This window comes from Alosa sapidissima, chromosome 2, assembly GCF_018492685.1.
Source record: "Alosa sapidissima isolate fAloSap1 chromosome 2, fAloSap1.pri, whole genome shotgun sequence".
NCBI classification, from domain to species: Eukaryota; Metazoa; Chordata; class Actinopteri; order Clupeiformes; family Clupeidae; genus Alosa; species Alosa sapidissima.
The window spans coordinates 25,781,608-25,852,766 of record NC_055958.1 but is presented as its reverse complement, the minus strand read 5'-3'; the positions used below and the strand labels follow the sequence as shown (position 1 = coordinate 25,852,766).

General features: G+C 42.5%; 3 protein-coding genes and 1 long non-coding RNA gene across 9 annotated transcripts in view; 3 read left to right on the top strand and 1 right to left on the bottom strand.

Annotated features, from left to right (window-relative positions):
- The window catches only part of tank (TRAF family member-associated NFKB activator), an 11,213-nt gene extending 6,847 nt beyond the window's left edge, over positions 1-4,366 (bottom strand). Inside the window, exons 1-6 of the mRNA XM_042071519.1 lie at positions 4,209-4,366; positions 3,061-3,202; positions 2,851-2,962; positions 2,459-2,565; positions 1,152-1,219; positions 955-1,073 (exon numbers count right to left, since the gene is read on the bottom strand). Coding sequence (XP_041927453.1) covers positions 955-1,073; positions 1,152-1,219; positions 2,459-2,565; positions 2,851-2,962; positions 3,061-3,159 — 505 coding nt within the window. The 5' untranslated portion in view covers positions 3,160-3,202; positions 4,209-4,366. The remainder of the gene's footprint in view (positions 1-954; positions 1,074-1,151; positions 1,220-2,458; positions 2,566-2,850; positions 2,963-3,060; positions 3,203-4,208) is intronic.
- A 13,660-nt stretch (positions 4,367-18,026) lies between these two features.
- LOC121692683 (RNA-binding motif, single-stranded-interacting protein 1) lies at positions 18,027-47,888 on the top strand. 5 transcript variants are annotated; one of them, XM_042071499.1, is made up of 15 exons: positions 20,589-20,927; positions 23,306-23,535; positions 27,588-27,769; positions 32,261-32,319; positions 34,161-34,252; positions 38,577-38,734; positions 39,581-39,660; positions 40,894-41,009; positions 41,516-41,565; positions 41,746-41,833; positions 42,105-42,155; positions 43,827-43,937; positions 44,568-44,648; positions 44,801-44,879; positions 45,013-47,888. In XM_042071499.1, the coding sequence occupies exons 2-14, from the start codon at positions 23,524-23,526 to the stop codon at positions 44,870-44,872; spliced, it is 1,152 nt and encodes a 383-aa protein (XP_041927433.1). In that variant the 5' UTR covers positions 20,589-20,927; positions 23,306-23,523; the 3' UTR covers positions 44,873-44,879; positions 45,013-47,888. The 5 variants fall into 5 exon arrangements, with proteins under 5 accessions (XP_041927425.1, XP_041927404.1, XP_041927433.1 ...); XM_042071491.1 differs by lacking the exons at positions 20,589-20,927; positions 23,306-23,535 and adding an exon at positions 18,027-18,243 and having other exon boundaries at positions 43,872-43,937; XM_042071470.1 differs by lacking the exons at positions 20,589-20,927; positions 23,306-23,535 and adding an exon at positions 18,080-18,243.
- A 4,188-nt stretch (positions 47,889-52,076) lies between these two features.
- cd302 (CD302 molecule) lies at positions 52,077-58,254 on the top strand. 2 transcript variants are annotated; one of them, XM_042071448.1, is made up of 9 exons: positions 52,077-52,399; positions 53,195-53,317; positions 53,407-53,523; positions 54,886-55,059; positions 55,376-55,510; positions 55,604-55,714; positions 56,206-56,415; positions 56,509-56,529; positions 56,717-58,254. In XM_042071448.1, the coding sequence occupies exons 1-9, from the start codon at positions 52,195-52,197 to the stop codon at positions 56,920-56,922; spliced, it is 1,302 nt and encodes a 433-aa protein (XP_041927382.1). In that variant the 5' UTR covers positions 52,077-52,194; the 3' UTR covers positions 56,923-58,254. The 2 variants fall into 2 exon arrangements, with proteins under 2 accessions (XP_041927382.1, XP_041927390.1); XM_042071456.1 differs by having other exon boundaries at positions 52,084-52,399; positions 56,206-56,379.
- A 7,112-nt stretch (positions 58,255-65,366) lies between these two features.
- The window catches only part of LOC121692747, a 23,254-nt gene continuing 17,461 nt past the window's right edge, over positions 65,367-71,159 (top strand). The window contains exon 1 of the long non-coding RNA XR_006025337.1: positions 65,367-65,722. This is a non-coding gene — a long non-coding RNA (uncharacterized LOC121692747). The remainder of the gene's footprint in view (positions 65,723-71,159) is intronic.

The following is a 71,159-nucleotide window of genomic DNA, read 5'->3' as shown; positions in this document are numbered from 1 at the left end:
AGTCTGGTAATTGTTTACAGAATTCAATTGAAACTGTTTATGTAAGATAAATTGCAACATATTAGGAATTAAAAGTGCATCAACCTATATTTACACACACATACAAAGCTATGGAAAACCTTACTTGCTGAGAAAAGCAAGCACCCAGTACAATGACCCATTGTTCCACAACATTGTCTATGACCTTGCAACCACGGCCAATCACAGTCAGTTTCAGATCGACTAAACATATACCATAATACAGTTTAAATTCCAAAACTAATCCTGCACTGTCCTTGAACGGCACTAGTATCATTGCCACTACCTACTAAAGCTGCTGGTATCACTAAGCCTGCTGCCATGATCAACGACAAATCACTCTTATTTACAACTAGCAATATACATATAAATAATATCTGAGTGATGACTGCTTTTATTGCCCATGTTCTAGATAATAGTACTTGATGTACCCACAAATACTAAATTTCTTCTAGTCTTTATCAACATTAATATCGCCATTACTACTGTTATAGTATTTAACACTGTCATTACTGGCATAATTATCCACTTTACAGTCTAGTAACAGATAACAAAGTCAACAACAGCATGTCATGGACTTCTGCAGTTCCCAAAATAATTTTACATGTAATTAAGTACAGGTATCCACTGAGCTATATATCCTTACAAAAACAACCATTAACATAAGTGATAATTGAACACCATAGAGTAGACAATAATGTCTGTTTCTGCTACGGTCAGAGGTCACCTCAGTCGACCAAAAGAGCTGAGGCCACAATAATTAACTACAGGATCAAGCCTAACTAAAATGCATAATTACTCAAACTGTGTTGTGACAACACCATCTTTAATCTAATAAAATTAGAGCGAACCAGCTCTTCCTCTCAGTAAAAATGAGTATCTTTGAATAAGGGAACATAAAAAAAAATCCCCTTGCACACCGTCCTAAAATTTTACCATTTGCAGAATCATTCCCTCTGTGTATTCTTTTCAGGTGATCTTTCTGTTTTTTGGTGAGCGTCCTTATCAGCTGGAATTTCCCCTGAATTTCCTGAAAGGCTTCAAGGATGTTTTCACTGCAAAAAAGAAGGGCTTGAGTTTAAACAGTGTCATATTTGATGTTCGTGAGGCAGATGTTTGTGTTTCTGACTTACGTTTCACTACCACTCACTCCAGCAACAGCGTGAAGATGCATCCCCGAACAGTCCCTGATATCATCCCCCTATACAATGACAAAACAATACCAAACTTACAATGTATTTATTATACACACAACTCATGATCACTGCAATATACATCTCTTACCAATTGTATAATATTATCTTGAAACCTACAATACAAATAAATTTTGAAATTATCATGGTAACAACTGATATTATTTTAGATGCTAACTAATTGAAGGTAGGGGCTAACTAACTAAATGTAAAAACTAAACTAAAAGCCAACAATATATCGAACAGCACATCTCCAGTCCTCTCAGCTCCACATGATGGCTGAGCATTTGTGGAAATACAACTCTAGTGCCATCTGTTGGTGAGCAGATGTTTTCTTTCTACAGACTAAAAATAAGTTAAATGCTGTTAAACTGAGCCAGTTTCTGGAGAATAATTTATCTGAAGAATGGTCAGAGACCATTACTGAGACCTTATGCTGATGCTTTGAAGCCAAAGGCTAAAAAAAAAAAGTGCAAATTCAATCCACCAGTGGCATTTTCACACATCGGTCAGCAAAGCAGTGTGGCTGAGCAGGGCCGCCCAAGAGGTGTGCCATTATGAGAGCCCGGCACAAAAACTGACACAGTTGAAACAATTATCAACACAAAGCTGTATTCAACCTGACGGAGGTCGACAGTCACATGCCAGGTCCAGGGCGACACAAAATGTGGAAAACAATTATACAGTCCATTCTGCGGCCCACAACAACTAATATACAGAGTACTTTACACCTCACTTTATAACACTTCTGGATGAGGACTACTTATACATGGCCTTTAGTTATTTAGGGTCTGGGAAATGTAGTCCACATGCATGTTATTCTAAATACAACATGCAAGTTCGGTTGTCAAAAATAAAATATGCCTGAACCCACCATAGCGATGAAACAAAGACGCCAAGATACTATGCCTTTCCACCTAATGTTTTAAACGTATGTACAATATGCTTGTTTGCCTTTTAAAGTTTAAGAGACATACAAGCACATGGAACATGGCATGTGCAGCTTGATTGGCAAATAAAGGTGCAGAGTATTGGAAATTCTGCATTCTGTAACATTTTTTTGACAAAAAAAACAAAAAAAAAACACACACTGCATTTTTACACTACAATACACCAGGCAGCACACTACAGTGTCCAGGTTCCCCACTGTGCCATCACATGTGGTCTGCACCAACACTGATGCTGATGTGATGCAAATAGAAAAGCTGGGATCATTTTCCCACCCAAACCAGCACCAGTCACCATACCAGGAAGTGGTTTGTCCTATAGGACCGCGAGGATGACTTGTTGGGGCGAGGTGACAAAGGCTCAGCTTCCTGTTTTCGGTGGCCAGTCTCGTAACACTTTATCTCACCTAAAGGACAAGAGGACATAGCCATTACATAACACATTTATAAATGTGCCAAAATGCATGTATAAATGTCTGAATACATCATGACAATTACATTTATTCATTTACATTTACTTTAGAAGAAAACTACCGCTGGTGCACAGGTGTTGCACCTTTTTGGCCTGTTTTTCACATTTTAATTATTGTTCATAAAGCAACTGTGACATCATTGCTTGCGTGCTTTGCACAACACAAAATATTTTTTTTGTGGATAGTCAAGGTTCCCATTTGTTTGGATGCTTCACCAACCTGAGGCATGATTTGTTGCTGAAATTAATTGAGCTTGAAGTCTAGAAATCTGTTGATTTTGGTCCTCTATCTGCTGTTGAAGCTTCAGTGTGTATCTTTCATAATAGTCAGTCTGCAAAAGTGAGAGTTCTGTTATATTTCCTGGTATTAGTACAGCTCTGCAAAAATGTTCTACATGTCATGGCGATATTAGGATGTTCTTTGCACTACCTTTTGCTTCAGTTCCCTCTTGGCATTGTCTCGCTCAATGGAGGCTGTGCGGTAGGCTTCAAAGGCTTTGTTGAGCTGGTCAGCAATATTTTTCTCCATACCTCGGACCTCAGAACCATCACTGACAGATCGCTCATGAGCCCTGCACAGACACACAAATGCAAGAAATATTTAGTCGTAATAAATTCTTTTGACAGGCTACACTTCATCTCAGTCTGTTAACACATGAGATTGAGAACAACTATGAGAACAACTATAGCCTATGTAAGTGAAAGTGAACTTTATTTGACCATGGCTGTACATTTTAGAAATATCTTTTCCATGCTGACAAGCGCAGTGTTTAGGACAAAACTGTATTCATAGCATATATGCCGTGTTTAAATGTGAATAAATTGGTGTGAGATCTCTCTCCTGCAAGCAATTTATTGACCAAATATTTAATATCTTATTCAGCTTGAAAAATATGATTATGCCTACAATTATGGATAGCCTTGGCTAAAAGAATTCGTTGTTTTATAAATTACTTTTCAACAGGCAAGCTTTACCAAATGATTATAAATAGGGCCTATTGCTGTTCACCGAAATCAGCTAACATATATACCACTTACATTTTCCCCTTTACTTAACAGGGTCATGAAGAAATACGTCTAGCTGGTCTATAGACCCTAATGTTGCATATTGCCAACAATTCTGCTTTTGAGCTGTGAGCCAGATAGCCTAACCTATTGACAATGAATGGCGTCTCATAAAAGCGAGGTTTGTCTGTTATGGCTCAGAAATTATTTTATATCCTAATTAGGCTACTTTACACCTATTTCAAAAGCGGATATTTCCCAACTCCTCTATCGTTATGCCTGATCATCGCAGAACAAATTGAGTTAAAGGCACAGGCAACCAACTCACGGTCGTGTTGCCGTAAGTAGGAGTCTGTGTTGAATGCATGGGGTTTGAAAGTTGTGCAGAAATAGGCTGTAGCCTATAAACGCGAGATTTAATTGTCAATAGTTAAACATCTAACATAGTTGATTCCATTTTCTATAGGAAGTGAGTTACGTGAGACGAACTACAGTCAATCTTGGAAGTTAAGACTCCAATTCACAAAATGGATCAAGAGCTGAATAGGCGACTAAAGCTAGTTGTAAACTTACCTTCAGCCGAAAAGTTCCGAGAGACCTACATTTGTGAGATATTTTGAGACGGCTCCAGCCTTAGCTGTTTTTCACGAGGTAAGAGAGGAAATGATATATTTCACTCAAATGAACATTCTACATGTTTTACAATGCGTTGGGAACTTCCCTCGGGGAATCCCCAGCGCCCTTGACTTCCGCGTTTGCTTGTGCCTGGCCAATCAACTCTTGAATAGCTAGATCATGTTGGATGTCTGCTAGCAAGCTGTGGGTCCTGCTTTCAGCCTACTTGTCTGGATTGTTGGTCTGGTTACAAATGTCAGGTTATGTGCACGGTAGGCTACAAATGTCTTCTCCTCAGTGCAATGCTATGTGTTCAGACTGATGGATTTGCAATGCATATAGTGCTTCACACATAGTGTAGCTTACTTTAGGATCTATAGTCATAGAAAAATGCTACAGTGAGTTGCCTCCATGCCCATTTTAGTAAATAAAGTGACACTCATACAAAATGCCATCGATCGATCATGACATGCAGGAAAGGACTAACAAATTAGGTAGCCTACTCGGCCTACTCATTTACCAGAATGGCCATATATAGGCCTACTACATGTATGTAAAAGGGAAAAACGTTGTATTTAATACAATGCCATTGGCTGTAGATGCAGGACATATTATGATGTTTCGTTGGTCTATCAGATAGTGATCTAAATAAAAACAAGCTAAACCTTTTAATGAGAGCAGTTCTCTATAGCTGCCAAATGTTTTCCAACCCATCTGTGTATCAAGGAACAGAATGTCTTATTCAGGTAACAGGTGCCTTCATGACATATTTTGTATAGCCTACTGGGCATCTCACTGTAACAGGTGCTAGATTATCCCAGACTTTTATTCAAAAATGGCAAAAAAATGTTTAATCAATTCATATTGGATTTGTGAACGAGGAAAATAAATGACTACATTTTTTAATAATGATAAAGCAGATGTGATGAAAGACCAAGATATGCAAGTCCATGAACTCACAACATTGATAGGCTATCTGCAGATCTTATGAAGTCCCAATGGTTGTTAAATATGCACAATGCAATGTTTACTTTGTCCTTGTAAAGTCCCATGATTGTTATCAAAATATATAAATTGTGAAATATGCAGAATGCAACGTTTGCTTTGAAGAGAAAAATGTCTGATACAGTAGGCTATGCTTGCATCATCCATGTGATTCAGCTTAATGTGTGGTGTGCTGTGTGTTTGCTTGCTTCATTTGCCACTTGTCAATTCAGTTACACACATGTCCAAATCCAAATGCACATTCACTACCAACAGAAACTATGCTTTGCCTGGACATTTCAGTATTACTGAATGTTATGTGTATATATATGTCAGCAGTCCTATGCTGCTGAAAAAAAGTGTCACACCAGTAAGGCTATTATTAGTTGTGACGTTACAGTGGTTTCATACTGAATATGACCACCAGGTGGCAGCTAAGAGTAAACAGGTTCACAAAAAGACATGGAGGCCATCAACTTTGGGTCACCTGAGGGCGTACAGATGAGAGCTGTAAGACATGTTTCCCTGTCTACACTACAAAAACTCCTTGCAGTCTGTTTTTTATCATGAAGAGTATATGTTTTCATTAAAAGCCAACTCTGAAACTCTGAAAACCAACACTGTTTGGCAGCTTATGTTTAAAAGCAGCCTCTCATAGATATTCTGCCCACCACACTGGAATGCCAGAAACCTCTGGAGCAATATAAAAATGGGTAGAAGTGAAATACATTCTTTGCATGTCTCACAGCAGGCGAACGGCATGGAACACATCTAATGAAGCCCGCACAAAGCAGAAGTCTCCTGAGAAAAACCACCAGCCTGAATCATGAGAAAGAAAAGCACAAAAATTGTTTTTTTTCATCTTGAGGTTCCCCTCACAGAAAAAATAGCTGATTTTCCCCTCATATAATAAAATGAAAAACACAAATGCTTGTACTTCTCAAAATATGATCAGTCCATAAGCAGTATTGTTAAAACGTTTTGCGTAAATCAAATGTGTTAAGTCGTACAAAAAATGCATTTGATAAACAAATCTTGATTTATAGTCTATATATTTTTTAACCATGGTGACACAGATTCAGTAATATTATAGGAAAGGTTCACATTTATTTTTTCGAGACCTTCATAGGTTTCTTGAATTATGCTTTACATTTTCAAAATGGATTACATGCAAAATCCTGTGATGGGCGCAAAATGCTAGTTTAGAAATAATTAGTCATTAATATCCAGTGTCTACCGAGATGCAAATATATTTGTCATGGTTTGTAATGTTTGCCATGTTATCAATATAAAATTATATATCTAAATTTGCTTTTTTACTGTATCTTTTCATTTGCAGTATATTCTCACCACATTATTGCATGTCTCTAACTACTAAATTGTATTTTCTAGCTAGTTCAAAAGCTATTAATGACACAACAATTTCAGTTTGACAACAAAGCTCCAATGATGCAGAAAATCACTGGAAAGATTGGACACTAGCAGCAAATAAAACCTCTTTAGAATAGGCCAATCTTGCATGCTACATAAATTCTTTGAGAACCAAGTAATGTTATCCAGTTTCATTGCTTTATTATCTATACTATAGAAATCTCTCCCTTTAAAATGAGATCTCTGTGGGTAATTTTATGTGCGGAAGGTAAGCTTGTGTGATGTTTAAAGTCCAATGGAGAAGATGTGACCCTGACAGGTTGTCTGATGTAGTGTCACACAGTTACTGGATTTTCCCTCATTCTGGCCTAGAACATCCACATCACATGTAAACAATCAAAGTTTGACTGAAGTAATTCAGCAAGCATTCCAAAAATACCAATGAATCTGATGGCTGACACATAATGGTAACTAGTTAAACAAACGTGCATGTCTTGCACAATGAGTAGACGTGTCCAGGAGAGGACTAAACACTAGATGATTGTACATACCCTTTTGCATGAACATGCAAAAGAATTGGCAAAATTATCCAAAGAATGAGGAGTTGCTGTTTTGATGTGCACAAGTGTTAAGATTATGTGGATTTGGAACATCATTCATTCTGATCTGAGAAATGTGCCAAATTAACTGAGACAAAAAATGTAATTTTGTATGCCGTGAATGTTTGAATCACATGTTGGTTTAGTTGCCTTTTTCAATACCTGACAGTTCATTCCTCACTTGCTCAATGGAGGTTCTTGCATTGTTGACAAGAGAGGCTCATGTGTCCTTCAGTCTAATTATAAAGAAGATCCACCCCTGACGTACGTACCGGTATACACACACACACACACACACAAATACACTCATCATGTCCTTTTTAACGTTTGATATTATGTTTTAACACAAAGTGGTTTAACATTTAGGGATAGCATTTCATATGTATTTCAGGACCTTTATTAGCAATATTATGTCTTTAAAGGCCATTATTCTGTGGCAGTTCCGGTGATTGTAACTGACGCAGTCTTTTTAAATCGACAGAAGTCTCTTTCCTGTCTCTAAATAATTGATCAGAAGGATTGACTGAACTGCCAGCTAAACTGTCAGCGATACTGCTCAGACTGCTCTGCACTCCAGCGTCTGTCTGGGCGTGTGTCCTGGGGTGGTTCATAGGACATCCCCAGCTGCCTCCTGACCCCTCCACCCCATCCCATCCCAGAGCACCTATTCATCCCCCACCCCCACGGCTCTGGAATCTCACTTTGAGGCTGTTGCTCATGACAAGCAAGCGACATTCCAGCCGTGACCTCTTCACCTGATGAGCGGCAGACTCATGTCGAGAGCAGACTGACCAAAAAATGATTTTTGGCAAGTTTCTGCAAAGTGCCTGCACACTGCTCTGTTCTAGCCCTGTAGTACAGTAACAATACCTCCCTCACCCTCTCCTCATACTGCACAAAATAGACCTTTATACAAATTGGGTTTTGTTTTCCAGCACAATCCCTAACGCTCTGCCTTAAAGGGACACCAGGCAAGCCTGATGCTTTTTCTCTACAAAACTCCCCCTCGCTCGGTCTGAAGCTCTTTTCCTTTTCTTTGCGTCTTCCATCAAGGGTTTTCGCTGCTTCTTTGCCGGCTCTGCCATTATACACACGTTTGCAACAATCTCTAGCGTTTCGTTAGCCTGCCTCTGTGCTGTAAACTGATCTTGCTTCGGTCGGCGGGTAGGATACACCGAACTTGCAAGTGGGATATTCTTCCTACAGGCAGTAGGGGCGGGCGAGAGAGCCTTCATTCGACCCGTAATGAGTCATTTAACCATATACCGACTTACGAAGATGATTAATTAACACGAAAACGTTGCCTGGTGTCCCTTTAACATTTAAGTCCTCAGCCAGATAAGGTGTTGCATTGTTGTTGTATTTATCCTAGCTATTTGATCCAGATACCAAGGTTTTAGCATCCTTCCTTACTGATGTGTCCTTCAGAGAGTACTAAGAGAGGACTGTGACTCACGTCACATCAAAGATCAATGAACCGGAACAGACATGTGTACTGTATCTGATGACAACGATGCCAAACTCACAATCCATGACACAATGAGTGAAGTTTGATGGGCAGTATGTCAAATTCAGGGAGCAAGCACTTGCTCTACCAATTAATAATCTAAAAGTAGCACTCCTCTAATAGGCCCAATATCAATTAATATTTTACATAATAATCTGTGTGAATTGCAATACAGTCTGTCCAGCCTCATTAAGTAATTGTCCAAAACATTTCTGAAGTGATTGAAATGCATTCAGATAGCATGCAGTACATGAGAATGATCTGCCTAAACTGTCAATGTTTTGATGGATGGAAGGATAGTCTGGTTAAAACCAGGCTCATCCACCATTGTGAAAGGCATAGACTTTGCGTTAACTTTGAAATCATCGGTCCAGCCTAACCCTTTATATTGATCAGGGATTCCTAAAGTTACTTCCTAATCTACTTCACCTCAAATTTACAAACAGACAATAAACAGCATCGGCAGTCAGAAAACAATGTAGGCCTTTGCTGTACATAAATGTACACATTCGTCCAACAGCAATTTTTTACGTTTGCATGCGTTGCTACTACCATTTACCACAGCCACTTTTAAATTATGCTGTTCCAGACTAGAATATCCGTGAAAGGAGATCTATGTGGGCGTGGCCAGGCTAGATGGATACAGGTCATGAAATCAGAAGTGAAAATAAACACCAAAGTCAGAATTCTCTCCAAGTTTCTTGGCAGCTAACTAAATGCATATTATACACAATGTTCATTCCTCTTTATTTTCGGGATACAAAACTCTTTCCCACAGGTGAAAAACAAATCCATGGCCATGGCACATTCAAGGTTGTATCAGTTGTTACAAAATTCTGGTATCCAGTTCCAATTCTGGTATCCAATTCAGGCATATAGATCAGTAGCAACAAGCAGTCAGCAGGGTGTCAACAGAAGATCCATCATCCATTTTCCACCTGCTGTCTATCTATCTATCTATCATGGCTAATAACTACTGTCACTGTGGGCTTAGGATGAGGGGAAAGTAAACTCACACATACACACCCACCGTCATGCACACACATACACACACACACACACACACACTATCAGACCATCAGTGGACTGTGGTCAGGGGGGGAAGATCCCAGCACTGATAAACAGATTGCCAAATATGTAGTGGTGCTCTGTGCTCTCCTTCAATCTCCTGTGTATGCGTTGGCTTGTGACTGATCTGCTTGTCCGGTGGATGTGTGGCTGACAGCCCAGCCTCTCAGGAGCACAATGATTTGTAACGATGCAGCACGTATATATTGCCATCTGCCTTCCTCCTCTGCCTGGGGACACGTCCTTCCCTTCTTCCCCTGCACTCCCCATCCCCCCATTATATACACACACACACACACACACACACACACACACACAAGCCTATGGACCACCAGTCTAGGCAGGTCAGCAGAGCACTTACTGGCTGATCCATAGGTTTGTCACTACCAATACATACTCATCAAAACAGCCCCCTTAAAGGTGTACCGTCAAATATGAACGTTCTAAAGAATATCTCGGTTCATTGAATTCAACATCTAAAGACATTCCTGTTCAACATGCACTTAGTTAAGCGCTTCTTATGCGTTACGGTTTGTACAATATTGTTTTATTTCCATTAGGCTGCTGATTAATTTGACATTATTGTTTATTATTGATATTCTCCTTAATGTAGTCTTACCATGTTATTGTTTTTATATTATTGATTAAATGGACATTATTGTTTATTATTGCTTTTTCCCCTCATTTTCATTGCTTATTTTATTTTATTGACTGAATTGACATTGTTGTTTATTATTGCTATTCTCCTTATTATAGTTTGACCAACATTCTAATCTGTTCCCTTATATTGTTTTTGTGTCTGTCGCTTTGGACAAAGGTGTCTGCCAAATCCCATAACCATAACATAGACTTTTAGAACCATGAATTGTTGCAGAACGGAATCTTATGTTAGAATGTTCAAAAACCCACACCTTTAAGTGTTAATTAAGTAAAGGAGCACACATTACAGGTTGATGAGCAGCATGTATTACTCTTTGTTGCAAATAAGTGAAAGTATAAAAGTCACAGCCCCACAGACTTGAATTAGTACATTTTCTTTTTGGCCAAGTATAGTGGTTTGTATTTTACTTTGATTTCTAAGATAATGTGTGTTCAGTTTTTACCAAGCATTGTTAGAAAATATTTCAATGATGCAAATCACTCTACTTTCAGATATAATGTCAGGACCACTATATCGTGTTTTTTGCAAAGAGGCTCCCAGAAACATGGCAATGCTGTTCTGTTGTTCCATCTGGTCCTGTCTTTACTTAGGGTTTATTAGAATTGTCAGTGGTAAAGCCCCTTTCCTGTGCAACATGTGAGCCCTTGAAAAACATGCATGTTTGCTAAGGGAACCTTCTCCTGGGCCTTTCAGCAGCCATTCACGTGGGAATACTCTGGTTGCAGGAACAACCTAGCTGGAGCAACACACAGGCACTCTGGTAAATCTTTGCACAATCAAACACCTCCCCTCCTCCTCCTCCTCCTCCACACCCAAACACCCTGTCCCCCCTCCTCCACCCAACACCCTGCCCCCCCTCACCTAACACCACCACCACCACATGTCCAGAGGCCAGCAGAGTAAACAAATCCGTGTAGGTCTGCCGAAAGGAGAGAGCAGGCCAAAGGCCAAAACAGAGAGGCTCGGCATCCCATGGCGGGAAAGGAGAATTGGGGGTGGGGAGGGGAGACTTCTCCAGGAATGCGGTGAGAACAGTCACGCAGATCACATTTCAAGAATCTGGAGAACATTTATCAATGAGTTAAAAATGACAGACAGGATGCAGGGAAACAGAGCAGCAAGGAACTGAGATATGTTTGTTTGATTGCCTGACCGTTCTGCAAGTTGGCATGATACCTCATTTAAACTTCTGCCTTTTTTCATATCATATCATATGTCACAAAACATGCTGGCACATATAAACAAGTAATTCAATCCCACAAACAGTGGCAATGCCAAGGAATATTCTCTCAGAGTCTTAATGCTAGTCCAAAACTTGCCATGAACATATTAGAAATATTTACAAATATCATCACTCAATCAATATCATCACTAGACATGTTAAAATAGCTGTTTTAGAAGACTAGTGACCCTTCTTTTCCAAATCCACCCAAACACACACTTACACATCCACTCACCCACAAAGGCCGTGAACCCGTGAGTGGTACCGATCAGTGGCCAGCAGAGGCAGAAAGAATGGTGTTTAATATTGTTGTTTCAGGGGAGGCACTGGCCCCAGGGGGTTCCTGTGATTAGGGAGAGGATTTGGGGGAGATATGGAAATAAGGAAGAGAACCATGGCTGCTTGTTGGAGATGCCAGAAAGACAGCCCTAGAAGGACAGGACAACACAAAACCAGATAAGACACAGGAAGTGCTTTGAAATGCTATATGGCAGTACAATCTTAAGAAAATTATATAGGATCATCTTTAAAATGGAACCATTTCTATTGAAAAAGAGCAAACATAAATCAGATAATTGGCATATAACATCTAGCTCAATAAGAGCTAATAGCTGATAACAGCTCATAAATTGCAGAACTAGATTAGAACTAGATAGAATTGCAGAGACTGCTTTATGTTCCCAATACAAACAATTCTATAATTGTTCAAATTCTTCTTAACGCCTACCTCTGCGAAGAGGAAGTGGGAGGGTAAAGAAGTCATTTTTTCCTTTGTGTTTGTTTTTGCCTTGGCCCTCTGTAATGGATTATTCCACTTGATATATGAGTGTGTCATCCCTGTACATCTGGAAGTGAATGTCGAGACTGAGACAGAGCATAATGAATTGACTCAAAGGGGAGCAAATAGCCCTGCGGTGACCTGTAACAGACCCTTCTTTTCAAAGCAGGAGTAGGACTGCTTTCACATATAGGGCCACAATAATCAGTATCTAGCAAATTTCTACAACTACTGGATAGATAGATACTTGTTTGTTTTCTCTGTCACAGAGTTCATTATCACTGAAACAATCATTGATGCATTTCTGTTGACAATGGAGTTTACCGGTAGTCTAATTAATTCTATTCACATCTGTTTGAGTAGGCTATCTCATTTGCTTCTTGGAAGCTGCCCTTGCTGGAAATCTGGGAGGAGACTGCTTATCTCATCACCATCAGATATAAACAGTGCAGAGATGTTTCACATCCCATAATGCACTTGAAATGTGAACATCTGCAGCACCCTGCATCTGAAACCCAAAACCACAATTGGTCTAAGTAGAAAGATGCAGTATAGGCTACAGGAAAGAGAAACAGATAGATAGATATAGATAGATAGATAGATAGATTTTGCAATGCATGTGATGTGTGTAGTCTTATTTGTTTATTTTCATAGGCTATTGGTCATTGATATTGCATTGACATCATTGTTTATATATTTTCCTTTAATGTAGTCTTACCAACATTTTAAAACTGTACACTGTTAATTTTAACTATTGTAGGCCTATTGTTTTTATGTGTAAGTCGCTTTGGACAAAAGCGCCTGCCAAATCCCATAACTAAACCATAACCATGTAGATATATAAATATATATATCTACATGGTATAAATAAATAAACCAAAATAGGACCAAATAAACCACTGCTGATGTCTCAAAAGGCACATATTGTTGCAGTTAGCCTACTAAAACGTATGTTTAACTGAATACGACGCAATTTCAACTAAAAGAACAAGTCAATAGGCTATGTTACAATTACATAGATATGACACTAAGCACAATCACAATTGCGACTCAGCGGGCAGAGAACTGGTCCACCGCCCATCTTTTGCATTAGTGGCGGTGATGCAGAATGATTCTTGACGCCGAGAACTTCTCTGATTTACAACCGCTATGTGTTCTGCAAATTTAGGCTATATCGCCATGGGAAAAGCGTGGAAACAGATGCACCCTCAGTGCTCTTTATACTACTATTCCTCTTACCTGCTTACAAAGGTAAGGGATACTGCTGTCCAAGCCTTCAAAAGAGCTTACGCATACTGCATATATGCATTGTCGACTTTTAAAACTGATGAAATCGTTATGGTTGCCTGCAGTACGATTTCTACTTTTCTGTCTTCACGTGTTGTGTTTATTCTTGACAGTAGCCTTAGTCAGCCTAGTCTGACTGTCACACCGTCAAAAATGATTCTGCTTTTGAAAATGATTTCAACCTTCCATGGATGTGCACCACTGCCTGTTTATCAAGTTTTTTTTAACTGAATCACCATGACACAATGGATGTTCGATGTGGCTAGAATATGAAATTGTTAGTTGATGTTTCATATAGCCTATTGGTTACAGCCAGAGCCGGACAGTAACGGAATAGCCTACATTTAGGCTACTTGAGTACAGTAATTGAGTACAATTTTCAGGGATCTGTACTTTACTCGAGTATCATTTTTGGGGAGTAGGGGAGACCGGGGCTGGTTGGAACACTTTTCACTCTCGGTTATATTTCTCCGTCTTACAATGCGTTGAAATGGTCAAATTGTGATTAACTGAAAGCTTGGGATCTCAGCTACAAAATGTATACATTCAATGTCAACAAATGATCCCTTGTTTTGAGTTATTTATGATTAAAGTGGTGTTGTGCATGTGTGCCAACCTGCCCCATGCACGGGGTTGGTTGGCACATGTAGTCGGGGTTGGTTGGAACACCTATGTTATAGTCCTTTGCAGTACTTCTTTTGGTTTTGTTTGAAGTGCTCATCTATATCACTGCCTGTAGGGCTTTGCTGATGTCTTTCCTGTGTGTTTTTCTTCAGTAGGGCCCACCGTCAAGACCAACTTGGTCCCTACCGATTTTTTTACTTCAAATGTTTAAAAATGTCTGAAATGCTTCCAAATGTAAAACTATGTTCAGTAATTACAATAACAATGTTAAAATAAAGATTGATGATGTTTTTATGCATAAAATACAAAGTTTATAGATTTGTCACAAAATAGCCATAGGGAATGTATGTGCCAACCAACCCCAAAATCAGTGTGCCTGCCTGCCCCGCCCACATTAGGTCCAACTTTTTTGCACAAATGCTGTTAGCCTGCTAATATCAGTCACCTCAGGTTTTCAAACTTCATTTTAAATTATAGATGAGTCCCCTAGCAATCAATTATAATCAATATTTTTTTATATCCCTAACTATTACCCTTCTAGGATGTATTTAGTGGGAGGTGCATATTCTAAGTTTTGACACTACAAAATTAAAAAGTTGTTCTCACCTAAAGGGTTAATGACCTGGAGACCAGTTACATACGTGAGTTTACACTATACTCAATAAGGCCGTCAGTTTAGTGTTGGAATTTTGTTGCAGCTCCCTCTAGTAGCCTGGATATTAACAGTGTTTCAACCTGCCCCTGTTCAAACCAGCCCCGGTCTCCCCTACTCATGACTTTACTCAAGTAGGCCACATTTGAGAGGCAAATATTGTACTCTTTACTCCACTACATTTCTATCCATAACCGTGATTACCCGTTACTTCTTCTAAAAAAGTAGTTAATGATAGTTTTCGCTTCAAGTGTTTCAAATACAAAATAGTAGCCTATTTTATATATATAAATACTGCCCATCCCTGGCGACATGGTAAAAAGATGAAAATGACTTGATTTTACTTTAAATTCCTTTTACATTCTCCAAGGTATTAACATTAACATTTTTCATAACTCCATGTAGGACGTTTCTGTACATAAATGTAAGCACTGTGGCAGTAGTAATGCAATATTTAGAAAATGTAGGCTACTCTTGTACTCTTGATCAAGTACTTTTAAAAACAAGTACTTCAGTACTTTTACTTAAGTAGACATCTGACTGTTGTACTTTTACTTGGACTTGAGTAAAATTTAGCAAAGGGTATCTGTACTTTTACTCAAGTAATGAAGCTGTGTACTCTGTCCGCCTCTGGTTACAGCCTGAGTCTAACAAGAGCTAAGTGTCTGGTTTGGTGGAGTTTAAATGACCCAGAGACCTCTCATTCTCCTTTAGCCTACAAACATGTTGACACTTAATCGCCTTTGCCTAGCATTTCACATCCATATTAAATTTGGTGCGACCAAGTGAAGCATGCCATCCATGCATGCATAGGCAAAAGAAAATGAAAGGTCAAATGTCTCCATTATTTAGAAGGCAAGGTTATGTGTTCATCTTCTGTTATGCAGATCTGAAAAAGTTAATGTTACTAGTTCATTCACTTTTTTAGACCTATAAAGCCTACCTACTTTTATGTAATAGCCCACTGGGGGTTAAAATTCCTGAGATAAATAAACCTTGTGTTGCTATCTCCCTAATGTTGACTCTCATGGCCATCACCAATGCACCGATATTGAAGTTCTGGGCCTATACCGATATTTAAAATTTCACTTTTTACCAAGTATTCAAAATACATTTTTAAAAAATTCAACAAGAAAATTAGAAGAGAGAGAAGAAAAAATGTTTAATCTTGCATATCCCTATGGAAAGTTTTCAGGTCTGCACTCTTAGAATAGGTTGGCTTATCAGCGATTTAGTCATGGCCAGACATTTTTAAAATATCAGCCACTAATATCAGCAGTTTCGCAGATGGCCGATGGCACCAAAAAAGGCTCATATCGGCCGATAGCGATAGCCTGCCGATATATCGATGCACCACTAGCCATCACAATTAGTTATTTGTGATAATTCCATTAATGTCATCAATGAATTATCACATAGACATTAATCTCACTCTCTCTCTCGCTCTCCCTCTCTTGCATTAATTTTACAGAACAGGGAAACAGTGTGAATTCAGATTGTATGGTTCATTTGTATGACTGTTTCTAATAGGATATGCCTGTCACAGGCACATTATAGCCTCAACATTTTTGTCAACTAGTTCCATCTCTGTTGTGGTAAAGGACCATTTTTGAAAGCCATACGCCATCACTGTCAACATAAGCCTCTAACTGGGCCTAAGGCAGGACCATTAGCTTCCATTGGAAGCTACATACAGAGACACTGAACAATAGCATTATGCTGAGGTGGAAAAAAGCCCTTCACAATGTTTACAATAAAGTTTGGAGAGTTGCCTGGCAGCGGAATGTACACAATTAAAGAGCACTGTGGTGCTGCTCTTTACGTGTGCAGAGGGCCTGAAACAGTGGCCTTTGTGCTGCTCATATGATTTTCAGTCGGGGACCGTTTTGAAATGAACAAAATGAGGGGCCAGAGCACAATAATGCCCACCGTGCTGCTGATGGTCTCTGCCGAGACTTTTTTTTCAATAAGGGAGAGGGAAAGAAAAAGAGAGATGGAGAGAGAAATAAAAGAAAGAAAGAAAGACAGGGGCGCTCAAAGCCTCATCTAAATTTTAAAAGTTACCAGTGAGGCACGTGTGGGTCATTTAGGTAATGATGGTCCTGATATTGTGCTTCTTGTGTAAACATGTAATTAAATAAGTATTCAGGCATGCAACTGAAACTGAATGCAGAACACTGTGTTTGCATCCTATACTGCATATTAAAAATCCTTGATTAAATCTTTCAAACAATCATGAGGTGGCACATGCACAGCTGAACTCCCTACACATAAAGGAATTCATTTTGTTTCCTCATAAGAGGAGTATGTATTATTTATGACAAAGCATATGCATTCATTATCATTTTTGCAGTTTGATTTCTATGGCAGGGAGGGCTTATTAAAATGTCACAGGAGACCATAAGAAAGGTAACAGAAAATTAACTTGTCAATCATATCTTGCCTATGTAAGAAAGTTACTGTTTTTAATAAATTCTTAGATTAGAATACGGCAGATTACTGAATATAATTCTCACATACAATTGGAATACGCCCACCATCACTGAAGCAATATTTTATTAAGTAGTCAAGACACCTTGAATCATCCAAAGTCACCTGTCAGTCTTACACTGACATGAATGCTCTGCATTAAATCCTGCCATTCAACAAGTTAAAAATAAGCAATTTGTATTCAAGACCTTGTATGTTCAGGCATATGCATTTTCCATTAAGTAGTCATAATACAAAAATAGGTTTGTTATTGTTGAAGTTGTGTTATCAGTACTGATACATTTATAGTTACAACATGTACATATATTTGATTTTAGCAAGACATTTTTCCAAACATCAAAGTCAGCCAAGCAGTTAAACCAATTGACCCACCAAAAGCTGATCAGTCTGTAGACAATCACAAAAGATCTTGAAACTACACAACTGCTCAGCTTCTCTGTTAGCCTCTGCTCTGGCTTTTGCCAAGCCACCACTCAAAGCTTAACTCTCTAACCCCCCAATCCTCACCCACACTCCTTATGCAATCAAGCACCCAGAGCTGCTGTAAGAATGTTCTCTCTTCCTGTCTAGCAGGCATACACATACACACTTGCCTGCACACTCACAGACGCGCGCACAGTCAGCCCTCCAAATTTCTCTGAGCCCGCCCGTACGACCACAGTGGCAAGACAGGAGCTGTCGAGGATGATTCTGTCAGCTTCCCACAGGGGTTTCGGCCTTCGACACCACCCCTCCCCGATAGACTGGAAGGTAAATAGTAAAGTGTTTGTGAAGCATCACGCTGCTAGTGGATTCATTGCATTGTCTCTGCACAAGACAGAAGCGCAGACTTGGTGACGCTAAGTCAGAGGAAGCTGACAGCTGAGGAAGTTGCTCTAGGAGAGTTTGTCAAAGGATGTTTATCAGTTCCGAAGTAAGAGAAAAGAGCAGAATGGGTTTTCCCGATTAGGACAGGCTTCCTGTCACCCAACAAGAGGAGACGATGATCACACTCATAAGTGTTTCATTTAAAAAAAAAAAAAAACACTGTTTGTTTCCTGCTGGTTTTATAGTAGCCTATGGTTTGTTTGTGAGTTCAACTGTTGCAACATCAGTGAGGTAGTCAGAAGCATTAAGTGAGGGAGGAGCTAAGTGATATTGTCAACAGAAGAGAAAATGAAAGAGACACATGATACGGATGGGGCGAGGCTTTCTCTTCGTTTGGATGTGCTGCACTGGCTGCAATTACTACAGCCATTCCAATGATTTTGCGTTTGAATTTCAAGTTTCCTTAATTGAGCACAGATATTTCTTATCAACTTGAAACTGGTGTCAGTGACCAGTGATCTAGTTGTGGTACACTTCAATCACAATTTCTTTGTGATTGAGATCAACTCTTTCTCTTTTGTAGCAAGTTTTCATATGTACAGTAACTGTAACCAAGAAAAAAATGAATGGGTTTTGCAGTGCTCAAGAGATTGTGTCATATCCCTCCTCTTCAATTTTACACAATTGCTGAATTAGCAAGCGATTCAGATACTCATTTTACCTATTGGCATCGCATATAGCTCTAAAGGTACCTGTAAGTCAGTTTTTCTGTGTCTTTCCAGCAAGGGTGTTGTTTAACACGTGTCATTGGATATAGTAATCTATATCAGTTTTAAAACAATGTAATTTATCCTAACTGATCATAGTTTAACTGTCATTGTTCATCTTTAGTACCCTGAAATAAATTAGTATATAGCCTAGCAGTAGTGATATTTAGGGTTTGTTATGATTGGCTTTTGATTTTTTTGCCAATGTTGACATGCTCTATTTGTCGTGACTGTAACATTAAATGTTGCATAATCATATTAGCAATGGGTTCAAATGGGTGACACAATGGGTGACACAAAAGGGCAAACAAAAGTGTGCTGTAGTGTGGTTCCCTCAATAGGTGTGGAGATGTAGCGTACACATGCAAAATGGTCGAGAGTGTTGCTGGTGTTATTGTTGGAATGTTTTGGCTAATTTTAGGATACCAGTATTAGATTTAAATGTTTCCAAAACTTTTCGAGATCTTTATCAGCGTTAGGTGCATGCATTTATTGTTAAAGGAAAATTCTGTAAAACCAATACACTCAAAAATACATTAATCAACATTAAAAAAAACAATAGTCAACATGCAACATATGGGTACTGCATGAAGAATAACAGAGTCAGTATCTTATTATAACATGTTTTTATTTTTTCCCAAAGTAGTTAGGCCTGTTGTTTAATATTTCATTCATAGCATAAGCCCTGTGGATTCCTACCTTATGAGTTTCCAATAGACCTAGCCTTGTGTTTGAAACATATCATTTTGTTCAGTTTATGTCAAATTACTAACCTATGTGTGAATTATAGTTGCCCCTGTTCTAAACATGCCATTTAGGCCATTGAGTAGCCTAGGCCAAGACAGGTGTCATTTGGATTTGTAAGATTAATAAACTCTCCAACAAAATTACGTCCAAAATACAGAGGATAGAGATATTTTCTTTCATTTATCAAGACTATTTTTCTTCAACAAAATCTTAACTGGGTTAGGCTAGCCTAGGTTGTTGTTGCCTAGGCCTACTACTGCCTTCATTGTGCTACTCGTTTTGCACAATGTTTATTGTGCCTCTTAGCCTATCAAATACCTAATAGAATCCTGTTTATTAATGCATTTTTAGAAATGACAATCAATTCGATTTTTATTAGCACACTGTGTTTTTAGGAAACCCCTTATGGTGATATTGTAGAAACTTTGAGGTTAAATATAAATTATTTAGTTAACACACTACAACTAGGTATCAACTCTTCAAACCGCAAAATACTTGATGGCCGCTCTGTGGAATGTTAGGTATGCACGCTGGAATAAACTATCGACTAGTATGGGGATGCTGTGTTTTACAAATGAAACCAGACTTTGGCGTTTTACATCGCACACGCATGTAGAGGATACGTTTCACTGTAATAGATACGGCGTAATCTCATTTTAACTAAATGCTTATAGTAGTGTGAATACTCTGTCAAACTATGAGCTTTTATTATGACAGTATACCCATGTGGATGGCGTTGTGGTGCCGTCCCCAGTAGGAAGGTCCGTTTCGAGGGGAACTCAATGCAGATCAATGAACTCGGCTAAACAAACGAGTTGGGCGGTCGAAGTTGGGACAAATTCTGGAATATATTGTCTTGGTTCGTCATTTACATAATTCAAACAGCGATTGTTGTCTACGGTCATTTAAAACAGGTTGATGAGAACGAACATATATCTCTATGTTGTATAGAGTTAAATTTACAACTTTACTCATCCAGCCTGTGGAGACGAGAAAATCAAGTCAGCTTGAAATTCTGAAAGGAGACACTCCATCTATTGGGAAATTCGGTAAAAGAAGATGATTTTTGCTAATACTGGCAACCCTTTGAGGAATACGCATCGTAATAAACAGGTAACAGCATCGATGGGTTTAATTATGCACAACCTGACTATTCACTTACTATTACGCGACGGTGAAATATAATGTATCCTTGGGTTACTTCACAGTAACATTAGCTTGCTATGAGTAGTAATGTTAGCCCAGTGTTAACGTTAGCTAAATATTAGATTTGTTTTGCTGCCCTGTGTTTAATGTTCGTGACAAATCCTGATGTTGACGGCGAAGTAGCCCAGCTAGCTAGCTTGCTAGCTCAGTTGTAATTAAAAGAAATGGTCGCTATTGCTGGTGCGTTAATCTGTGTTTACAAATAGAAGTTAACTGACCAAAAGGCTAATAAAACAGGGCATAAACATTAGTCCACGAGGAAGTTGTTGTTTGGGTGTTAACGTTTGTATGGCTCTGTAAGCCTATGGCCCTGACGGTCTAACTTACTGTAATTACAATTGCGCGAGTTGTTTAATATTTTTAGTAAGGGAATAGGGCTACAACAGGAAGTGTGTTTTAACTCGTAACTAGGTAAGTTAATGTTAAACAGCATTTAATGCCACATTTTACAGGCTAGAGATGGCAAACTGCACTGTAACCCCTGAGAAAATTTCTGTCTCCGTTGGTAGAATTGGTGTTTTCTTGTAAACACAGACTTGGCCTCTAGATCTGTAACAACATCAAAAAGGCTGGCAGCTGATTACGAATCTATTTGAAATACATCCCACAATGCCTTTACCAGGTCACTTAGGTCATGGTGGCTATGAGATTGACTGCCCGTCATATGTTGAAAGATGGCCCTGGAATCTGCAGTTCTGCTACTGTAAATCAACCTTCAATTTCCACCAGATTGGAATCAAAGAGAGTGTGCAGGCAATCTACTCAATCCCCTATACCGATTACCTCTGTATGGTGGATGATGACTTAATGTTATGTGAATTAAAAGGTTGATTAAGTCAAGTAAGTACCGGATCAGACTAACCACATTTTTTCCCCTGCTGTGACATTAGCACTTGGTGTTAGTGTTGGAGCTGGGCATGGATCAGTGTTTGAGGGCGAGGCCTCTCACTGGAAGCTCTGTGTATTTCCAGCTCGGATATGACGAGCCCTCTCGGTCTGGAGTAGGCTGATAAGATGCTGGTCTCTTTCCATCAGGGCCCTTCAAACTCCCTCTGCTCAGTTGCACAGGCAGAGGTTTGAAAGCCACTCTATTTGAGTATGCCTGAAGGGTGTAGATTTCACTCACACAGAGAATGAATTTCCTTTCTTTCTAGAAATGCTCTTTAACAACTTAAAGAGTGGGACTGGACTGGGCCCGTGGTTTTAGGCCTGTCCTAATGTGAGATGATTAAATGATTCACAATGGTTTTATAAGACTCTGTTAAGCCAGCTCGGAAATGAAACCAGCGTCCTTTTCCCCCAAGGAGATGTGTCAGCTGGGAAAAATACTTTGAATGCCTCTTTTGAGTGTTCCAGCATCCTGTTGTAAGCATACTGAAATGCTAATGTCAGTTTGTGTGCTGCCTACTCATAAGGATAGCTCCCCCCAATTCAGTTATTTTCAGCGCTGTTCTCTGGTTCTTATGGGCCAGTCCTTAACTTTCCCATCATGTAGATTTAGAATCTTATGTATGTATATACGCAAATTGAAGAATGTCTCTTGGAGATCAGCAATCTGCATGTTTTGTATGGGTCATCATATGGACTGTAGGTCTGGGCAATGTGCAAGAAAGTAATCTTTTAGCCAGGTGGAACTGTACCTTCAATGAAGCTGTTGTAGCCGGTGGCATGAATGCACATGCGGTTGATTGGTGGATTCAACTGGAGACTGGGGTACCTGTATAAATGGTGCCTTTGTCTGCAGGCCTCTATTGAAATGAATTTTTTCTTCATGTTTTCAACACCTTCCCATCAAAAATTAGCTCCATAGAACGTTTACCTTTGATGCCGATATTACCATTGCCTTTATGAAGCTGGAGCTCTTGGTGGATCTCTTAACATCATTCAATAATTCTATTACCTCAATGAATCCTATGTTTTTTCCAGCCTCACCAAGACTACATGTGTCTACTTTTCCTACACTGGAATTTTTTTGCAGTGCCTCATGACCCTCACAGTCTAATTGTCTATTACTTTGGTCTTTGAACCGGAAGTGAGCAATACTTTGATCCAGAGTAACATAGTAATTGTCTAATGAAAGAAATGCGAGTAGCCTGAATGATAAAGTAAATGGATATTTTGTTGTATGTATTGCCGTATGTATAATTTGTATTTAATCCAGATGAATTTGGAAGTCTGGAAACAGGTTTTACAAAAGTATTTCCGGGTCATTTGAACCATTTAGCGTGATAATTTCTAAGCACTGTCTGTACGACTGAACTGAGTAGAGAACTGTGTTTCCCCAGGTCCTCCTAGACTCTTACAGAGTGACCTCAACAATGCAGAATGCATTTTGTGTGCCGAGAATTGGAGGATTCCTGCATTAATCTCCTCTGTGCTTCGGACTGAACTGGCAGATGGGAGCTTTCCCAGATTTTTAGAGGAGCACTAGTCGGCTTTTATTACTGACTTAGTGCTTCTGGACTCTTCACAGCTGTCTGCCTTAGAAGGTGACAGGAGCCGAATGGAATTTGAGGTTGGGATTAATATTTTATTGGTGTGATTGTGTGTGTGTGTGTTTGGTTTCACTGGGTTGACTCGCATCATGGATGTGTTGATAAAAGTGAAATCGGCTGTTGGGACCACTTGTGCATGCGTGCATGACAAACATCCGGATAAACATAATCGGCCCGAGGATTCGTGGGTCAGCGGACCTTTTGAGTGGACGCCCATTATTGAGTGTAAGGTCATGGCTTGGAAGGCCGCTCTTAGAGTTAATTGCAGAGGCGTTGGCCCCCTTTTGTAGCAACAAGGCTGTGTTTTCATCCTTGCATCGCTTTGGTCCACACTATGGAAAACTGCTGTGGCTAATAAGAAAGAACTAAAACACACACAAACATACAGAGAACTTCAGCAGGCCATTAGAGGGGGCCGGGCAGCGTGCATTCTAGAAAAACAGGCTGTGGTTGGTGGGGAGGCCTGAACCGGACGCACGTGAGTGTCTCTGGAGGGGAGCAAGTCCAGTCTGAGATTGCTCAATTCTGTCACCACTTCATTCCTGGGATTCCATCCGCTTCCTCTCTCCCGCGATCTGAAGTAGGGAGGAGGAGGGGATCGGGGTTGTAATCAGTGCCTGAAACCGAACAGTTTTGGGGGGCGGGGCTCTCCAGATTAGAGCATCTGCTTCCATTAAAAACAGAAAGAAGGCAGGCCGGATGTGATTGAGCAATGGCATAAGGGGCCTCTTCATAAGAGCAAGAATGAGAGGAGAAAGAAAGCCATTCTGAACCGCGGTCCCCATCTCATGACAGGCCACACAGCTTTTAGCCTGATATCTGAGAGCATGGATCAAGTGACATGAGTTCATGTTTACAGCTATTTCATACTTGCATGAAATCAAATTCCCCTCTCACTGTGCCCTTGTCTTATTTGAGACGCAAAACATATGGACCGAATTTGTGAGATTGCGCAAATCTCTGTGATAAACACTGAAACTAATATACCTAGACTGGGTTTAGGATTTAGCCTAACTTCAGACTTAATTTAATCAGGGCTTAAAATTCATTTTTCAAAATGGGGGGGAATTCCCCCCTTAGGTTATTCATGTAGGGGGGATTTACACAATTTAGGGGGGAGGGGGGGATTGCAATTTCGATACTTCTTCAATACTTTTTAAAAGTGTTTGATTTTGGGACCCCCAAGACCCTGACGTCATCAGTAATATATACTGTAGTGGGATCATTCACAACAGTGGACATCCTAGATTCTGCTTGACTCTCTCCACACACACAAACTGAAAATTATGGCTTATGTGATAGGCTATGTTTCTATTTCATATATTTGTTAATTTATATAGAGTGTATTTAGTTAATAATGTATAGCATTTTACTAGTAATTACTAGCAGCTAAACATATTTAGTAATTTGAATGCTTCATATTGACGTTTAAGCTATAACACTTAGGCATATCTTTAATGTGTTGTGTAGGTCTAATTGAGTGCACATTGGTGATGAGTAGGTGTAATTGAGTGCCTGTCACTTTAAGAAAATACGTGAGAGTAATTAGCCTCCCTTCAGCCTGATGGTTTTAGGCTAGTCGGTAGTGAATACAAGTTGTGCATAGTGCAAAAGGATACGTGGATGCAATTCATTATGTTTTCTATGTTATTAGATAAAATTAATGTTCAAAAAACTAACAAGTTGAAGACAATCTTTCTGGGATCAAGTGTTGACGTGACCTGAGCTAGCAGGATAGTTACCAAGGAGCTCTTTCCAGATGTAAAAGTTTGCCATGGTTGCATAGTAGCCTATTTGCGTAAGCGCAAAGTGGTTCTCTCTCTCTCTCTCTCTCTCTCTCTCTCTCTCCATGTGTGTGTGTGTGTGTGTGTGTGTGTCTGCGTCTGCATGAGGCCATGTTCAATTCAACTCGGTAGTTGATCCGTCCGGTCAATAGCACCGCCTTGACCCCACTTCCACCCCACGCCGTCATCAGACAGGCTATAAAAGTGTATGCGGGAATTTCTCGCATTATGATAGCTAGAGTTGCGGGACTTGAACAAATTATGCGCAATACCCGCAATCCCGCAGTGAAATTTAAGCCCTGTTTAATAATGACAAAGACAAAAAAAATGTCTTAAAGTATTTGAATTCGGTCTACATATAGTACATTGCTGAAGCCCAATGGCTGTAGCTTTCTGACCGCAGGTGAGGCCCACAGTAGTGTTATTGCTGAGTGGGGGTTGCAGTGTGCAGCTCAGTTGCATTCACAAACATGCCTCTCTGGCTGCTTGGCTGCCTTCGTGTGTGACTGCGGGCTCTCCCAGGAGCGACTCGGCTGGGAATATGTAGCTTGACATGGCTGGATGAGAGTCACTAGAGCTCTCTCTCTCTCTCTGTCTCTCTTTCTCTTTCTCTCTCTCTTGTTCTCTCTCTCTCCCCCTTTCTCCCCCTCTCCCTTTTTGCTCGCTCTCTCGACCTCGTAGCCTGGTCTCAGTGATGTGGGCCCCCATGGACTTGGCTGATGCTGACTGCTTAAGTTCTGAAGGACACTGCACTGCAGATGTACAACGCTGCTGTGAGATTTTCAGATCTCCACATCAGAGACTTAGGCAACGGTGCCGCTAAGATACCTATCTTGTGCTTATCGATAAAAGCAAAGGATACATCAGTGATGTTTTGTTCAGGTTATGTTTAGGAAAGCTAGCCTTGAAACAGAGTAGTCTGACATCAGCAGAAGGGGTTGACATCGGGCCAATCTATCCTACTGTACATAATAAATTAATTATTGTATTGGAGGCGTAGGTGGTCACACCCCACTGGCACCATTGCAGTGGGTTAATGTCTTTTAGACCAATTTAGCTGGACATGTACAGCATCCCTGCTATTCAGTCCTTTCAGCCGTTGTGTCTCCACTGTGTACAGGGTGTACAGGATGTACTGAAGCAGCCTTTGCTCCGCTATCGTAATGCTAATTAGATTAACTGAAATGGCATGGCAGCTACAGCAAATACTCGTACTGCACTGATACCACACTGTTGTTAAAGCTTTTATTGCGTTTTGCTTACGTGTTCAGTTATAGTAACCTTAAAGTTTGTACCAGCGATAGTGGGGATACGTCACTTCTGTTGATGTTCAAACAAAACAGGGAGCTAGCTTGCTACTCCATCCCCCTCCCTCCCATGCAATAAAAACTCTCCTAAACGCGCGTGTCGTCGGTTATTGGTTGAAACACTTTATTTTGCCTTTTAGGAGTTGCCAACACTTGTTGGTAGCAATTGTTTTTGTGTACAGATCTCGGAGCCTAGGCTGCCTACAGAGACACGTTTTTGACGCCATGCTAATGGGGCAGGCAGCTAGCGGATCGTTAGGAAAGATTAGATGAATGTGATCATTTATGTTTGGGCCTTTTTTGGGCCTGAAATTGCTGATACAACCTTTAACATCCTTACAACCTAAATTATCCACCTTTGAGTGTAAAAATATCCTTGCCCGGTTTAAATACCAACATTTGTGTAGCAGCTAGCCTATTCGTAGATTTGTTCAAAGTCAATAGACACCATAGGCTACCTAAGAATATATATCAAAATATCGAAACTGAGAACTGACCGTTTTTCAGCTGACGTTAGTTTGCTCATTCAGTGTACCTCAAGTCAACAAGCTAAATGTAAGCTATAATTAATTGAACTATATTTGTATAACCTCTGCCTTTCTGGGTTTAGACAGTGGGGCTTGTTGTATTCCACATATACCTCCTTTACATCTCACATCACTGCACAAGTCACTCCGCAGTTTCAGGGTAGCTCAAAAGTACCTACTGTAAGTACCTTCTCCCCAGTTAAAGTTCTCGAAAGTGATGGTTCAAGGGTGGTGCCTATGGTGGTGGGGACACGCACCAAGATGTGAAACTCTCGAAAATGACCCCCAAGTTACTGCAGTGGAAACTACCCTATTATACCTCCTCACAGTTCCGGGACTCTGTTGTTTGTTTGTCTTTCACACCAGTGATTTGTTTTGCCCCATCCTCCCCACCCCCACCCCACCCCACCCATCCACCCAACTGACGCCATTTTGTGTGTGTCCTTTTTGCCAGCCTCCTGTGGCCCCCTCCTCGCACCCCATGGCTCCCCCCAGCCCCAGCACCAACAGCAGCACCAACAACAGCAGCAGCAACAGCAGCAGCGCTGGCTGGGAACAGCTCAGCAAGACCAACCTGTACATCCGGGGGCTGCCCCCTAACACCACTGACGAGGACCTGGTCAAGCTTTGCCGGCCGTGAGTACACTTTCTTTTCATTACGCCGCTTATTGATCGGCTATCGATCTGACCTTTTAACCTAAGAGGTTTGGAGTCGGGAGAGAGGATTGGGGGGGGGGGGGGCTGGGGGTCAAAATCCTTACAGTTCCTCTTTTGGGTTGAGAAGTGTCAAGCCACTCTTGCCCTCTCATCCTTGAACTTTGAAGCACAAAACATAGTGGGGAAAAAAAGACATGCAAACGTCGAGAAGCTCACTGAATACAGTATATTAAAAAAATATTAGAGAATTATTTTTCCCGCTTTGGGTATCTGACCTCTAGAAAGATGCATTGATTAGGTCACCAGTCATTTATTTCCGCTCACATCCATCTTTCCATCCTTCTCTCAGAACAGTGTGTCCAATCAGCACACACCCAGCCTCAGTTACAAGGCAGATGAATGTGTGTGTGTGTGTGTGTGTGTGTGTGTGTGTGTGTGTGTGTGTGTGTGTTTGTGTGTGTGTGAGAGCGTGTGTGTGTGTGTGCGTGTGTGCTTGCAGTTCTTGTGTTAAATATAGCTTCTCTTCTGTGGCCTGCAAAATAAAACAGTAAATAGTGATGAGTGTTAGATATGGTATCTTTTAGTCATGTTCAGGAATGCTCAGAAAAATGTAGGGGAAAAGTCACTAGGTTGGAGTTGGGCTCTTTCATCTAACCTGATTGAAGAAGGGATGGTGATTGGGGGGGGGGGGAGCAGGAGCAGGAGCAGGAGCAGATCTGACAGGGGTATTAGAATTTAATTTCAAATGAAAAATGATACAGATGACTGCAAGGGCAATGAGAGAGAGGGGGGGGGGGGGGTGCTAGCAGGCAATGTCTGATGCTTTGCCATAAGGGGAGTTCAGGTACGCTCTGCGGTGGGTAGGCAGCCTGTCTCCCACTGAGCTCTGGAACTCATTGTTTCATTGTAGCCCAGACTGAAAGACCACGCTGGACTGAAAGACCACGCTGAGGTGACTTTGAGATCTCATTTTCCTTTCCGCCCATACCCCTCAGCCAGACCCCCCCCTAACCACCACCACCACCTCCACCACCACCTCCTCCACCCCCCCCTAACCACCACCACCACCTCCACCTTCACCACCACCACCACTCCACCAATGAGATGTTGACTTGGCAGCACATTCAATCTCCTGCCCAATCCGTTGTCGTGTCCCCGTGGGTGTTCTGCACAGAGGATGGAGCTGCTACAGCAGGCGCTGGTTACCGCAGTATCAGTTTCCATCCCATCTCCCACCCCCGGTGTTATTGTCGTCACATAATGGTTTCCACGTGTAATAAACATGACGGACATTTCTCTTGTTGGTTCACGGGCCTAGTGTGCGTAGCCGTAGCGCTCCATTTGTCGCCGTGTCCGAGTCCGCGGTAGTAATGGGTGTAAAGGTTATCCCTCATTTGGTTGGACAGCGAGCTGTAGCCTCAGCTGCAAGCCGACTCCTAAATGGAACCAGAGATTCTAGGGGGATCGAGTTTCGGGGGGCCATTTTGCGGGTATTCAGGTAACATTGGTGTCCGTCTCACGTAGCCGTTTTATTGAGCCGTGGTGCGCTGTGGTTAACCTACCCTTTGGACAATACACTTGCCTTTTGAAGAGTTAGGATTAGCACTTGGGAGTTTAAAGGAAAGGTAAAGAGTTTGTGCTCTGCTCTAAACGTTAGATGGACTTAACCCTAATCCTATCTCGATAGTTAAAGCGGTTTTACCTTTGACTTTTGGGTTCACCCCATCCAACTGCAGTGCTGAATGCCCTCTCTCCAGATCCTCCCACTCTCATAGAGATGACTTGTAGAGAGTTCATGGCTGCTATAAAATGAATTCACTGAATGTACATTCTCAACAAGATTGCTACAACTGGTGACAAGGTCTTCCAATAATAAATGAAGTAGAATTAAATAAGCTTTTTTGATCAGGCCAATCATTGTTTATAGGGAAAGTAAGTGTCTTCAGTTTAGTCAAAATTATTTGTTCTATAAGTGATTTTGTTACTCGGTTTGTGAGAACCTTTGGGCACAGACTTAAATTCCAGTCAAAGGTATTTGTGCTCCTTGTTTAAGGTTGTGACTGATACTGTTGTCATCATTGGAGTATAACGTATTGTCAAGCGCACAAATGTATGTTTCAAGATTTTACTCTGAAAAAGAATGTTGCGGTTGATATTAGTCATAGTTGTAGCTTCCATTATATTCTATAATGGGATCATATTGCTGCACGCATAAATTCCAATGTCATTTGTCAGTTGCCCTGGGAGGACTTTCCAGTCTGGCTAATAACCCCATCAGTGATGGGCCTGGAGAGTGATCAGCACAGCGAATGGGGGAGCAGGGCTCTGACAGCTGTCCGACAGAGGGCTGTGGTCCTTATAAGACAACACCAAAACCGTCCCCCCCCAGCATCCATTTTAACTGCCCCCCCAACCAATTCTGAGGGATGCTTTTCATAAAAAGCCAAGAGATGCACTCTTCAGATTGTTCCGTGTCCCTTTATTATTCTCGAATACAGGGAATCTCTAGTCGTCTAGTCTCTCTGTCGTCAGCGTTGCTGTGTGTTAGTGTTACTAGACGCTCAGGTGACGACACTGCGGTGAAGCCCTCTGTGCTACTCCGTATGTATCCACCTCATTATGCTGAAAGGAAGCTGTCCTCTCCGTAACCCGCTCCGCCCTTGCACTGCAGCCCGGGTAATCCCGTGCGTTTTTTTTCCAACCGCTCGTTTTATAGCGCCCGCTATCAAGCCGCTCTGGACTGCAGGGCCGGGGGGTGCAGGGGGAGGGGTGATTTCTCGTAATTGATTCATTTTGGGTCAATTAGCGGGAACCTCCGGTGCTGCTGGCTCTCCGTTCAGCGCGGAGGCAGAAGGTCAGTGTGGTGCGCAGAGACTGACACGTGCTCCCCACGTCAGCCTCCATAATTAGATTTTCGAACCTCATGGACGATTTTTTTTTTCTACCTATTTTGACATTAAATACAGACCCGTTTTCCTGCACTACGGTTGCAGTTCGGAGGTACAGATGTGTCCTAAGATCCTGACAGGGTCTTCTGGTGGCCCTGGCTTGAAGGGGGTTGGGATTGAAACAGGAAAATAATAAAAAAAATCTTTAAGCCCTCCGCCTCCCAAAGCAGGTCAAAGGTCACGCTCTCAATTCCATTCCAGCGTGGCCCCTCTACCGCATTCTTAACATCGCCATAAATCATCTTTTTCATGACGCAGGTTTAGCATAACATACATCACCTCCATCGGTGTAGCATGTGTGGGCGCAGGAGAACAGACCCCGGGTGTTCGTCCTGGCTGTGTCAAAACCAGTTGCTTGTTATTGTGGAGAACCTCATTACTGTCTTCTTTGTTTTGGTGGCCAGTGCTGAGTTCATTTCTCAGAGCTGTCAACCACACTTGCAAGAGAAAATAAAACAAGTGTGGCTTTTGCTGTGTGACAAAATAACTGTGTGTGTGTGTGTGTGTGTGTGTGTGTGTGTGTGTGTGTGGCTTATCTATATGGCCTGCGTTTTAAGAGAAATGGGAAGTGGTCAATTGGAATGGGGGTTGCCAAGTTTACATAATTTATCAGGATTGACTTCTATGAATGAAGGGCTCTTAGTATGGAATTTCATACCAATGACTCATCAGAATGTTGACTAATACTTAAGAATAATGACTCATACTTGAGAATATTTCATCAGAATGTTAGATTAAATGTGGACATTTGTCATGTAAGGGATAACGGCCGCCGAGGTGTCCTGTTATTTGGAATTAATGGACGAGGGCAAAGAGCAAAGAACTCCCCGGCGCGCAGCGGCAGCCATGCCATTATAGCATGGAAAGGAAATACGCGGTTCCATTTAAAAAGAAGCTCACTAGTTCAGCTTGTAGTACAACTTTCGTTGGCCCTATAACAGCGATAGCATGGACAGTTAGCTTGTTTACAGTTGATTTCATTGTTGCGAAGCCTGCCTTCAGACTCAACCGTCGCCCTACTATGGTTGTTATAGTTACCATTCATAAGCATTGATATGGAACGGCGATTTAATTTTTTTTTTTTTACCAGATCTACTTCATAGGTGTCCCTTTATTCAGAATTAAAAGCCACTCCGCCAGCCAATCAGAAAAGAGTATTTCTTCTCTCCGGGTGATAAAATGCAATATTATTAGATTTATCTTCTCTGTTACTATATTTTCTGCCCCTGTGCTTCACTAAGTGTAGTTAGTGTTTGCCCAGCCTGTCCTTCATGGCACTGACTGCTCTCGTAAATGTGGTGCACGACACTTTAATTACTGGAGTCTTGTGCTATTTGGAATGCTCAAACACACATGGAAACAACTTCCTGCCTGGCCGTACTCTGCCGATGATGTCATAAATTCTTGTGCAAGCCTCCCTCTTTTGTGTGTTTTTATGGCAGACTCCCTCTTTCGGCCAGCTAATCCTGCTCGACAATGACACTCTCTCTAACCCTGCCTCTCTCTCTGCTGTTTTCCATAGGTACGGCAAAATTGTATCGACAAAGGCCATCCTGGACAAGACGACAAACAAATGCAAAGGTGCGTACATCCTGTGTTCTTGTGTTCTTATGGGTGGAGTTAAGCCTCACGTTTGAGGCATTCCTCACATGCCTGCCATGCCTTCCCTGGGGAAACAGTTGGCTGTTGCCGTCTAGGAAGGGTGGTTGCAGCTGAGCACTTGCTGAAAAGCATATTTGCTTCAAAAAGATTCAGAAAGGTCTTTTACCCTGATGCCACGCACACTGATGTTGCACTGATAATTGATTGTGCATAGAGTAGTGTTGAGGTGTCGGTTGTGTTTGGTATTGATTGTGCATAGAGAAGTGTTGAGGTGTCTGTTGTGTTTGGTAATGATTCTCTGTAGAGAAGTGTTGAGGTGTCTGTTGTGTTTGGTATTGATTCTGCATAGGGAAGTGTTGAAGTGTCGGTTGTGTTTGGTAATGATTCTCTATAGAGAAGTGTTGAGGTGTCGGTTGTGTTTGGTATTGACGTGCTCTTCCCTGTGTGTGTGTGTAAGTATTGTGTGCTACAGAGCACGTGGCTACAGAGCTTGGCCCTCTCTGCTCCCATTTAGCTGCCCGCAGGGTCTGAGCAACTGTATGAATCAGGAGGCAGGCGGCCAGGCCGAGGTCCCCACTCCCCTTCCCCTCCCCACCCTGAGCGCTCCGTATCGCTCCTCCCTGGGGTTATTTTTGGTCCCAGCCCCTGATTGTTGTGCTATAGTGACTGCCATGGGAGGACCTTGGACTGAAGTGACCGATCCTGCACCTCCCTGCGCACCGCACCTACCGAGCCCCCCGGTCATAGAGCTCCACCGGGCTGCAGCGCCAGGGCTGGCTCAGTGCAGGGCACAACCCGCAGGCTCCAGCCCTCCAGTCTTATTCACAGTTGAACTAATCAGTGGGACTCTGACTGCCAGTCACATGCACAGGGACATGACATTGTAGCAGTGCAGGGCACACACATTGGCCTCTGTTGAAATCATATTGGTCTACTCATTTAGCCAAATATGAAAAACAATTCCTATACATTTCAATACAGTGCATTTGATTTGCTAAGGTATGTTTTGTACTATGTATTCTATTCATGATTGTTTTGAAATCTGATAATAATTAAAAAAAAAAAAAAACCTGACTGTTTTGGCTAAAAAGCTATCTTTGAGATCATTGTGAACTCCAAATGTAAGCAGACAGGATTTTGTCCTCTTCCTTATCGATGGATACATCTGCAGAGTGGAGGAGTTGCTGGTGGCGTTGCGGGTGTCTGAAGGTTATGCGTGCTCAGTGGCGGCCCTTTTAGTGCGGCAGGGAGTGAGGTGGAGCCTGAGCGTGCGCTTCCCCCGAGACAATGAGAGCCCACCTGATCCCCGACTGCCAAGCCCCCGCAATCTGCAGCCTCTGCACTTTCTGCCTGAAAAGCTGGAGGTCAAACGCAACAACACCCCCCCCCCCCCTGCTCACCGCTCCCTCATCAAGGCTCCTGTTACACCGCACACACACCACACTCTCACCCCACAACGCTATTAAACAGATTACCTTTTCTCCTCTTCTAACACTATTTTCACAGCACAATGTGATACTGTATGCTGTGCAGTTGATGGGGTATGTAGGCCCCTTTCCCATGGCGCGGAAAGATGTTCCATGTCTGTTGTTTATGGACCCTTTCAAGAGAGGTCCATTATCAGCATCATAGTTGGTCCCACAAGACTTCCTTTTTAACATTCCATATGTTATCTTAATGCAGAGGAAGTAGATTGGGGCCCAAATAAAACGTTCAAGCATTGTTTTTGTTTACCTTGTTGAAAGGGTTTATACTCCCATGTTTTCTAATGTCCTTGTTGTCACTATTCCCTGTATTCATATGGATGTGTGCTCCTCCAGGCTATGGCTTTGTGGACTTCGACAGCCCAGCTGCCGCTCAGAAAGCCGTCACTGCCCTGAAAACCACTGGAGTCCAAGCCCAGATGGCTAAGGTAAGGACATGATGGAGATCCCCCACACACACACACACACACACACACACACACACACACCCCACACCGTTGCCCTTGCACGAGTAACGAGCCAGCACATCGCCGGCGTGCCTCTGTCATCCGGAATATCGGAGCACAACAGTGTCGGCTTTCACGTGGACACCACAAGGGTCTAGGCTCATGTCCCATTTATGGCCAGCCCGGGCAGAAGTGGATTACCGAATCGGATAGGCATCCGTCTGAGAGGGGTTATGTCCCCCCAGTGGATCTCAGGATATTGTTAGCGTTCAGAAACATAAACCTTACGAGTATACATATATGTCTGGCTGCTTGGCAGGTCTGTGTGTGTGTGTGTGTGAGAGAGAGTGAGTGCGTGCAAGTTTTGTCAGGACATTTTATAACTGGCTGCATTTATTTTTATATAGTCTGGTCTATCTATTCGGTGGTGGTTATATTTGGTATCAGTAAATTGCAGACATTGCACTGTGTGTGTGTGTGTGTGAGTGTGACAGCTCCCTCTCATTATCAGCTGAGGGCTGACCTGCTCTGCTGATGCAGGCTGCGGAGTGTGCTGCTGACTACTGGGTGGAGCACACACACGCACACACGCACACACGCACACACGCACACACGCACACACGCACACACGCACACACACTGTGTTGACAACAGGGTGACGCACGAGGATAGGAATCCTCCCTGGGGACACGTGTCCCTGGCTCACTGAGCACGGTCGTCCCCTGCAAAGACTGCTCACCCCCCCCCCCCCGGCCCACTACCCGCGCACTCTGATCCCGGCTCCCTGCCCTGAGGGAATACTGCCTCTTAAAGGACTCCCTCACAACACGCACTACATTCCTTTTGGAAGGGAGAGACGTTGCCCTGTGGGCTTGGTAGCAATGCCGGTGTCTGATGAGTGAACACGTGAATGAATAAAAGAGGCGTGTTGGTGAGAGGCTGAAACGGAACTGTTTCAGTTCGATGCGATGCCTTTCGGTTTCAGGGACACTCCGGTAAAGGGAGGGGCGCGGTGAGAGACTGCGTGCGAAAAAAGAGTGACTCAAAGTTCTTGCGAAGTGACTTTGTCTTGCCGGCGCCAGCCGCCTGCTTGCTCACTCAGGAAGCCAGGTTCATTCCTGAGGGGAAGTCACACCAGCTTGTGTCAGAATGAAAGGGGGTCAGAACAAGAGAAAGCGGGGGAAAAACATAATGAGAGGGATTAAGGGAAAGGATTTGCAGCTGTGCAGGTTTTTCAGGCAGAGAATTTTTTTCACAATTAGTTAAAACTCTCTTTCTCTCTCTGTATCTCTGTATCTCTCTCTCTCTGCCTCTCTCTCTCTCTCTCTGCCTCTTCTACTTCTTTCTGTGTCTTTGGGTGAATATGTGATTTGTAGACTGTGACACTGGTTCGGTGGACCACTGAGCTCTGGCAAACGTGTTAAAAGTGAACTTTTTGTGACTCCCCAGTTGTAGTGGGAGTCAATTGGATGGAGATTTCACATTGTTGGTCTTCAAAGGGCAACAGCTCGGTAATGAGTGGGAACAAGGTAGTTTACATTCTTGGACAGAAGAAAAGGAAGTAAATAATTGGAGGTCGTCATGGCAACTGGGCCTTTGAAGCCGAGGAGCAGAGGCCTGTAAAGCCCAGCAAGAATACTCCAATTCAGGACCCCATGAATCTGCAGTGCAGTGCAGGCAGGCTTGACATGCCTCCATGCACCTATTTAATTTCCATTTAAAATAAATTTGAGCTGCCAGGACCTTTTGTTAGCATTTTCTCTCACAAAGAGGGTCATGGAAACGGAGAACTGTGTGTGAACCTTTAGTCCTTGACTGTTCTCAAAAGTTTGTCTGACTTTTCCTTAGGCTGTGTATTTGGTTGTGTTACTTACTCTTGCTGTTATCCAACCCTAAGAGAAGCTACGAGTGCTCAAGATAAGTGAGATAATGTGTGAGATAATTTGAATAGCAGTTTACCAATAACCTTACTAAATTCGACAGATACAAACTACTTAAAAGTCATAGTCATAAATGACATAGATCCAGTAGTAAAACATGTGACACTAAAATGCTTTTTTTTTTTTTTTTAAAGCTAGACAACGACAGCACCAGACAGTTAGTCGTATTAATAATCCTGAGGTGTATCATCAGTCAGACATTCCCGTGCTGTCAGACTGATGTTCAAAGGTAACAGTGACAGGTGATTGACAGTAATCTAATATAAAAGAGCTCTGTCAGGTGGACAGGTCTCACTTCTTTCTCCTGATCCTATCTTTCTTGGTACTACTAAGTACTAACCTTAACAGATGGCCTCTCTCTCTCTCTCTCTCTCTCTCTCTCTCTCTGTCTCTCTCTCTCTATCTATCTCCTTCTGTGTCGGTCCGTCTCTATGTCCCTCTCTGACGTCTTTCTATCTTTTTTATCTCTAACTTTCTCTTTTTTTTTCTATCCAAGCTGTTCTCCTTCACACACTCATTTTCTCTCTCTCTCGCTCTCGACCCCACCCCCCAACCCCCCTTCTCTCTAACGCTAATCCCATCCAGTGGTCACGGCGGCGTGAGCTTTCCGAGCACGCCCGGGTCACATGACGTCCGATGACTGTTTAGCTGCTGACCCCCTTTTTCAGTGCAAAAACAGATGTCTTATCTGCCTGCCAAAAAAGCCCGGGCCGCTACCACCACCACCACCACCACCACCGCGCTCCAAGAGCAGGTCTGCACGCAACCGTGCTCAAGCGTCAGGTCTCCCCGCCCCAATGTCACTGGCAGGATAATCGAGTTTATCTGATGGTTGCGCTTCCAACCTGCGCCATGAAAGCTTTTCTGTTTTTCGGCACACGGCAGTGTCCGCTCCCCATCCCTGACCGTCGTCCCCTTTTCTTTGAAGCGCCCGGGCGCATTACCTCCTCCTCCTCCCCCTCCCGCCCTAAAAAATGGCGTGTTTAAATGCATTATGGCGTTGGCACGCACAGACAGCACGCTATCGCGGCCCGCGAGACAGAGAATTCTGTTTTTCTCATTACTGCGCCGGCCCCTTGCCTCCGATTCCAGGTGTTGCACAATGATCTCTTTTCGTGTTGTTTACGCCTGGGTTTTTTCGGCGGCATTAGCGCCGGAGAGACACACTGGCCTCTACAGACCCGGAGAACACAGAGCAGTGTTTTGACCAGCGAGCTGATGGTCTGTGCATGGCTCTCCTCTCTGCCTGCGAGCCCTGCATGGTTATTACAGCAGCAGCAGGGTGCTCTGGCTCAGGCCAGCCCTCTCCTTCTCTCCTCTCCTCTCTGATTGAGTGCCCTTCTGAATCCCCGCTCTCTTGTTTTGTGGGCGCTGAAAGTGATTCATTGTTCCTAATAGTTGGCTGTTGATTTTTCTGTCGATGCATTACTTATAATCCAGCCTCGTCCGCTCCCCTCTCTCTCTCTCTCTCTCTCTCTCTCTCTCTCTCTCTCTCTCTCTCTCTCTCTCTCTCTCTCTCTCTCTCTCTCTCCCCCTCTTTGTTTCTCTCCCCCTCTCTGTTTTTCTCTCTCTCTCCCCCTCTCTCTCTCCCTCTCTCTCTCTCTGTTTCTCTCCCTCTCTCTCTCTCTCTCTCTCTCTCTCTCTCTCTCTCTCTCTCTCTCTGAGGCTGATTGCAGCATGCAGCTGATGAATATTAATGGCGAGCGGACCGGCTCCCAGGAGAGCTCTTTCTGTGTCTTGTATTTCTGCTGATGCTATTGAAATACGTGGGGGAGGAAATCAGCGTGTGTGTGTGTGTGTGTGTGTGAGGAGATGGTCAAGCAAGAGCTGCATGCAAATCATCACTATTCACACTGTCCCTTTTCTCGCTAAAAGGAACAACAAACCAACAAGACTGAAAAGAGAGCAGGAAAGAGAGTGGTCATCATCAATATGTATCCGGCATAGAGGGTCCCAGTGAGTGATCGTAAGTGGCAGAGATGGGAGATGAATGAACTGGAAAGAGGGTGTGTGGCGAAATCTGCTGTCGCCCAGTCATGCAAAGCCAACTGTGACCGGAAGTGTGCCGTTGTGCACGCAGTCCAGGTGTTCGCTGAGGCTAACCGGTAAACAAAGCCAGTGTGAGCGTGACTGGGGAGCCCAACTCACACAGGCACTTGTCTGCCCTCACAAAGGGCCCAGGCAGGGCAGGGCCAGGCTCCGCGCGTAGGAGCTGGTGATTAATTCCACGGGTGTTTTTTTTCCAGGTGTCACCTCCTGTGTGGGTGTGGTCTGAGTGTCCTTCTCTGTCTGCCCTTTACTCCTGACCCCTCTGCCTTGTCTAATTGTCTCTCTTTCTTTCTCTTTCATTTTCTTTGTTGTCGTAGCAACAAGAGCAGGACCCGACCAATCTGTATATTTCCAACCTGCCCCTGTCCATGGACGAGCAGGAGCTGGAGAACATGCTGAAGCCCTTCGGTCAGGTCATCTCCACGCGGATACTGCGTGACTCCAGCGGAGCCAGCCGCGGGGTGGGATTCGCCAGGTAAGCTTCTTGAGAGAGAGAGACCCGGCAGAGGTCAAAAGGTCAGAGAATGACGTATTAGCGGGACTTTGAAAAGATGACCACAGGTGACCCCCTGGCTGTTAAATTCTCAGAGTCCCTAACGTTTGGAAACTTCCTCTGATTCCGAGGGGAGTTTTCTCTCTGTCTTTGCCCTTTATGACGCCATGTCTAATTTTAGCACTAGGGTCACACCTTCATTTGTCTCCTGGGGGAAAATGAATGGTCGATCGAGTTGTTGATTAGCAATGAGGGACTTTTAAAAGGCTCACAGTTACAGTACAAACACACACACACACACACACACACACACACAGAGAGTACATGCACGGTTTCATTATGACAAATGAGAGATTATTTATAGCTTTAAACGTGGGCTACTTCCCTAAGTGTGCTTACGTAAAGAGCAGCAGTGACCAAAAAGGCTGTCAATGATTTGCACACAACTCTGTGTGCGTGCGTGTGTGTGTGTGTGTGTGTGTATATATGTAGGTGTGTCATTTTCTGTGAGCAAAAGAAAAGCAATGTAAGCAGCTTGGACACGTCCCCACATGCCTTCGCTCTTGGAGAGCAAGAGAATCTGTGTTAACCTCACATACTCCCCACACACACACCGGACTCCCAGGATTAAAGTCCGCTGACATTGAATGCCCCCGTAGAAGAGAAAACACACACACACACACACACACACACACACACGCACACACACACACACACACTCACTCTTCACCCAAAAGATCCCTTGTCTAGGCTCCAGCTCCCGTCCCCTGCGGACTCTGGTACACACCAGCATCTCCCTCACCCCTGTGTCTCTTGTGTTTTGTGCAGGATGGAGTCGACGGAGAAGTGCGATGCCGTGATTAATCACTTCAACGGGAAGTTTATTAAAACGCCACCCGGTGTTCTGGGTAAGGAAGTCGTACATCTATTTCAGCCTGTTTTCCCAATCACTGCTCCACCCAGCTCTGATAAATCATTTCTTTATAGCTCACTTTTAATCGCCTCTCCTAGTGAATGAATGCGAGCCGTGGGTGGAATGATCAAGCAGACCACATCAGTAAGAGGTTGATTGAATTCAGAGGTACATTTCAGGTGGAGGAAAGGGATCGGTTGTTCTATTGAATAGCGTTGGTATGTAATGGACATGACTCACAACCATTTCATCTAACACTCGCACGCAAGCATCGTTTACATTTAATGCACATCAGGGGGGTTTTTTACGGAATACGGTCATATGGTTACAAGTCAGGAAGGAGTGAAGGGCTTTGCCTGGCTGGGTTGATGAAGAGAGCATCTGAAAAATGTAAAGATACTGTATCTTATCAAGATCTTTTTCTATTAACATATTTATTATGCAGAATGATGGAAGAACTGTCTATTGGCCCTCCTATAGGTCATTTGTACAACAAATGGAATCAGGAGGTTCTCTTGTAAGATATCTTACTGACTGCATTGCAGTTTAGACAAACAACCCTCGAAACACTAGCATCCCTAATAACAATGCCGGTGAGAGTGCGTATTGATTTTTGTTGTTGTTGTTTTTGTTGTTGTTGTGATGCGGTGTCAGTGGGCCTCTGTATGTCAGAGACGGATGGAAGTGGGCGGCAGGAGTGCAGAGGAAGAGGGAGGAGCGGCCCTGAGTGCGAGTGGACGCGGGAACGGCCTGCTGCGGCCTTCTTTCCCACTCTAAGCCCTGTAATTGGATTATTTGACTGGAATAGGCCTGAGTGGCTGCACAGCTTTGAGGGAAGGGAGGTGATGGGAGAGGGAGGGTGGGGGGAGGGGGAGGGTGGAGTGAGGCTGTGTGTGGGGGTGGGGGGGGATTACTGCATGACAGCTGCCAAATCAGATGTCTGTATTCTTGCCGTTGTGAGTGAGGGGGTAAAGAAAGTGGACACTTTTAGCCAAACCCTTGCGCCCTTGAGTACTGAAAGCTGGGTGGACAGTGTCAAGTGTATTTTGGGCAATGTTTAAAGACCTCTTTTCCTTCCCTCTTTCTGTCTCTCTTTCTTTCTGTGACTGTCTCTCCCTGTCTTTTTCTCTCACTCTCACTCTCTCTCTCTCTCTCTCTCTCTCTCTCCTCTCTCTCTCTCTCTCTCTCTCTCTCCCTCCCTCTCTCCCTCCGGATCTCCCCTCTGCAGCCCCCTCTGAGCCCTTGCTGTGCAAGTTTGCTGATGGTGGGCAGAAAAAGAGGCAGAGCCAAAACAAATATGTCCAGAACGGCCGTGCGTGGGCACGAGATGGCGAGGCCCGACTCGTAAGTGTGCCACTTTGTGCAGTGTGCTCTCTGTCCTCTCTCTGTGTGTGTGTGTCTACCTGTCTGCCTTTTCACTTGTCTCAATTTGGCCGGTACTTAAACAGAACCTGCATTGACGTCTAAACAGAGCCCTGAGTATAACCTCTCAATGTAAACAGTCGGTATATAAGCCCATGCTGAACTCCAGACCACCTAATGAGGTCTGGGGTTTTCCATGGGTGGACAGGTTGGTAGGAGATAGTCACTCCCACCGGTTCCAGCAGGCGTTGGCTCCGTGCATAAATGTCCTCCTATTTGCTCTGAAACCTGTTCCATGGCTGTGGGCTCACGTGCCAGACAAGGCTGGGTAAATTTGGCAGTGCTGCATGTGTGACATGTAAAAAGAAGGGCGCGCAGACACGCATTGTTGTCACGGAGTGGGGCCACAAAATGCAGATTGCACTCGTGAAATGCATTTGCTTTGTGCTGTTAGCCACAGTCTCATGTTCTATTGACTTTCTCTGCAGGCTGGAATGACTCTGACATACGATCCCACCACAGCTGCTATGCAAAATGGGTAAGACACACCAGGAAGGAAGGAACACAGACTTCTCCATTAGACTGCTGTGTCCTGTGCTGATGTATCTGTGCACTGCTGTATAAATCTTTTTCCTTTCTCTTCTCTCTCTCTCTCTCTCTCTCTCTCTCTCTCTCTCTCTCTCTCTCTCACTCTCTCTTTCTCTCCCTTTGTCTGTAGATTCTACCCCCCTCCATACAGCATTGCGAACAGGATGATGGCCCAGACTGCCATGTCTCCATACATCTCACCCGTGTCCACATACCAGGTTGGTCTCTGCTCTCTGCTGCTCCCCGGCCTCTGTTAATCCCTTGTCATTTGACTGGTGATGTCAGTATAAAGAGCACTTGTGCAGTCAGGGATCATGTGCTTGTTTGCATCGCAGTTAAGTATCTGTGAGAAAGTCCCTTGGCTCTGATAGTGCTCATCCAAATAGCAAAAAGAGAGAACGCCCTAAAATAGCTCTTGGCAAAGCAGGCTGTGTTTACAGAGTGTGTGTGTGTGTGTGTGTGTGTGTGTGTGTGTGTGTGATGTTCCAGGTACAGAATCCTTCCTGGGTGGCCCATCAGCCCTACATCATGCAGCACCCGGTAAGAGCATATCAGTCTCACTGTTTGTCTACCCGTCTGACTGTCTGTCTATCTGGCTGTCTGCCTCTCTTTCCAAACACCCCAGTACCGTGGCACTTCAATACTTTCTACCTCTGTTTTCAATTGGCCTCGTGGTTGAGATCGTTTGGTAGTATCCGGGGGAGGCACATGGGCGGCTTTTCCACAAAGCTGTTGCGGCGGAGGAGAGCGTGCTGTATTTCCCACGTGCCCCGGCGCCACCGCTGCCTTGATGAAGACAAACGGTGTTCAAATGGAGACGGACGAGACGCGTAGATCCTGCTGAGTCATGCCCGCATGCGTCGGCCTCGTGGGGGATTGGATGCTGCAGGATTAGCGGAAAAAGACAGAAGATGACGGATTTCTCTGTTTCTTCACACTCTTGTTTTTTTTTTGTTTTTTTGCTGGCTGCTGACCACAACTCTTTCCGAGTCGAGCTTCCTGGTGTGGAGCCTCAGTGATGATGGATCCAGATGGCATTTGCACTGTTGCACAGAACAACTGCTTTCTTAACTAAGCACCAGCAGGCCATGTGTTCCTTGACTACACCCTGATGCACTCTGCTGCAGGACATAGAAATGCTAGGTGTCAAAAGGCCCAATTAAATTTAGATTTTGAAGACTGAGGCCAATCTCAGGTCAACTTTGTTTTCAACTGATGTTCGTGGACTAGACTGGAACTGTCTAGCATGATAGTTGTTATTAATCAGCTGGCTGTATAGGCGTGAACGCTGTGATCAATGGAAACAGATACAGCAGCAAAAAGGACTCAGTGTCAGGATGTCAACCCAGCTTCCTGTGTGTGCTGCAGATGAAAGTGTCACGTTTGCGAGCCACCAGGTGCGCATCCTAGTAAAAGCGCCCCAGACGCAAGTCCGTCCCTCTTGCCATTTACAGCTGAGCCGACCCCACGTCTGCGCCGCAGTGCAGGCGCCTCGTCGCGGTACCTGGGAGAGGAAATGGTAACCGTGTCGAGCTGGAGGGGAGATGCGTGAGCGCGGCGACGGCTGCAGCGGCAGCGCTTCCTGTGCGAGTGGGTGGGCCCTCGGCAGACGCTGCTGCAGCCGCCCTGGTGGCCTTTTTAATGTGGCTCTGCGGATATGAGGTTACAGCTGGTGAACCCGACGCTGCACTGCACTAGGCACTGGGCACACGGGGACATAGGGAGGGCCTGGGTCTAGAGCTGCTCGATTGTCCTGAAGTCACTCCTCTCAGCCCCCCTCGCTCCACACTTCCTGACCCCCTCTCTCTGTTTCAATTGCAATGGGTTTTTTTTTTGTTTTGCATGAAATGCAAATTTGAAATGCAGATAAAGTGCCGGTAGTGATATGGAGAACAATATACACCATAAATGGCTTGTACTGCAGCACCTAAGGATAGTAGCAGAGACGGTAACTAAAGAATCTTTGATGGTAGTCTTCTAGTGTCTGTCGGGTTAGGGCACAGCACTCTCTCTGTCTCTTTGTCTCTAACCCTGTGTTTTCACAATGTATATAAAACATTTTGTTACTAAAAAAGGCTTTTTCCACTGTTCCACATAAGCCAAAGACATATACACAGCAGTGAAGTTAAACCACTTTGATTGTATCTGCAGTAGACTCTCCCTCCCTCTCTCTGTTCCTGCACTCACCCTCTCACACTGTGTCTGTGCCAGGGAGCGGTGATATCGCCCTCTATGGACCATTCTATGTCACTGCAGCCCTCTTCCATGATGAACCCCCTCACGCAGCAGATGAGTCACCTCGCTCTGGGCAACACGGGAACGGTGAGCCAAACCATCTGGGTCAAACCCCACATCACACCAGTAGGGTTAGGAAAGCATGGCAGCATTTCATATGGGCTTAGGTCTGACTGCAGCTGACTTGGCGGTCTAACGTGATCTGCTGGTGTCATCCGGGAGGAGCTAGAAAAGATGGCAGATTAGCTTGAACAACTTTCTCCTTCCGGTGGCACTTGGCATGACTAATGGGAGATCTTGTGTCATTTAATTCCTTGCTGTGGTTTCCACTGAATATACAGTTGAAATCCCTTTACTTTCTCATGAAAACGAATATGATGACTGACAAAAGAAATGTTTAGCTGTCATGAAGGTGGGGTCTATCTCGTACAGATGAAGAAGGGAGATGCACAGGATGGCTTAAGATGTCTAACTCCACCATATCGCATGATACTAAAACCTTGTTGAAGTTTTGTTTGACATTTCTAACCATCATGCATTATTTTATGTCCAGCTTACATTGCTTTAAGTCAGCGTTGTAAGTCGTTGCATAATTATTCCCCTCTATTTGGGTCGGGGTCTCTGTTAATCATTTGTTATAGATACACTTGCATCCAAGAGATTGTTTTTGTTTTGTGTGTGTGTTTATTTGTTTGTGTTTTGTTTCTCGTCTCGCAGTTCATGCCTGCTAACACAGCTATGCAAGGAGCCTACATCCCCCAGTATGCGCACATGGCGACCACAGCAGTCTCAGTAGAGGTGCGGTTGAGTTCACATTTTGATGGTTGTATCCGTGCCATGCTGGTTAAGAGTCATAATGATTTAGAATATCTCAGTTTTGATTTTTTTTAGAATCTTTCCCTGGTAGTTCAATACTTGAGGATAATTAGATCTCGCGTTTTCTATTTTAGGAAAACAGTCCACAACAACAAGTGGAGTCATCTGGGGACCATTCCCCATACACTTATCAACAAAACAAGTGATGATGAGGTACGGTATAGTATATTGCACTTATTTGGAGCACATAGGATCACACAGCCCTCCTTGTTTGTCCTGTAAAGGCCTATCTAAAACGATGTCCCCTTATTCAATTTTCTTTTGTGTTGTGATGTAATTCCAACAGATATTACTGCGGATCCCAGGAGAGTGGGGTGACTGCTAAAACAATCATAGCTTCCTGTGATGAACTCTGGACACATCACCCTTTTTGCACAGGTTCAACAGTCACTCGCTTCTTTTTGTCAAACGAAACAGCCGCAACTATTTTCACGAGTGCAAACTGTGTATGATTTGAAATTCATCAAAGGATGCTAGTTCTGAAAAAATTAGGAGGAAAAAAAGGAAAAAAAAAATATTTTAGTAATGAAAGAACGTTTATTTTTTACCATGAATTGTCACATGAATGCAAGGACTCCGATCGGCATGTGACGCAATGTTTAAGATGCATGAGAATAACCTTATCTGTTGTTCATAATTTTTTCTATGACTTTAATTTTGTTCTTTCTTTTTTTCTTTTTGTACTGAAATAGATTTATGTGTGTGTGTGTGTGTGTGTGTGTGTGTGTGTGTGTTGAGAAGTGTTTTTAGCCAGACATCCTGAAAAAAAGATGTTTTGTGCTTGCTGTGTGAGTGTTGCTATGGTGAAGTGTTACATGTTTTTGCTTGTAAAATGTTTTGTGTAGTTTTGGATTTTTTTTTTATTTTTTTTTTTGTCTTATCATACAATTTGCCTTAAGATTTTCCACACTATAGCTGTACAGGCAACCTCTGAAGCTAGGGGAGCACAGGAGAAAGCAGCTTTAAACGCTCTTGCCTTGTAGATCAGCTGGATAGGGCTTGTCTTAGGATTTAGCTGAGCAAAGTCGCTGTGATTTTGTCATAATTTCTGCTTTCTCTCCCTGATCTGTGTAGTGCTTTTTTTTTCTTAGATTTTCAAAATGTTTCTGAGTGCTATGACTTCCAGGATGTGGTGATTTTGTGTGTTTGTTGGTTTGTGTTTTTTAATAGGATGTAATGTTAATATAATCAGAGGACTTCCGGGTGCTTTGGTTGTTTGAATGTGGTAGAAATTCTGCTGAATGATCACATTTGAATCTTGCCTTTTCTAGATTACTTGGTGTTGTAGATTTAGCTTTGACTTTAACATGTTGGGTAGGGATGAGGGTTCATTTTGGTTTGGAGTCATTGGGCAGAATGTTTTTTCTTGTTGTTTTCCTTTAAGCATTCTCAGTTGAAATGCAAAACAAACTTGGTCGTGTGGTTGTGTAACAAAGCCTTCCATCGTACCCTCTGCAAATTGTTCAGTGGAGTTTGAGCTGAGAGATGAATATGTAGATTTTAGGGCATCTAGGTTTCGTAAATAGGAAGCTAAAAAAAAAAACTTGGCACTTTCAACCGAAGTTTACTTCACCAAAGACAGTGAACTAGTAAATAATGGCAAAACCATAAGATTGGATTCTTGTTCATTTTTCTTCTTGTGAAAACAGGATGTCGTACACTTTTTACTGGACTAGGTCGCAGTTTGGAGAACGTGCCTTTTTTCTACATTTGCATTCAGTTGTCTGTAGTTGTTCAAGGATGGACATGAAAACGCATGACAGTAGGTTTGGATCCAACAAAGTGCCACGTTGATTTCATCACTACAGACACAAACAAATGTTATGATAACAGTAAAGGAACTATGGCAACCAACACAGTAGAGAAGACAGTTTGAAACTATGAAATAAAGAGCAAAATAATGAATTTGCATTGACACCATGCAACAGTAGTACTACCACAAAAAAAGTAGTCTATTCTATTCAGGCATGATAGGTATAACAACAGCAACTAAAAGGCTTTTAAAATTAAGTTTGTCTACAAAAAGACTGTTTTTTTTTTTTTTCCTTTTTTTAACCTGGTGGTCGGACTGACCAGTTATCTACCTCAGAGTTTCTTTTCCTCCTCTGTTTTGCCGGCCGGGTTAGCAGGTCCTGCCCGGTCCACCAGACCAAACGGCACGCTCAGGAGCTGGCCCAGACACAGCTGTTTCCTTTCAGGTTATTTTTTAAATTTTTAATTTTTGAATTTCTCTATCTCTTTCTTCAAAGATTTAAAAAAGAAAACATTTTTAACGACATATTATTATCATTATGAGGAACATTGTGCATTGAACGTGTTTTTTTTTTTTTTCTTTCTTTCTTTTTTTTTTAAAGTTTATGTCTAGACATTCAGTTTCATAGTTTCAAAAATTAGAATGAGGAAGAGGAGAAACATACTGCTGCTTAAACCATGAGAGACATATATCTATCCCAGTAGCTGATGAAGTCCAGAAAAGAGATTCAAATGCCAGGGGCTATGAGAGTTGTGGTATTGACTGCATGTACTCCTTTACCATCCGCGTTGCTTTGTCCAAGTCCCCCGAGACTCGCAACAGCATTTTCCTCTGTGGTTGGCTCGATTTCCACCTTCCAAAAGCAGAGGAGAAGGCCACCGTGACTATACTTGAGATTTCTGTGTATTGCCTGTGACTGAAAACAAAAAAACGAAACAAAAACAAAGTGACGCTGTTTGAGTTCTTGCAAGGGTTGTGCTGCTAGTAACACCTGAACCAAGTGCCATACTGCTCCTGTGAGAAAGGCATACGTTGGATAAACAAAAGCATATATACAAGGAAGAGAAATGCTCATTAAATTAATCCATCATGTTCTAGACAGCCATTAAGTTATAAGAAAAAAAAAGTAATAATTTATGAAGCAAGACGTTTTGTACAGACTGTTTGAAGAAATAAAAAGATTTTCATAGAGATATCTATATGAGAGTTAATTTTTTATTTTTTGTTTTACATGTGCCACACACTTGCCAGTGGTAACTTGTATGTCCGGTTAAAGAAAAGAAAACTTCCTCTTTTGTTTTGTAGTTTATTAAAGCCAAAAAAAAATACTTTTTCCAGTAGATTGTTCTTAAGCTTTATTTCTGTTCGATTCTTTGAAAACCTTTGAATAAAAACTTCGATTGAATGTGTGACGTGTTGCCCTTCGTCTTGTCTCCATGTTTGGTGTGCGTGGTTCAATGTGATAATGGCATTCAAGATCTCACACACAGTTGCTGAAGTCCTCACACATCTCTGTATCAGGCCGTTTGTCCTTGCTCCAGACGTGTTACAGTTCAGTAGCAATCCATCAATGGAGGGACTAACAGATTTGCAGAGTACTGCGATAACATCCACACTAAGGAAGCTTGTTTAACTTGCAAATGAGCCATATGCTAACACTATCTGTAACAGCTATCAAATGCATTAAAGTTCACAAGCAAATCAACACAAAGTAATTGCATTTCCTTCTTGGTTCGGAGCATACATCCTTTTAATCACAGGGTTTGGAAAAAAAGTGTTCCACACTAGGTTTGATAATTTTGATAATTGATGTTATCAAAATATGTTGATAATTTGCCAACAATGAGTCTTTAAAGACGTGCCACATTTGATTCCAGGATGCATCATCAGCTGTGATGTAGAGTTTAGATAAGATCCTTTCAATCCAGGTGCTTTGATCCTTACAGGGTGAAATAGACTGGGCAACATGAATGCACTTTTGTTTTGCTTCATATTGCTGTTAGTCAGAGATAAATGGGCCTTTTATTTTGTGCGGTCAGACTGAAGAGATGACTGCATGTCCCACTCCTTAACCTTCAACATGTGACACCGTCCGGGCTTGTGCATATACACCTTGGATTTGATTCATTGCACCTAGACATTCATGCACATGCATGTTGAATTGCCATTTCATGCAGGCCCCATTACTAGGACGTGACATAGTGCCTAGTTGTCGATGTTCATGGTGATGGAGATAGTAAAGTCTTGGTATGTTACTGAGAGCCATGATCTTAATAGAATTGGCTACAAATGGCCTGAAAGGAGATGGTGTGGGAGGCATTGGATTAATACACACTGCTGCTGTTAAAGCGCCGTGGAGCCACTTTATCCTTGTTGTGAGGCAGTCATTAAATCAATCCTCTGGCTCCTGTGAATGTCAAGAATCTCGGGTGTCACCCACACTGTAAAGGATCAGAAATAGTAGATGTAGCCTTGTTATTGAAGGTGAGGCCCTTGACAGAGCTCATTCCACACTGCCCTGAGCACCCCTGTAAAAAAGCCTTCAGCACGCAGCTCATTCTGAGCATCTCTCTCTCTGTGTCTGTGAAGCCATGATCCTCGAGTGAGATAATGCCGCTGTCGACTGTCAGGCATTTTGTCTGCCTCCAAAGTGGCACATAGAATACCTCCTCAAGGCCAAGGAGGAAGACCACCCCTGCGCTTGATCCTCAAACCAGATGGGAATTCAAGTCGTTTGTCTCAGAAGACTGACACTGACCTTACTGTGTGGAGGAGGAAAGGCTGACACCTTCCTACCGGGAGAACGTCTCTGCTTGATTGATTCATCCCTCCCTCTCTCCATATAGAGCCCTGTCCACCTCCATTTTCTACATTATGGCAGGACCCATACATCTATCATCCCCATTAATATGTAACAGGAGTTAATGGTTATAATTTAGTACATGGGCAGTTGAAATATATTCAGGCAAATCACCATAGTGTGTCAATAAGAAGCAGTGACAGCAGCACAAACTGTTCTTTCAAAAGCAGCCACAGTGAAGTGATCGCATTCGTCTTTTAAACCAAGATCTGATTTATGGAGGAGTTAGCGGAACACAAAAACCAAGTTACTGGAAGAAGGTGACCAAAAAAGGGAACAAACACAAATACACGACGCTACTGATACCGTGGAAGGTCACTCAGGGGTTGTCCCCGGAGAGGGGTTTTGTTTGATCAGCATAGGGACGTTGTTCTGTCTCTGTGGTGGATCAGAGCACTTGACCGGGGCCCTGGTGCTGTTCCTGGCTGGTGCCGGCCAGCGAGGGCTGGAGAGGAGTGGAGAGGGACAGGGCCCAGGCCTGGGAGCAGCAGATGGGGCCTCAGTGGGATCCTGAGGGGTGTGGGAGCACCCCACGGGGAGCCGCGAGGAACAGACGAGAAGTGAGATCGGGGCTGCAGCTGCCCCCCTCTCAGCCACCTGCGCCCGCGGGCCGCACTGTGCTCCTGCTCTAACGCACGGCCACAAGATGCACACACACACACACACACACACACACATATACACACGCACACACACATATACACACACAGAGCTCCTTGCTCTGTCCATCCCTCTCTCCATTTAAACGTATAGTCTTGCTACCGGTCATTCTACATATTCAGTAGAATGTATAGTCTTGCTACCGGTCATTCTACACATTCAGGTACATTTTCTCACCTTTCTATTCATTTCATGCACTCAGTGGAAATTCAGCTGCTGTTTTACACTGAGCCATTAATTCATATATCAGTTCATAGGAACAATATTTGAAGACAAGGTAACACTTTACAACACACAAATGGGACAATGACATTAATAAACTGCTTAGTTAATTAGTTGAACTAATTGCATATTGCTGCCCTTACTTGTACTACTGTCTGCTTACTTGTGTGTTCCGGTCTATCGTCACTATGTTTGTTCTTTACCACACCTTTTGAGCACGAGCATGCACTACCACACCTCTTCAGCTTTGTGTCGTCTGATTTTAAGGCTCAAGTATGTGCCTTGAATGCAGTTTACGATGTAGACTCCACCACAGTGACATGCAACCTCTCGCTGCCACACCCTCGTTCTGTCCCTCCCTGTGCAGACTCTGCTCTTTTCCAGCCAAGACAGGATGATATCTCACCAAGCCTCCCACAGGACAGGTTTGGCATCTTTGCGTTACTTAAAATAAACATTACCATTTGTCCTTCCCAAAAGCTTCATACCCTATGGCATCCATGTAATAAAATTTCAAGCTGCTAAACTAACTGCACTCTATCTCCACTGACTGAGATTAGACTCTCTCTCTCTCTCTCTCTCTCACACACACACACACACACACACACACACACACATAATTCAACATTATCGCTGAATTGTAATAAAAAAATTAAAAGTGTTTTCTTCTTCCCTCTCTAACAAGGCCTGTCTAATCATCCATCTGCCAACATTATGCCACTGAAGTCATACTTTCAACTTGAAGTGTGCTTAAAATTGTGCTTAAAATTGTGAAATGTAAATATGGTAAAACTAATCGTGGTCCTCTGCACATAAAAGCTTTGCTCTATATTTACATATCTATTATGAATTTACAACACGCCAGACCCCAACAGATTTAAGTAGTACAAAGTTATTTCTTATTGGCTGTTAAAATCCCCAACATTATTGGCATTGCAGCACAATGTCTGGAGTGACTTGGTGTGACAATAGACATGGTGGCTTTGTTCCTACTGACACTTTTTCCCTTTCTCCCTTGCAATGAAGTGTTTGTGTGTCTTTTGTGTCAAACTGTTGGACTCCCATACCCCACAGAGTGGTCTGTCAAATCAGTTCTCACCAGCCCTCTTCTCACTCATGGTGCTCAGTATTCCACCTCATATGGCCCTTCAGTTGGCCCGGAGTCTGCCGTGCCTTGTGTGGCTTTGGTCTGCCGGAGGCCCTGAGATTCCGAGACGTTCGTCACACAGCACCCTCTACTGTACTGTGGACAGAACTCTCCTTCAACATTTAACATGTTGACTGCAACACAAAAAAATAACATTTAGAGAATGTTGCTCAGAAAAGGTAGTGGTACGTAGACAGGCGGAGTCAGGCTAAGTGATAGTTGCATCCTGATGCACTTCATTTCACCAAAAAGATGTGTTGATCATGTACCATTAGGCCAAACTAAAAATGTTCTCATGGCTCGGGTAGCCTTCTTCTGAATGGTGAACAGGTAAGCCTACGTCATTTTCTAAGTTTTTAAGCATCAAACTGAGTTGCACGATATAAATGTATTAATATGTGTAAATATAATGGCTACATATTAATATAAATCATACGGCGTAGGCCCATATGTCAGAAGGATAAGCCTACTGAGAAGAAGCATATTTTTTACATTTACCTCAGTGAGCCCCATTATGCACTAAGAGCACCATCTACAGGACTTTTTAAGTGGCCTACATGGGAAAGTTACGCTTCTTCCATATGTTCCCAAGTTTTAGGTATACGTAGACATATTCTGGCCTAGGCCTACTATTCTCCTACCCTGGAAATCCAGAGTTCAGGGTCTGGATTTTCCAGGCTACTATTCTCCCAGACTCAGAGTGGACAGGAAAGTCTCCTAAGCCAACTATTTTTGTCTGGGAATTAGAAGGACTGTGGAATGAAAAGAATAATGTAGTTCGAACTATCACATTCGAACTAGACTGATCACGAACCAGGAGGATACGATGTTGGGTCGTGTGCCCGACCGAAGCTTGATTCCGGGGTGGGCTCAGCAGTCGACGTCTGACGTAGCTTGCTGCACGATTTCAGTTCACACAAACTTTAGTAGTTGCTACGTCTTTACAATCATGGAGCCACTGCGACGATGTCACCTTTCCTTTTTGTGCCGTGTTGTTTTGTTTGTGGTTTTATGGCAGGTTACCAGAACTGGTGAGTATAAACCCATTAGGCTGATTATCTTGAAACTATGAAGTTATTATTTTACCCTTGGCCACTCTTTGACTGTTGCTGCTGCTAAATGTGACTGTGATTCTGTTGCAAAATTACCTCTCTGTAAAGTTTGTTGTGCAGCCTATAATAATGGGTCTTCAATGCATGACAATTGGTTATAGGCTAGTCGTTTGATTATTACAGCGTCTTTTTTTAGTTGTATGATTTAGCCTAGCTTTACATGTGTTTTGGAGAATTCTAATGCAACGATAGCCTCTACGAAGTTAAAGCAAGTCTTCAAGTGGCGAAGCGGAACAGAGCATTTGAGGAAATCATAAAATCCCAGTGTTGCGCCATTTCCATGTAATCACAAGTAGGCTATAGGCTACGCTATCTGTGAAAGTAAACGTTGGCATGAAGACGTTTGTTAGTTCATTTTGTCTGCCACAGTTGTTTTGCCAGGCTGCCACCCTGCTTTTTGATAGCCATTTTTGACGATGACCACTGGAACAGCTGATTAAATGTCATGTTTAGACAAGTTCCTGTTTTTCGCTGGTCCTCAGGAATTCTTCAAAACTGCAACAATACTGGACATTTAGTAGCCTCATGGTGGCATGTCACGTAGCCATTTGGTTACGTAGCCAACAAGTAGGCTAATGAATACAATGCGTTAAACAAGATACTGCAAAGACTGCAAGACACTGAGCAGCCTCAGTGACTAGATTATAGTTGTTTACTCTTAGCTAAAAACAAGTTTAGGACTAGCAAATTAAGAATGCGCCTCCTCTTTCAAAGATTGCCCTGCAGACGGACGCACCTGGGTGCCTTTTGGGAACAGCTGCTATCATTTCGTACATGGAGAAGAAGACAAAGCAAAAAGTTATACTATTGAAGAAGCGAAGCGATTCTGCCAAAATGGTAAGCTGCTCTGGTGACAGTGACCCACAATAGTTGTCTCAGAGACTGGGCGCTAATTAATCAGTCTGTTCATTTATCTATGTACACAGGTACTGGCCTTCTGCAGATCTCTAGTGCAGAAGAAAATGAATTCGTCATTAAATACAGTCCCAACGTTTGGAAAGACAACCTGAATGTGTGGCTGGGCATGTCTTATGATTCCAATGGTAAGACGTTTTAGAATTTACCCACTGTAGAACAGTGATGAAGTGAACTGCACTTGTTTGTATGTTGAAGGAAAACCTGAATCATGTAAAAAGGATTACTAAGCTTAGCATGACCACTTCCTCTCCCCAAATGGAATGTTACCACTCCTAATCCACAACAACAGATGACCTCTGTGGTCATATAGCCTGCCCCACTGCGTTAAGTGAGTGAAACCCACTTACACACGATGCTTTTGAGAGCATGTAACATGCTATACTTGTCACAGTAATACAATTTGGCTGTAAGAACATGGGCGAGGTATCAGAATGATAACAACCCTGCATGGAAACAAGACAAGCTTGTGGGGTGGCTGCCGCACACACAAATAATTGAACAACATCAGGAAATCCTGTTTTGTGAAAGAAGGCTCCAATGCGAAGGAAAAAGCAGTGGATGAAAGACGCAAAAGAAAATTCCATTTGCATTCAGATATGGGTAGCTTTCAAGTGTGTACTTGGAAGTGCATATTATACTGTACATGCTATTGATGTTTTTTATTTTTTTACTTTTGCATAGTTATTTTCACAACTGTTATCTCTTTCCTAAACATGACATCTAAAACTGGCTCTATTGTTTTCTCTTTTTTGTTTGGTTGTTTTCCAAATCGAGTGGAGTAGGGAAAGCATGGGAATAATATTTTTTATTTTATTTCCTTCAATTGTTTTTCCAATGCAAAAAAAAGTAATAATGTTTCATTTTAAACTCTAATTACATTTTACATTTGTTCTGTTTGATGGTCATTTTGATACCATAGATTTAATAGAGACCCAGTCAGACCAATAGTATGAAAAATCAGGAATAGAGTTTATTTACAATGATGCGCATCAAGGGAGAGACAGCATGATTTCACCTAAAGATCCATCAGCTGCTCTAACTAGACAAGTAAATAGTTAGGGTTTAAGTATCCTTCCAGGCTGACGAGAGATGGCGTTGGTCATCCCATCTCACGTGGACTGAATCAGACCCTGATTAGTGGCAACCTGGCAATCCGGAGCAGATAGCTACTGACGCAGCCATGCAGAACAGTGAAACACTGCAAAGTCATAATATTCCTGCTTATCTCTAAACAGTCACACATAGATATACACAGGGACAGTACAGATATCATAGTCATTACATAGAATCATACTTTTAGTATCAAAGTGACCCACTAATGAGAAATGCAGAACATTAAACCACATATTGGAATATTGGACATAATGCAGAACATTAAACCATATATTGGAGTATTGGACATAATGTTCTATTCCACTTTCTCTCATGTTTGACACTTGGCCCCATGAGTTAAATATTTGTTAAATGCACTGATTTTTGTCTCTCAGTGAAGAAATACCAGTGGTTCGATCACACGGCTTTGAGCTATAAGAACTGGGAGGAGGGCTCTGATCTGTCACCTGTGGACACCTGCGTGGCCCTACACTTGAGCACAGGCCAGTGGTTGAAAGTGAGCTGTGCCGATGACCCAGAGCATGGAGTGGTCTGTCAGGCGCCAGGAGGTAAGGAGTCTTGTACTGCTGCCACCTGAATTCACCAACTGAATTTAATTGTATTATTTTGTCATTTAGTATGTTTACATCACTTCACTCCTTACCCAAGCAAATTAGCAGTTGTAATCGGGCTAATAGTAAGTAGGGCTATGGGCTATGGTGATTGTAACAACAATATGGATGGTATACAGTAGATAGGCCTATAATTCTATATAGAATTCATGAGTGCTTTTCAAATCATCTACAGACACAAAAAGTTATCCAGTTATTATTGCTAAACCCACTGTTAAACCATTAACCAGTTATTGCCATTTGTCGTTCTCAGAAATGCTGGACGATTGCCCTAAGGATGGGAAAAACTGGACCTCCTCAGGGACTAGATGCTACCATTTTGTCCAGGCAGAAGCGGGAGCAAAGGCCTTCACGTTTGAGGCTGCCAAGGCACAGTGCCAAGGCTATGGTAGGTCTATGAGCTGGAGCCGACACTACACAGGTCACCTGCATGTTTTGTTTTCGCTATTAATTTATTGACCTTTTCTGCTGCTTTGCACAGAGCTTCTGCAGCCGATCACCCTAGAGGAGAATCAGTATATTGTGGATTACAGCCCCAATGTCTGGAAAAGCAACATCAATATATGGCTGGGCATGTATTATGACACCGATGGTAAGACATACTGAACACACAGAGGGTGCTTATACTGAATGTATAGTTTAAACCTTATTTTAATGCCATTTTCCTGTTTATTTTACCCTATTCTATTCCATTCCATATTTTACCATACCATAATTATACCATATTGTTTAGCACCATTAGAGAAGCATGCCAACTTTTTGGGAAATAAGTGTATTTGCCGTCTAACCCTCTTCTCTGTGCGTGCAGCAACCTAGCCTAGCTTAGCATAACTAACTCAAAGTGGGTTAGTTCCCTATAGTTCATTTTTAGCTATAGGCTAGCTGTAAGCTAACTGGGCAGATGTTGTCAGACTGGGTTATTGAATGCACAGGGAAGACAAGGATATGTATCCTCTATCTAACTCTGGGGTAGATGGCAAAATAAGTTCCCAGAAAGTTGCCGTGCTCCTTTAACACTGGGCAACAGTACTCTTCATAACAAATCTTAATAAATAAATCAGACGTTTCTCCATCCTTGTGCAGTGGATGGTTTCAGTTGGTTTAACTATGGCCGAGTGAGCTACGATCACTTTGAGGACACCGAGGACACAGTGGACGCGGAGACGTGTGCGGCCATGCGCGTAAGCACTGGGCAGTGGCTGAAGGTGAGCTGCAACGAGGACGTGGAGCATGGCGTGGTCTGCGAAGCTGACGACAGTAAGACACCCAGAATCATTAGATGCAGCTTTAAAGGTAGACACCTTCCAGTGTCAAATGTGCCGTAATTCCCAGTTTGCTTCAAGGCCCCTGTCTGACCTGCTTGTATATGTCTCTCTCTTTTCTCAGGGTCTGGGACAACCAGAGCCGGTAAGTATCTTCTTCAGTGTTCAGCGCTCACCATCTGTCTTTGCTAGAACCTGTAATCTTTGTGTGTGTGTGTGTGTGTGTGTGTGTGTGTGTGTGTGTGTGTGTGTGTGTGTGTCTGTCTGTCTGTGTGTGTTTTTTATTATTTTTTTTTAAGGGAAATCTTTTAACCTGGTTTCTGTTCTGTCAGGTCCTGTCAGTCCTTTGATGTCAGCACTGGTCATCTTGAGTGTGTTGTGCATCATTGGCGTCTCCGCCGTGCTCTGGTTTGTGAATCAGAGGAAGAATCCCGGCTCCTCCATCATCAGCGCCTTTGAGTATCACCCGCCTTTCAGATCGCCCGGCATTGACGAGACGTGCCTGGTGGAAGCAGAGGAGAATGATGACCAGCCTTAAGAGTATTTTAACACACTGCACTCTCTCGGGTTACTGTATTGTGGTGTTTGCCATGGAATCACATACTCCTTAGTATGTGTAAAAAAACGCTATGAGATAGCTGAAGGTTATATACTGAACAATTTGTGCAGTTTAGATCTGTGCAATCCTGATATACTAAGAGTCCTGAAAGACACACAGGCTATTTACACAGGATATTTTCTTGATGATTTCTCAACCACTAACCCTTGGCCCATAGCGCAGTAATCATTCATATAAAGTGTGGCTTAAAACGAGAGTCTTGACAGGTGAGGCAACATTGCTCTCCGTTGGTGGTTAAACGGCTGTCCTCAAATGCCATCTGTGACGTGTGAGTACAGCAACGTAGATTGGACCACACTCATGAAGACTTCTTTTGTTGTGCCTCACATCTCGACACACCAAACGTGTTTCAGCATGTTGCACTGGGCCACAATCCAATCTGGATCTTACATATAATTACAATGTAGCCTTAATTAATGCATCTGAATGGTTGTTTTCAGATTGTTTTTATGCATACCTACAGTCATTCTTGAAATTTAGGAGGCCATCTCTTTTTTTATTGTGTTTGTCTGCTAAAATTTAAAGCTGTATGAATGTCAGTTGCCACAGCTCCCTATCCCTACAGGTCTGTATCCCGTGTGCTAAAGGATATGTGGACCTTGACTTCTGTCAAGGATTGTGCAAGGGATGTTTACCCAAACATTTGGGTTGAGGCTTGTGCTCAGGAAAAAAAAACATCCCAACGCCCTTTGGAAATGTAAGAATCGCTTGCCTTTCATGTTCAAAAGGCTTTGGGCTGTTTGTTCTCGTCTCCATTTGTTTTCGTGCTGCAAAAATACTGATATAAGTGCTTGCACTGTAGTTACATGCTTGCTCACAATTGAAGAAGCTCCTTTACAGCTGTTACTGAACTTTGAAACAAAGTGGGGCTCTGGCATTCTGACATAGTTTCAATCTTCTTTTTTTGCCATTTGTGTGATTTGTCAGTGTTCTGTGAATGCCTTTGTGTGAATGTTTGAAACCTTTTTTCCCAATTCTTTGGACTTTCTATTCCCTTGAGGAGGAATATGGTTCGTCCTGAAATCCCTCTGTGCACTATTTGATAAGAACTTACTTCAGTTCATTGCATTTTCTTTATTGAGTGTGGAATCCAAGCACTTTTATTAAAAGCCAAACTAATTGGTTGACTTTCTGTACAAATTTTGTTGATGTTTTTTTCCTTTGTGAACCAAATCCCTTATTATAAATGAAACCACTTCAAGGCTGTTTCTGTCATTTCCCACAGAGATGAATAAAAACTGGTCTTAGTAAGTGTGTGGCAGCCTTTTTATTGAGTAAAACATTGAAATATTTCACACAACATATTTTATACATAGTACGGTGAAAAATATAAGTGTGTCTTGACTGTCCAAAGCAGAAATCAGTTGTTTACATGAATACTCACTGACCAATTTTCTTTGCGTTTTCCGATTCTGTTGTATTTTGTATACAAGATTTCTTGTCCCCAAATATAGTATATTTATAATGTAATATTTGTAGATCTGAGATTTAGTGGCAAAGCTGTAAATCACAGCTAAATATACATCTGTCATTGCATAATTAAATGGAATGTGATGAATTGGGGCAGCATATTGAGGACAGACTAATTGCCCCTGGAGGGATGTATAAATCAATGTCACTGTCACACCCTGGAAGTGTCAGTCTACCTGTTCCACATCTGAAAGAGCAGCTCAGGTCCACTCATCCAAATAGCTTTTGTCTCATTCAGCCTTGTAGTTTCGGACTAAATATCCACACAGTCAATGTTAAGTGGCATTATAGGGGAAACCAAGAATGTAAGTGATTCTATTGATTCATTTCAAAATAGCAACTTTCTATTTCACATGCCTCCTTCCTGGGTTGATGGATAAACATAGAAAAAATAGTCATGGCCAAATATGGTATTGGTTGTGAATGGGCAGTATTTACTGCAGTTTGTTTCAGGTCATTTTAAAAACTTGAAGTTTGGTGAAATAATTTGATCAGGAAAGAAAGGCTCATGTTTTTGGTTTTTGTATTCATTTCTCCTGTCAGAGGTCCTCACCTGATAGTGCAGAGTGTGCCAGGTAATTTTGCTTCATGGCCACTAGGGTGTGCTGTGAATCGTGTCAGGCTACATCTTGGTCTGGCTGAGAAAAAAAATGTCAAGGTCCCTCTTTGTGTAATCAGATTGTTTATGTGTCACCATTGTTTGAATTGTGTAAACGTGCAAATGTCTAATTTTGGTCACTTGTATGTAGTGTATAATCTCACTTTGCAGCTTAGACCTGATCAATGTTCAGTATGAATACACTGAGTGCTCTATGCCGCACAGATATACTTTATTTGACAAATCATACCCCACTAATGTTTAAAATGTCAATTTTTAATCTATTTATTCTTGAATTTTAAAAGACAAAAATATGAGACAATGAGGCAAAAGAAAGAATATCTCAGGTCCTCTGTGAACTAATCCCACAGATCAGATGGCAACAAAGGCTGAGAAATGATGAGGTCAGACGACACACGGGGCCTGGTGAACCCTGAGGAGCATTCTCCCGGCCTAGTGTTTCACAGGTCATGTGATCTCTCGAGACCCCCAGCAGGCCCTCCTCTGGCCACTGCGGCAGCTATTTGTAACCCCGCGTTGGACAGACAGGCCAGAAAATCTTGCTTGAGTTTTGTCCCGAAAACAATGGTCTATTGATGCAATGCTATTGTACTACAAGAGCGCCCGTGTTAGAGACACTTGTCTGGCTGGTGGAAATCCCATCATACACACTTCTGCCCCTCACGAGGGGGGAAGAGAGTGACTCTGTGTACATATTTCAAGTCTCCTTGGCATCACTCTGTGTCTGCTTACAAGTGACAAGCTATGTTCAGGCCGATCACACAGCCCCTTCCTGGTCAAGTTGTTTTTCATCCCCTGTTTTGCATCAGTTGTCTCATAAGACACGTCTTGGGAGTGAAAATAAACAGGCAGAACTAAAAAAAATGCAAAAGTCCTGTCTGAGCCTCAGCAGATGTCTAACCACTGAGGAATCCTTTGTGACATTTTCTACTCGCTCAGCCCCGCGCAACTTCCCCTTCGACTTTCCCAGGCCCTGGGATTTTGTTGCTCCCTGCTTGCTGTGGACGAGGGAGGCATGAATATGCGACAAGGCATAATTTATTAGATGGAAATACAATAGCAGCTCACTGAGAGCGATGCGGTCACACTCCTGAACACAGGGCAAGCTTGAGGAGCTTGTGCAGGAGGCTTTGTGCAAGGGAATATTTCTTAGACAAAGTATATCCATTTCCACAGACGGCACAGCAGTGTAATATAAAATGTCTGTAGAAATATAGGTTTAGCTTTGGTCAGTAATTAGAGATCACACGGTATCTATTACTAATTGAGATTCAGGTGTACAAATTATTTGTCTCTCAAAGTCATCTTTTCATGTGATAAACAGGTAAATATGTGAAAGAGCCTCTAGAGACGCATGCAGTGTGAGAAGAAAAAAAACAGAACTGAAAGAGAATGTGCATCTTCATGATGGGTTGGTGTGTAGTGGTCTGTGGATAGTTTGTTTTTCATGCATTACCATAATGAATTGCATTTCTTAATATGAAAATAAATAAATCAAGAGCAGGGAGGAAGGGAGAGGGAGAGAAAAGAAGATGAAGGGGGAATTGCCAAGAGATTCCTGAAAATGATGGGACTAGCTTACATGATAATTACATTGTCTGGCGTGGTCCTTTATTTTTCAGACAGAGCAGTGCTTCCGTGCTCCATCTTGCTTTTCCCTCCGCTCTCTCCTTTCTGTCCTGCTGTTTCATCCTGAGATGGATTGCTTGAGGAGAGCATGCATTACAGGAGGGCTGTTGCCATTATGATTATGGCGGTAATGGCCTATTTTTGATCAAATAACACTGAAGGCATTTCATTCACACGTCTTCTCTCCCTGGCAGCCTGGAGGAAGATGGGGTTAGCGGTGACCTGAAATTGCTAATTAAAATAGACAGTGGTATGCATAAATAAGATGTGACACAATCTGACAGTTGGCATTAAAAAAAAACGTGCAGGGGAGAACCCGGCTGCACACAATATCTTCTAACGAATGTCTCTGAGCTGTGCAACCTACCACAAACACACACATAACGTATTAAGCCTCAAAAACAGATAGGATGAGAAATGAATGCGATATAGTGCATTCTCTCTTCCTTCAGGTGTAACCATAAAGCACCAGTGACATCCAAGCCGTTGCTTCCTCCAGTCTTTCTCAATTGTTTTGGCCCCAGCCAAATTCAGGTTGATTTTCAAACTCATTGTTGCATTAAGATATCGATTCCTCTGGGCCTTTATGTGCCCGTTGCCTTCCACCTTTTCCGAGATAGGTGCTGGTCTGGAGAGGACTGTCGAGCAGCTGTTTCCCATGTTCTGGATAGCTCATGTTTCCTCTCTGTCCCCCGCCTTGGAACATGCTCCAATTAACAGAACAAAAACAATGAGCAGTTCTTTTAAATGGCCGCCCACTGCAGGAGTCTGAAAGGGGAGAGTGGTGTCTTTTTTATTTCTTCTGCCAAGGGTGGACTGCATAATGCAAGTCTTGTGATACAAGGCCCATTTATCTCTTTCAAATAAATGGCTGTAATGTGCGCTGTATGTGTTGGGATGCCTTGCTTCTCCTAAATAGAACATTCCTTCTGAGATCTTTATGTCGCTTGATGGGAGTTGGGGTCGTTCCAATGTCATATGACAATGCTTTCTCCTCTAGCAAGAGACTACTTATCTTTATGATGTTAAAAGGAAGATGGATTTCTTTCTTAGGAGTCTCTGTTTTTGCATTTTTTCCATGTTACTTGAAGCAGAGTAGAATTTTTAATGCCTTGTAAACTGTGGAGACTATCCTTCCTTTTGCACTGCAGGTTGGGACTAAAGAAGTGTACCAGGAAGTGTACTTTGAGATGATGACTGCAGAGTGCTCTGAAAGCATTTGCACTGCTTACGCTCAAAGATCAGTGTTGCGTCACAGACTGCAAACAATGGCTGCAGACACTAAATGGTAATAGCATCCACAAATTGCATTGTGGCAACAGATTTACAGAATACAATACAACCCAGGTCAGTGATAAAATCTAATCTTCTAGGACAAGGAATCACCAGACTTTTATACTTCACACATATTTGTTTAAATATCCTTGGAAATATGTGAGTAGCTGACCTATCAAAGTAGTTTTATGTCCCTGTTGATTTCCTGTATAAAGTGCATTGCATGCAACATGAACCCATTTGTGAATTATCTGGTGAGCACCTCCATTTAAAATGCCCCCCCCCCTTCAAAAAATAAAACCACATTGGGATGGGACGTTGAATGCTTGTGCTACTAAAATTGCTCTGGACATTCAAATGTGTCACCCACTAACCCTGACCATCACGGTGGCTGAGGGTCACCTTGTGCCAGGGTTAAAGGCCAGAGTATTACTCATTGTCTAGGCATTCTCATGGGACTCATATGATCCTCTTGCCTTTAACTGACCCAGCGTGGAATAGCTCCATTAGGGTTATTGCTTGTTCCAAAGCTCATTCTTACAAGTATAAAGATTGATAACAATTATCCAAGGAAAATGTAATGGCCTCTGAGATATAACACGGATGGCCACGGATTAGCTGGTCATGACTGACAACAACATTGATTGGGGTAAAAGGAATAGCTCTCAAAGTTTTCTGGGATTGTGAATTCAACTGCATGATTTTCCATTTCTTTGTGTCCAGTTTAGTATACTGCACTAGCACACATTGAGAGGGAAATATACATGCCACATGTGTGAAATATCAACACTGCACAAACACATGCTGGTGACAGAAATTACATTTGGCTAATGACCATTTACAACATCTCACTATAAGCTCTGATTCAAAATCTGGTCTTTAGTCCCTCATTTTCAGTAATGATCATTGTCATTATTGCTGAAATATTTATGTAGGCCCACAAGTGTAAATTATGCATCAGAGTTGTGGGACATTTATTTCATTTAGAAATACAGATAGAAACCCCTCCCTGACACTTTGCATTTTTGAGTACTTTTCCCATGGCATCACTTCATATAGTGTGTAGGCACCCCACTTGAAATGCATTGTAGAACATGACAGCAGTGTATTCCCAAAGCCCAGCCTGGCAAGAACAGTGCAATTACTCATAAATAAATCCCATCAAATAAAACAAAACCTTGGTTTAATTTGTTTTGTCTTTTAGTGCACAATAATTTGACTCATAAGATATCATACATTTTCAGTGAGTGTTTTTTGGGACAAACATGAAGGGCTACAAATCCAATTATGCCTCAACCTTAGGCCCTATTTTCTGTGAAGCCACTGTATGAAGCTCAAAGAAATGTCTCTCTGAGAATTACATGTTTTTTGTATATTATAAGAGTCTGTTTTTTTAATGGAATTACATAATGCTATGCATTGAAAATCAGTATTCCCGAATATGTCAGCCAAAAATCAATATCTGAGAGCAGCTTTATGCCTGATGGGTCTCGTGGACTTGCCATGGACTAATAGAAAAATAATAATTAAAACCAAATCACCGCATTAATTTGTTTTCCATCAGTCTCTGGAGAGATCATCTTCACTATTTCCTTTTTTAGTTGTCTCATTAGACTTTCTAATCAAGACACTTTAAAATCCCCTTTTAAGGGGATGGGGATGGAGATGGAGATTGAGACAGACTCTTTGCCCTTCCCCCCCGTGTGCTTGCATTACAGTCATTGTACTTGCACTTATTATGTTACAAATGACTGAGGTAAGGCTGACATTTTTCATTGGCTGTAAGAGGGGTCTGGACTGTGAAGCTCCTGTAATGACAGCCCTGAGCTCACTCCCCCACTATTCCTATCAGGCTATTCTGCTACAATTAAAATCCCAGCATCCAGCAGCCCGGGTGACAAATAGATCAAATGCCTTTTTTCTTCTCTCTCTCTCTCTCACCCTCTTCTTGTTCCTCCGCCATATTTGATTATTTAAGCAAGGTTGTTTAATCCTTCTCCTTATGAAAGCAATGTCTGAACTGACCCTCATCCCAGAGAGAGGACACAGAGAGGGAGAAAAAGAGAGAGAGAAAATCAATGACCACGACACAGGGCGGTGAACGAGAGCACAAAGCTGTTTTAAATTCAGGAAGCTGAGTAAGGACTTTCTTCCACAGCTTTAATTCTGGAAAGACTATTTCTATGTTGCATTCTATCACCAGTATATTCATTTACCCTCTTGATGCTAGGCTTTCTACATGAAGGTTGTGTCTTGTGAACCTAGGATGGTCTTGGAGTGTGTGTTTGTTTGCTGTGTGTGTGTGTGTGTGTGTCTGTGGGTGACTGGTGGGGGGTCCAGACATGATGCAAGATGCATCTGTGTCAATAATCAGATTCATTCATGATAATTTCCCATGCATGTTCATGGGGTAACGAACGTCTGCGTTGACTCCACCGCACCAGGGTTCCTCATTTGTGTTGTAGTCATTTGTGGTTTAAGTTGTGCAAAACACAACTGGATTTTTGTGTCACTCAAATATAAAGTAGCTTTTAACTTATCGTAGGCTTTTAGACCTCATTTAGCTGTTCTGTGTGTAGCCCCTGCTTGTTGGCTATAATAATCTGGGTTCCCTTCTTGTTTAAATCCAGGCTAGGTCAGAAGGTCTCTGCTCAGCCTGTTGCTGATTGTTCACTCGCAGAGAAGGAGAAAAAAGCCCCTCTCACACACACACACAGAGCAATTATGCACAGATGGTAGCCTTTGCCCAACTGTAGTGGGCTTACTATTAGATAAAAGGGCTGTTTCTGGGGTGTCATGAAAGTAGAGTTTCATCTTATTTATCTTAAAGGAAAAAAAGAAGAAACACAAGTCAGTGAAAAGAGCGGTCCTCTCTCTGTACAAAGTTTGAGACAAAGTAGCCTAAAAAATGTGACCAGTGTTAAAGTAGGCCTTTTAGTATATTTAGTCTACATCTAAAAGGCATAGCCATATTCTATTAATATAGTCATTGTTAATCTCACATTGCCACAATCCAACACTTTTCAGACCTAGCCTACATGTCAGTTTTTTTAAATCCAGATAATAAGTCATCTGACATTTTTCCTAGTTTGAAACATGGTAATTTGTTGATCTATATATTAATTAACATTTTCCTGGCAGATTTACAAAACTGTCTGTGATCGCACTCAGAACCTCTAAAATGGATATTGTCTTACTGTATATTGTGCTCATACATAATTCACGTTGCTACTACTTTGTTTTCATTTTTGCTTTCAGCATTGCCTCCCGTGTTGTGCAGATTAATGGAAAATGCTGGGCTACGTAACTTAGCTTTGATGATAATTGAATCATAGGCTTTTCCTGAATGATTACAACTTTTGGATCTTGCGAACTTCACCTGTGTCGACTATTTTGTTGATACAACTGCATTAGCTGCTATTATCAATACAAGTTTTCATTGTTAGAGAGCTGGTGAGGCTGACGTCACGTCCATTCCTTGAAGTGGAGCTGAATAAACCTTGAGCAGAGTCTCCTTCAATCTGCTGGTAGTAACTAACACACATACGCACGGAGACTCAATTACTGCCCAGTTCCACTCTTGATCATCTCCAGCTACCGGTCTAAAACAACACCTATTTCTCAATATCAAGAAAAAGAAAAAAAAAAAAAACATCAGGCTATATGAAGACATAAAAGAGTCCAACGGAGTACATAACGTCAGATACATACAACTGTCAACATAAGGTGAGTTTTAATTTGTTTTAATTTGTGTTGGCGTACGTTATGCTCATAGATCCTTGGTAACATTCCGTGCCATTTTCATTAGCTAGCAAGGATAGTGACCGAACCGATTAGCCGGATTTGTTTAGTTTAACGGCCACCTTACTATCTTAGCGACTTACACAGACAGGCGAGTGCTTGATCTTTTTCGTAATTCTCTTTAATAGTGCAGGTTGATAAAACTTGTCAGATATAGTCTATGTTCGCCAAGTTATACTCATGCTTCGTTGTAACGTCTTTCACTCAATATTGGTTGTGCTGTGTGTTTCGTTGCACTTGCTAGCTAGTCCTTATTCAAACTTCATAATTTGATTCATGTCTACGTTATGTTGACGCTTATGATTACGGCTATTACACTTGGTTGAAAGTCAACTGCTGCTGCTAGCGGGCTAGCCACAGATACTGTCTTTGTGTCCATACACTCGTGGTTTAACAGTTCTTCGCGGACCAGAAAGTGCCTCAGATCTTACCAGAACAAACCTTTTGAATCCAAATAGGTAATATATACTGTTGACAAAGTACTGTCCTTCACGGTCGCCTTCACTTAAATGCGTAGACATTTTTACAAGTAGAAGAATCGGTGGTTGGTGTGAGCACCGAGTCACGCTAACGTAACGTTAATGGAAACCGGGCTATCTTGAATCTGTTACGCTTGTCCGCAGAGATAGTGGCATAATGTCTCGAAATCTTCACTTGCCAAACTAAATAAATATTGAAGTCTCGAATGACACATCTGGTTATGAAGTATAATATTGAAAGTGGGCACACATTTGCCATTTGTGGGGTATAGGAGAATGAACTCTGCGTAAGGCAGTGCGACGCTCTCCTTTTCTCTTATCTTTTGTGCTGCTTCCTCATAAAGAGAGGCAGCTGCTGGCCGGCTGAGTTGTTGAAATTTATCCCTTTGTGCATATTACAATATCCTCCATTTTTCTGCCCTCTAAACAACAAGCCACTCGCCATCTTGGGTGATTTTTTAATTCCTTCATAGTTAACTTCAGAGAGGCAACCTACCTCTTGCTCTGAAAGAGTCCAAGTTATGAAATGTTTGGAGAGCAGAAATGACGTCATGTGAAGTTTTAATGTCTTTTCCGATATGAGTTAATTGTTGAAAGCATGACATATTCACTTCAGCACGCTATAAGACATGATGCGAGTATTTTTTTAAATAATGGAAACGAAATAAACATGATATCTAAATACTGGCGTAATATTGTTGTCATTTCAAGCTGGTGACAGGTGGGTGGCATAGTCTGAGCGTGCATCCTTTTTTTACATGAATGCTAGCCTAGCCTATTTTATTTTAACGTGTTTGTATTTAATTCATTTAGATGTGTGTATCCCAGAGCAAGAGGAACAGAGTCAACATTTCATAGTTCTTTTACAAGTGGATAGTTCAAAAGGCTACTTTCATTCATTCATTCATTAAGCACATTGCAGGATTCATTCATTCATTGAGATTCACTGACAGGAAATCTGCACAGATTCTGTTTTCTTTTTTTTCTTAAAGTCAACATTGTATGCAGACCAATAGAAAACAAAAAATATCTCATTAGAGAGTCAGTCAGCCTTGTTGCAAAATGAGATTTGGTGTTGAGCAGAGCTGGTCTGTTGTCTCTGCGTCTCAGAGCTGCAGCACCATACCAGGCAGATGTGCTGATTGCCCAGCAGCATCCCATCGCTCTTAACAGACCAGGGGCCTCACAGTGTCTTTCCCAGTCAGCACACGGGCCCTGGCTGTGTCAGTTCCAGTCTGCACAGATATTAGCGACTCCTAGCCTAATTCAATCCAACTGGCTCTCCAGAGAGCCTAAGTGTCTTGCTGGTCCCTCTGTCGCTAGACAGGCTAGGCTACTATACCCTCCTCCTTTTCAGTTGCCCTGTATTGTTAAGGAACCAAATATTTAGCCAAACGTGCATGATGTGCTACTTTTCTCTTCTTAGGGGTTTGCTCTTTTTCCACCCTTTGCTGATGGATTGACTTGACAGCTGCTTGATGTTGGAGAGATTTTTAGAGACCATTAGTGGAAATGAGTTGAACCCACCCCCCACAATAGAAAGACGAAAGACACAGTCTCTCTCTCTCGCGCTCTCTCTCTCCCTCTCTCTCTCTCTCTTTCTCTTTCTCTCTCTCACTGAGTTTGGACTCCTAATGTCTATTGTTGCTGCCCCCCACCCCTTTTTTTCTTTCCATAGTGGTGCAGCTGAAGCCACAAAAGAAGACCTTAATATTGTTGTTAGGCTGGTACCTCTGCTCAAGTGAGCTGTCAGGGCTTGTTTGTGGTGTTCTGTTTTTTTTCTTTTCCTTTTCTTTTCTTCTCTTTCTTTCTGTACTTCTCTTTCTTTCTACTGTAGCTTTGCAAACTCACCACGAATGATAAATCTCTGTCTTGTAAAAGTTGGGCTTAAATAGCCTCACGCATTCCGAAAGGAATAGGTTAATTGTCTGGGGCTTACTGCATTCAGAATGTTACATTTCTTCAGTTAAACTGAAATGACATTAGGACGATGCAAGTCTGGGCTGTGCAAAACGAAACAAACCTCAACACTCCTGCTGACAGTACAGACGGCTGCCAAGTTTCAGGGAATCTTTCTCATGGATGGCTTTTTGGTATTTGTTTGTCTCTCCAAAAAAAAGTTTTCTTTTCTTTTCGCCTGTGATCGCTTCTAAACTGCATGTGCTTCATAAGCTAAGTTATGAAAAGGACCAGGAATAGCTGGCTGTATGCCTGTGTGTCAAGGAAAACCTTACGTATATCAAATCTAGCTCATTATTTGTTTGTTGGGGTCATTGATTCCATAAGCAGCGTGTGTGTTACTCTTGGCAGTGCTTTGCTATTGCGGGGACTCTGATTGGATTGATTTGCCTCTGTAAATACCGGTGCTTAATTGATAGTAATGAACTATTGTGCACAGCCTGGTAAAATGGCAATAAACAATGTTCTCCTTAAGGCCTGTCATTTAAAAAGGCTCATGCTGCAAAAGGAAGCAAGATAAATCAGATTACCGTCCCGATGTGTTATGCATGCTTCCAGTAACTGCCAATGAATCAACCAATAACCAGATACAGCGCTAGAAGGTCACCGCCTTCGCCTCATATTTATTCAGAGCTCTTGTCCTTGGAAATAGTCTCGGAGTTAAAGGACAATAATGCATTACAGCGAATCATAGGCCTCTGCACTCATTTGTTTAACTTGATGAAAAATAGTAGTGTGCCATTTGAGTGTTTTGAATATCATGTTGTTTTTCAAGGAAGTGGAGAAAAATGAACAGTAGCCGAACGTCGTAAAATATTGCTTAAAGCAGCAGCTTTAAATGCGATCTGTCTCAGTGGTCACTTGCAGGTTAGGCTATCGCTGCTTTATGTCTTGGCTATTTCATTCTGAGGTGCAGATTTAGTCATATTCCAACTGTTAATGCATACATAATACCTGCTAGTTGAAAGGGTTTTTTTCTGGCCTACTGCAGTTTAAAAGCTAATTTATTTCAGTGTTGATATTTACGCTACTTTTTATTACCACGAGCCCCTGTGAGTCATTAAGTTTTAATTTAAAGAAAGGCATCTAATCTTATGCCGTTATTGAAAAAGAAAGTTTGAGTTCTTAAGTGGGTGTTGTTCAAACTATTTGTTGGGTCAAGTGGGTCATTTGAGAAGGTAAAACTTTGGGATAATTTGGCCCTCCAATGAATTAGGCTAGTCACTGTATCGTGCTTGAGTGTGATGCCATTAAATAAATCTGGATAAGGGTGTTGGAGGGCTTCCACTCTTTTCCTTGTTCTCTCTCTCTCTCTCTCTCTCTCTCTAGCCTCTCTCTCTCTCTCCTCTCTCTCTAGCCTCTCTCACTCTTGGTTGCGTCTTTTTGGAATTTGAAAAGGGACCCCCAATGTTTTTGTTTAAAAAGATGAACCCGACCCATCGGTAATTGTGGCAGCCATCCTGATGGAGGCCTGGCAATAATTGTGCGTTTTCACCCTCTTCTTAGCATTTCCCCACCCCCTTTTTTCCTCCCTATTCTTGCCCTGTTCCACAAGCTTGCACTCATTAATCAAAGACGCTGAACTCCTGCTGAGGGCTGAGAGGTTCATCAAATTGGCAGCCGGTTCACTGTAAAGAACAGCAGAGTGGGCCTCTTAATACACAGGCATAAATAAATCCCAGGTCTTTGTATGCAAACCCCAGAGGTTAACACTGTATAATTCAATGTCCTCTCGTTTTTCTGTCTTTTCTTTTCTTTTAGAATGGAGGGGGGGGGGTTGATGTTTTTAAACATTTAAGACATGAGTCCTTTTGTAGGTCAGGTTTGACACTTTCTGATTGGATGAGCGCTAGAGGTGTGTGGAGATATTTTATTAGGAATATGTCAGGGAGATTATGTTTTTCTCTCTCTCTCCCCCGCTCACCCCCCCCCCCCCCCCCCACTCTCTCTGCCTCCGTCTCATCCTTCTTGTAGACGTTTTTTGAACCTCCTCCTTCTCCGGGTGATAGTTGTCATACATTGGCGGAGTCGGAGGACGGAACGCTCCTCCAATGATGGAGCCGCCCCTGCTGTGATAATGGCTCCGATGTTTGAAATGCCAATAGTTTTGTCTATTTGTTGGGCTGCTTGCTTGCTATTTGCATCCTTAGCTGGAACCGCATGTCAGACACGCCGAAACTGCCGGGGCCTCGGGTGCAGCCCGGCTGCCCATGTCTTGCCCGTGTCTGCCTGCCGGTGAATCAGGGCTGCATATTCATAATTCAGGGACAGCTGGTTCAAGAGGCGCGCAGCCGTTCCGGGGCGGCCAGGCTATTATAAGCCATTCTACTCACACACAGAGATTGCGCCTCAGCAGAAGCTCCCCTTTTATTTATTGATCCTCCCACATTTAAAATCTGGTCACTGCGGCCACAAAGGCTTTCCTTTCTAGCTGCGCTTGCAGGTCCTGCTGCAGTCACATTCTTTTTTTTTTAAAGAAAAGGGGAAAAAAATAGATGTATGCTATGCTGTTTTTATCCATGCGCCATGCAAGGAGACGAGGGGAGAGGCGAGTCATGAGGCACTCGGCCCCTTTTTTTTAATATATAAAAAAAGCAAAGGACGTGCGCCTCATCGTAATCTGTAGCTGCTGCATGGCCGCCTTCGTCTAGACAGGTCGCACTCTCCGTGTACATGGACAACACCCTCTGTTTGGGCATGAAGATGAATAACAGAGGGGCAGGACGGTCCCCCAACACACACACGTGTTACACACACACACTTCTGAAGCTACAGCAAGTTAGAATTCGAAGGGAGTGCTGTTCTGTAGTATGCTTTAGGCTAATGGGTGTGAACATGTAGGCTAGTGGAGTACGCTATACAGAGCCAAGCTAGTCTGTTTTGCTCAAAGACTAAAAGAGAGGGCGGTTTAGGAATTGACTTGT

Excerpts from the sequence above, each read along its gene's own strand:
- LOC121692683 (XM_042071470.1), top strand. The coding sequence starts at position 18,178 with ATGATTCTGTCAGCTTCCCACAGGGGTTTCGGCCTTCGACACCACCCC. Across the intron at positions 32,320-34,160 it reads GACGACAAACAAATGCAAAG|GCTATGGCTTTGTGGACTTC; the intron begins GTGCGTACATCC and ends GTGCTCCTCCAG. Across the intron at positions 41,010-41,515 it reads GAGATGGCGAGGCCCGACTC|GCTGGAATGACTCTGACATA; the intron begins GTAAGTGTGCCA and ends CTTTCTCTGCAG.
- cd302 (XM_042071448.1), top strand. The coding sequence starts at position 52,195 with ATGTTGGGTCGTGTGCCCGACCGAAGCTTGATTCCGGGGTGGGCTCAG. Across the intron at positions 53,524-54,885 it reads CATGTCTTATGATTCCAATG|TGAAGAAATACCAGTGGTTC; the intron begins GTAAGACGTTTT and ends TTTGTCTCTCAG. Across the intron at positions 55,060-55,375 it reads GGTCTGTCAGGCGCCAGGAG|AAATGCTGGACGATTGCCCT; the intron begins GTAAGGAGTCTT and ends TGTCGTTCTCAG.